This window comes from Chrysemys picta, chromosome 7, assembly GCF_011386835.1.
Source record: "Chrysemys picta bellii isolate R12L10 chromosome 7, ASM1138683v2, whole genome shotgun sequence".
Classification (NCBI taxonomy): Eukaryota; Metazoa; Chordata; order Testudines; family Emydidae; genus Chrysemys; species Chrysemys picta.
Window position 1 is genome coordinate 23021743 of NC_088797.1, and position 72089 is coordinate 23093831.

General features: G+C 45.3%; 2 long non-coding RNA genes across 2 annotated transcripts in view; both read left to right on the plus strand.

The window, feature by feature from the left end:
- The first annotated feature begins 513 nt into the window (after positions 1–513).
- Positions 514–30537, plus strand: LOC112059486 (uncharacterized). The gene is made up of 3 exons (XR_010589050.1): positions 514–2217; positions 28597–28708; positions 29205–30537. It is a non-coding gene; the product is annotated as an uncharacterized LOC112059486 (long non-coding RNA).
- A 39200-nt stretch (positions 30538–69737) lies between these two features.
- LOC135972919 (uncharacterized) overlaps positions 69738–72089 on the plus strand; it is an 18852-nt gene continuing 16500 nt past the window's right edge. Inside the window, exon 1 of the long non-coding RNA XR_010589539.1 lies at positions 69738–69856. This is a non-coding gene — a long non-coding RNA (uncharacterized LOC135972919). The remainder of the gene's footprint in view (positions 69857–72089) is intronic.

The following is a 72089-nucleotide window of genomic DNA, read 5'->3' on the forward strand; positions in this document are numbered from 1 at the left end:
CCCAGCTTCAGTGTTCATGGCAACACGATGTCCTGGTGTTATGTTGTGTCCCAGATCTCTGGATAATCCGCAAAGAGAGACTTTCAAATTGAGCAGTAGTCTGCATCTCTTCAGCAGGAGGATCTGTGGCTTTATGAATGAGTTGTGTGGCAAAATATAACCCAAAGCAGAAGACTTGGCAAGTCCTGTCCTCACCTGCAGTGGGCGCTGTGCAGGCTGGGAGAGGACTTGGCACCTAAAAAGGATTCTTTGGGGACTTGTGTTTCCTTTGGTGGTTCTAGAGCAGGGGTGGGCAAACTTTTTGGCCCAAGGGCCACATCTGGATATGGAAATTGTATGGCGGACCATGAATGCTCACGAAATTGGTGGTTGGGCTGTAGGAGGGGATGAGGGCTCTGGCTGGGGGTGAGGGCTCTGGGGTGGGGCCAAAAATGAGTTCAGGGTGCAGGAGGGGGCTCCGGGATGGGGCTAAGGATGAGGGGTTGGGGTGCAGGAGAGTGCTCTGGGCTGGGACCAAGGGGTTCAGAGGGTGGAAAAGTGCTCCGGGCTGGGGCAGGAGGTTGCGGCACGGGAGGGGATCAGGGGTGCAGGCTAGGAGCGGCACTTACCTCAAGCAGCTCCCAGAAGCAGCAGCATGTCCCTCCTCTGCCTCCTACGTGGAGGTGCGGCCAGGTGGCTCAGCATGCTGCCCTGTCCGCAGGCGCCGCATCTGCAGCTCCCATTGGTCGTGGTTCTCAGCCAATGGAAGCTTCAGGATGGCGCTTAGGGTGGGGGCAGCATGTGGAGCCCCCTGGCTGCCCCACATGCCGCTGCTTCTGGGAGCCACAGCGCACGCAGAGTGGGGCAAGCTCCCGACCCCGTTCCCCAGCGGGAGCTTGAGGGCAGGATTAAAACGTCTGAAAGGCTGGATGCAGCCCTTGGGCCATAGTTTGTCCACCCCTGTTCTAGAGTCCTGGCCAAGAATCTAAAGGAGGGGCAGGAAGAGGAGACATTACAGGTGCTTTTTGCTTGATTGACCTTAGAATGTTTGTTACTGCTTGCATCCACCTTTCTGCTTGTAACCCCCTCTCCCTGCTTTATGTGCTTGGCCCATGGCTACCACCTGCCACTATGGCTTCAGAGTTTTCCAAGATGTCTGAGTGGCGAAGAAGTCCAGCGATGTGAACATTAGGAAGGATTTGGCAGCCCGGCAATCCCCTTAAGATTCTCTGGCACGCATGCTGCATGATGCCTGACAGGTAAGTGGATCGTCTCCTCCCTTTTGGCCTGAGCAGCTTCAGTTACTTTGTGTGCTTGTCATTTTCAGACTACAAGAAATTGCTTTAATTCTTCCACAGTCTCAACAGTGCCCATGTCCAAGCATCTTGGGGTTGCTTCTGAATCACTCAGTTCTGCACCTTCTGTTGTTTGTTTGAATCTGTCTGTCTCTCTCCCCTCATGATGAGGCCAGTGGATTTTGTTTCTTAAGGCATCAATAACAGAATGAGGAGGAAGCGATGTCGAACTCAGATACCTCCCCATCTCCCTTCAATCTATTTATCTTCCACTAGGGTCAGATAGTGAATGATATTAATATAAACAGTGATTAAAGACCTGATGTGCACAGTTCAAACATCCTGTCGTTATCTGGACATGTGCACTTGATTGAAAAATAAACACCCAACACACACAAACATCTATAGTGTTTTACTGGTTAATTTCACATCCCTACAGTATATTTTTTCAAGTGCTACAGTTTATTTCTACATTCTCCCCCCAGCCATAAAACTCGGCCTATTTTGAATTCTGCTTCCGGCTGGTGGCTGGGTCTTGTTGTTAACTGTAAACAAATTTACCTTAAACTGAGGTGGTCTGATGTTAACAAAGTGTGATCATCCAGGGTAACTATTTTTTCCTTCTCTAGCACCTCCTGCTTGAAGCATTTTGCAGACTTTACGCTTGGCAGCAGTGCCTGAGAGCGGTGAGTGTTCACCCCCATTTTACAGATGGTTTGAGCTATAAAGCCCTACATGCTTTGCATCTGCCTACGTCAAAGACACTCCCCCCTCACCCCACCCCTCTTTCTCCTTGCAGTGCTACCACAGCTGAGCTCAGAGATGCTTAAGCTGAAGCCCCCAGTGGCACACATGAGAAGGGGTTGCTTCCAGGGCATCCTCTGGAGGCCCCTCAACTTTGGAATTCGTTCCCCAAACCAGTCAGCGTCTGAGGTCCTTCAGGGTACGCTGCACAGTTCATCTCTTTTCACAGGCATTTGCAAATGTGGAATTGTGGGAGGGGGACAGGGTTTGAACTTTGGGTTGTCTTGTTTGCTGGTAGTGGGTTATGCTGATTTGTGTGGCTGCAGTTTAGTCCTGTTTCGGGGATTAATGTTGTTGGATTTTTTTTAAGGCATGTGTGGATAGATGCCCTTTTCATCATCTGTAAAAATTCAGTCGGACATAGGCTGTGGTTGCTCTGCCTTTCACTGACTCAGGAATGGGTTCCAACCAACGTGCTCTCAGACTGTGGAAGAGCGAGAAGGTGGAAGCGCTGGTTATGATCAGACTGCCCTAAGTATTTAAATATGCACAATGGGGAACAAGTTTCCACTGGCCAGAGGTGCGGAAAGACAAGATGGCCTAGTGTATTATGTCTGTTCTAGTTCTAGCATCTCTGGGACTTGTCCTCTTACGTTAAGATTATGGCTTGAAGACCAGAGCATCTCAGGAAAACAGGGAAGAACAAGCAATCAGAGATGCTGAGTGAGGTGTAGCAGTGTCTCCAAAAGATGTTGGAGGTTGGAAGGTTTCATTTTAGTTTGGGCTTGATCCAAAACTCCTGAACCATCCCTGACGTTTGCAGTGGTATGCTGGGCAGGAAAGAGACAAGCATGAAGCCTATGTGACCTCTTTCCTACCTCCTTGAAAATAAAGCAGATATATAATGTTGGTAAGTCTGGTTGGCCACATGATGGCCGCCGTTGTGAAGATTGCCTTGTTTCATCTCCGTGTAGTGTTTGCTGCATCATAATGCCACAATGCCCAGTCTTGTTACAGCAGAGGTGGGCAAACTTTTTGGCCCGAGGGCCACATTGGGGCTGCAAAACTGTATGGAGGGCTGGGCAGGGAAGGCTGTGCCTCCCCAAACAGCCTGGCCCCCGCCCCCATCCGACCCCTCCCACTTCCTGCCCCGACTGCCCCCCTCAGAACCCCAGACCCATCCAACCCCCCCCACACACACTTCTTGTCCCCTAACTGCACCCTTCCAGGACTCCCCGCCCCAACTGCCCCCAGGACCCCACCCCCATCCAAACCCCCTGCTCCCAGTCCCCTGACTGCTCTGACCCCACGCCTATCCAAACCCCCCTGCTCCCCATCCCCTGACCTCTATCCACACACCCCGGGACTCCCACACTTATCCAACCCCCCCATCCCCTGACTGCCCCCCAGGACCTCCTGCCCCTTATCCAACCCCCCGGCCCCCTTACCATGCCTCTCAGAGCAGCATGTCTGGCAGCCGCGCCGTCCGGCCGGAGCCAGACACGCTGCCATGCTGCTCAGCAGGAGCGCACAACCCCGCCGTCCAGAGCGCTGCCCGCGCGGCAGCATGGCTGCGGGGGAGAGGAAACGGCAGGGGAGGGGCCAGGGGCTAGCCTCCCTGGCCAGGAGCTCACGTGCCGGGCAGGATGGTCCCGCGAGCCGTAGTTTGCCCACCTCTGTGTTACAGGATGACGTATGCTGGCCCAAATTAAACAGGCACTTCAAAGCTTCTGCAATCCTGGAGCTATCCAGATAGGTGGCAAACAACCTAACTCAGGAGACACTGAGATTAGAGCAAGTACTAAAGAGGTCAGTTTCTGGGCCTTGCGTTCCCTGATGGTGACCATTTCACAATACATTAGCAGAGGTATCCAGTAATGTGTCCAGCAGAAACTTCTATGTGCAGAGTCCAGCCCTGTCCCGGAGACACTGTTTGTTTGTTTTGTTTTGATATGGGCTGCATCATGCCTTTTGTTCATCCATAGCCTTGACTCCTTGCACTCTGGGTGCACTAGACTCTTTTCAGAAGCCCTAGATTTATCACTCTTGGATCAGCTGTTTGCTCTGGTTTTTATATAAAACCTTTTCAAAGGGCCTTTGGAACTGTCTGTGTTATTTTTGGCTTGGGTTCCCAGTGACACTCCTTGCAGAATTAAAACTTCTAATTAAACAGCAAAAGCCACATTGCTGCAAAGTTAAGGTGGATAATTTAATTGTGAACAAAGCAGAGAATTCAGATTTAAGGATTCCCATCACAATCTTAGCTCTGCCTCTTAAGACACCTGCATTACAGCAAGGACTTTCCTTACAATATCTAGAATATTTTAATTTTTAAAAACTCAACCAAACATCCCTGCCAAACACGTGGATGGTGAACAACTTTAGACAACCATTCTAATAAAAAAAATACTCTTACTGTTTAAACAGAAGACATGGAAGGGGTTTAGATACAGGGGAAAAGAAGAAATATGGGCAGTGAGGAAAAGGTAATAATAGAAAATAGATGCTATGAAAGCAGACTAGGGTTATATTCCTCACTCTCAGCCCCTGATCAACTGCATGAACTTTCTCTCCCTGTGGCTGTCTCCTCATCCTTCCCTTTTGAAATGTGCTTTGAGATCATCTGTTAAAAGGCCATACCCTATAGAAGTAGGGTGTGTGTATATGTGAATTCCTGTGAGGTCCCAGCTGCACTTTCTGTGCTTGTAGGAGAATGTGTCCAGTCTGCCTGTATCCCTCTGGGGTTCCAGCCAGGTGCTCTCTGCCTCTTTGGGGCCTGCCTGGCACTGCCTGAATCCCTGTAAGCTCTCTTAGCTTCTCGGTGCCTTTGGGGGAATTATGGGGATGTGTGCCAGGCCCTGCCAGAATCCCCATGAGGTCGCCACCATGTATTTTGTGCCTTTAGGGTTTCTTTGCGTGTGTGTGTCTGGCGCTGCCTGAATTCCTGTGAGGTCCCAGCCAAGCTGTCTGCAAAGCAGCTTCTGAGAAGAAGGGGGGGGGGGGGGGGAGAGAAAAGCAGATGATTGGCAGTAGCCCTTTAGATTTCTGTTGTTAATGCACCAGTAATAAGATAAGGCTTATCTTTAAATGTTCGTGGAATCGAGACTTTGATGGAAACAGGCTTTTGGGTTAATATATTTTTGATAGATAAAGCAGAATAAAATGAGAGGCCGGGGGAGCCTACAGTATCTGGGGAGAGAGACATTTTTCTTTTTAAATCTCTCTCCTCGCATGTGGCACGCAGGTGGTTTATATATGTACTGTATATACATTGTGTGTTTGTAAACAGGCACACAATGTGCGTAGCCTGTGTAAGAGGCAACCGGTTGAAATGAAATCTGCTGTTGTCTGCCAGTTGGGATGAAAAATCTAACCTTTTCTCCCTCCAGTTCTGCTCAAATCCAGTCATTGTCGAGGCGGGTAAATGTGAACAAAGGTTGCAGTGCAGCATGGATTCCCACCCCCCCCCCCCCCCCTGCCCTGACTGGAGATGAGTTGTGTGCCAGCTGCTGGAGGAGTTTGGCAGTAAAGTCCTGTTCGTTTAGTCTAGAGGGGAGTTTTGGACGTCACTTTACCGACTGCGTTTCTGCTTGAGCCCATCGCGTGATCTGTTCTGCATATTTGCACATTTGGACGAAATTATCTCACTACTGTGCGTAGTACAGTATCCATGCAGACCAAGCCAAGCGCTGAGCTCCAGCACCATTTTCCTGGGTCACTGATGGATTTCTGGTTGTTTTTAAGTAGTACCTCTAAATTACAATTGTCACATCTTACTCCCCCTTGATTCTCCTCTCATCCCCCTCAAGCCCCAGGCATATTTCCCCCGCGTTATTCTCCCTGCCTGTGAGCTTCTGCCATCTAAGCTACACAGCATGTCATGACAGGGAGGTGGGGAAGCCTTGTAATTCTGCATTGCTGATCGAGGGCATAGCACAGAAGGGGACATTTGTCTAATATTGCAACACAGACCCAAGATTGGGTATGGAGCCTTCCAGGCTGTAAGGTGGGGAGGCAAATATAACACTGTAGGTCAGGTCTGTGCTGTGGAGAAAAGCATAGGGAGGGAAGGGGAAAGCTGTGAGGCTTCTGTAATGTTGCAAGGCAGGCATGGGTGAAGGAGGAAAAAATACCTTAGCACAGCAGGGGAGCTAATGCAGTGCTGCAGTAGAGCCTGACCTAGGGAGTACAGAGCAGGGAAGCTCTTATAGGGGCAGCAAATCTCGCCAACGGCCGGAGATGAGTCACTACATGGGGAGGGCTCTGAGTTACTACAGTGAGTTCTTTCCCAGGTCCCTGGGTCGTGCTAACATGCTCAGGGTCTAACTAATCACCATATTTGGGGCTGGGAAGGAATTTTCCCCCAGGTCAGATTGGCAGAGTCCTGGGGGGGAGGAGGAGGTTGTCTTCTTCCGCCGCATGGGGAAGGGTCACTTGTTGGTCTGAACTAGAGTAAATGGTGCAGTCTGTAACTTGAAGTCTTTAAATCAAGATTTGAGGACTTCAGTAACTCAGCCAGAGGCTCTGGGTCTATTCCAGGAGTGGGTGGGTTCTGTGGCCTGCGACATGCAAGAGGTCAGACTAGATGATGGTGATGGTCCCTTCTGGCCTGAACATCTCTGAGCAGGACAGGGCTGAGGTGATAAGGAGTAAGTGCTGCAGAAGAGGTCTCATCCAACCCTATAACTCTCGTCTTCTTTCATTTTGCCTTCCAACACCCACCACCACCAAATATTACTTCCTTTAACCTTCTGTTTCAACCTTGGCATGATGTTTTCCTTTTTCTGGTGAAACTGCATGACTGTTTTGTTTCAGGAGGGAAGGACTGAGACCCAGGTTTCCCAAAAAACTCATAAACTCATTTAGGACAGCCATGTCTGTCACAAAGAAGGATGAAGCCTAGAAAAGCAGGTTGTCACCCATCTAAGCATTAATCAGGACCCAAACTGAATAGTTTTGCAAACTAGACCAGATCAGGACTATTGCGACCAGAAATGCCATCTCTTGCAGACATCCAGCTACTTCCCCTTCAGTTGCAACCCTGTGACTCCTATAGTCAGATACATCTGCAGTATCCTTATCTGACATTATATAAAACACCTGTATAAATTGGTGCTAGGATGCCAGTTTGTTAATGTCATGTTGGTTACAGTTGCCTGGAAAGGGCTATGAGTGGTGTCAACCTTGAAGTCAAGTTCCTGGTTCTTTGAGGATATACGTGTTTTGTGACAGGATACGCAAAAGGATTCTGTAACCCAGAGAGTCTTTTCTTTTCTTTACCACTTTGACAGTTATTCCCCATTTTGTAATTACCCATTGGATTTGTCCTTCCTAAGTGAAGTACTTTGCACTTGTCTTTATTGAATTTCATCTGGTTGAATTCAGACCAATTCTCCAATTTGTCAAGGACATTTTGAATTTTAAACCTGTCCTCCAAAGTGCTCGCAACCCCTCCCAACTTGTATGTATCTGTTGTTTGTATTTATTTGATGAATCTTTTGTTGAAGCTCAGGCTCCGTGTGTTGACTTCTTGAGTTTTGAATATTCTTAGTTGCGATTAGTCAGAAAAATCACAGTGGGTCCTTTCTGTTCCTACACTAGATGAGTGTGGAAGCACTTGAGTGTGCAAATTACAAATCCAGTTCTTGCAATTACTTGCTACTCTGAAACGTGCTTTCCTTGAACACTTTCACCAGTGAGTCTTGGTCACTGGAATGTTTGCAGAAAGTGAACTCAAAGAAGCTGAAACAAAATACATTTAAAAATCTGAATGTGTTTGGTGAGAAGTTGTGTAATTCAGATTTCTGTATTTAATTAATATAAAATAGCTTTTGAGATTTCTTCAGACAGTTATCTAGCTGCAATTATTTACTAATTAATTACCAATGAATGATTAAGGACTCATTTACTAAAGTTTAGCAGCTATCATGGACACACTTCTAACACTCAGGGGATTTATTGTGCAGTAACTGGATTGTTCAATTACTTTCTTATGTGAGACCTTTAATCTGTGACCTAAGAATGCTGCTGTGCAACCAGAATACCCCTGTAAGAGGATTCCCATGGTTGCCTGAAACACTTCACCTTGGTAACAGATGTTTAGCCTGGTGGGAAAGGGTTAAGTGGGTTCTGCTGACTCTCTGGAGTCGGAGGTTTATTATCTCACCCAAGTACAAGGGCTCTCTACGGAAAGAGGATCTAAGTTGTGGGCTGAGCAGTCCTGAAGGATGAACCCTAGTTAACTTATTGTTGTTTTCTTTCTTAAATTAAACCAAACCCCAGGAAGAGGGCAAGATTGGACTTTGCATGCTGTTACGGGTTTTGTGTGTAGAGCAGCTTGGTTTGTACCCCACTCCCCAAACCAGTTCTGCCCAATCTGTAATAACGTTAGCTTTTACATAGCTAGGGCAGTTCTTCCCAGTCTGTCTCTTTCTCCTGACTAATGCTGTTCAAATTACTTGCTACAAATAATATCTGTCATGAACTGAGCCTTTTTCTATCGGTGATTATTTTGCAAATTGACCTTGACTTCTGCATGTGGATTTGTTCTTCATTAGTATTTGCTTGGTGGTTTTGTTGAATCACTTTGAGTCTATGGGGCTGTCTGTGGATTGTTCAATCCTTTGGTTCATTGTCTCCTTGATCACCAAAGTCATTTGGTACATTTTTACTCACCACTTGGTGAATGAGGACAGGATTTTCAGGAGTCATTAGTGATTTTGGGTGCCCAACATAAAGGGATCTAAGAAAGGGCTGACTGCCCTCTTTCTGAAAATCAGGCCTTTTTAAGGTGTTTTCAGATGAGCATCCAAACTCACTCGTTGTTTTTGACACTCTTGGCCTGAGCCTTTTAAACAGGGAAATGATAAACACTCATGTCCATGCACAGAAGATCTTGTATGCATGTAAATCTGGATTTTCCTGGAAAGAGCAGCCATTCCCTAAACATTTGCTTCAACAAAAGCCCATTCATGCCAACGATAGTGAATAACAAGGGGCATAAACCTGGTTGACTAGAGCAGCAGTTTGGAGTTCGAAGGGATGTTCTCTCAAGCACTGTCTAGCGGCATTTGCTTAGGTCTGCTCCTGACAAAGGGTTCGGGCCTCCGCTTTCCAGGGGTGAACACTTCCCCTGCTCTCTCCCCCTACAGGTGATGCTGCGCAATGTTTTCCCTGCGGGTGGACAGCATATGGGGGTAGGGTCGAGGAGTCAGTTGAAGTCCTCACCCCTTGCACTGCCATTAGTGCTGAGACACATAGTGGGGAGAGATCTGATGGTGTTCAATGGAGCACGCTCTCGCCCTCTCTCTCTCTCTCTGTAGTTTCCTTATTTATAGGCCTGGAGCTTCAATTCCTTTTCCACCAGCCCCTCACGCTAAGCAGAGCTGGATTAAAAAAAAAAAAGAGAGAGAGAGAGAGAGAAAGTGAGCAACTGCAGCAGAAAAGTGATTAAAAAGAATAATTAGCATTTGCCCCCGATAAATGAGCAAAGCCATTAATTAGACTGATTTACTCCTGGCTTTTTTCTCTCTCCCTTTCCTCTCTGTTCCTCCCCACCCCTTTATCAAATGGCAGCGCCGTGACTGCCCCTTTGGTACATTTTCATCAGCTTTTCACCGGCTGTCAGAGCTAACCCTCTCCCTTCCCGAAACCCAAGCAGCCTCCTGTAGCTAATGGATATGGAATGCAGCCAGAGCTGATAGCTGCTAGATCTCCGCTTGCTTACAGGTGTTTCCATCCTTAGTTGCACATTATCTGCCAGTGGGTCCCCTTCCTTGTCCCCCTCCTCTTCATCTCTTTTCTCTCTGTTTTTTCCCTTCTTTGCAGCATTTCAGAAATAATTACATTTTTTTAATTGCTGGCAGTTTTTTTTTTTTTAAATTTATTTTCTATGCAACACGATGTCCTGGCGATCAAATCAAAAAAAAAAATTTTTTTTTGGCACAGTGACAAGCGGCGATGCTGCTGTCGCCTGTTTGAATGTAATTACTGTGATGAAAGGGAGAATTTTAATTAAGACAATTTCCCCCCCACACCTTCTTCCCTCCCCCTTTTTCAAATCAAGAGCCGTGGGCTGTTTTTTATTGAGAAATGGTAGCAGCATCAGGCGGTTGTATCTAAGGTATCTCATATCACAAGCATGTCCTGACCCTCTCCCCAACCCAGAGTTGGCTGGAGGCAAAGATCTATGCAGAGAGAGAAAATATGATTTAGATAGTCCCAAATGAGGGCTGGGCAGTATACAGGTGAATATGAGGATGACTTCCATGCTCCAATTTAAGCGGTGCAAATGTGAGCGCTGGCGTATATCGAGACCCTTTCATTATTAATTATCATATATATTACTGTAATGCTCAGAGGCCACATTCTTCTAGCAATTAGGGCATTTAAAGCAGAGACACGCCCAAACCACAGTCCAGAATCCACTGAAACATTGGGAACTCTAGATATGAACTTCACAGTTCAGGCCCGTCTCTAGTTTTAAGCGGGGTGGGGGTGTGAATTAAGTGTGTATATGCGAGGTGAGGAGAGTCTGGCCCAAGGGGAAAGGGAGGGAGGCCCAAACTAAGGGAAGCATGAAGCTGAGAGCAGGGGAAGGGGTAGGGAGCAGCTCAGGAAGGAGTAAGAGATAGAAACTGAAGCCAGGAAGCTCAGAGGTAGCTGTGACGATGGAGGAATTTTGTTGTATTTAAACTGAGTAATTTTTGACCCTCAAACAAATAAAAAAGTAATGGGCCAAGGTTCAGGTGAAGCTCTGGGGTGGGAGGCGGGTTGGTCAGAGTTTTGGGGTGAAGACTGGGGGCTTGGTTTGGGGGTGAAGATCTGAGGGATTAAGTTCAGGGTTCTGAGGGGCAGTTAACTGAACTGTTTTGATCATCAGATCCAGGTCAGTTGTGATTTTTATCCCAAGGGGTTTGTAGGCCAAGGAATATTTTAACTAGCACTCATAGTGTTTAGGCTTGTAAGCCTATAATTTTGTGGTCCTCCTTAGCTGCCGTCTCATTGAGCAGATACCAAAGTCCTAATACCTTCAGCAATAACCATTGCTCTGGGGTGTAACTCGCTGCTCTGTAGACCCGTTGATGCAAAAATAGTGAGTAGGGAAAAGGCAGTGAATAAACATTCTCCCATACCTGGGGTGGAGGGGACCTCCACAGTCCAGCTGAGTATTGCCCATTCCCTTCTCCCACTTACCTTGCATTTTGCAGCTGAGGGTGGGGGTCCCCTCTGGACTCTGCCTGTGCAGGTCTGCTAACAGCGTAAAGGGGACCAGTGCAGGGCTATCTGAGCTGCCCCTTATTTCCAGAGGTTGGACATGCTGCCAGCCTCCCCAATACCCTTTTCTCCTGCTAACTCAGAAGCAAGTGACAGTTACTTCTGAGGATCAGAATTGGGTCTCCACCAAGGCAGTTCTGGTGGTGGCCACCTAGTGAGAAAATTGATTCTCGGCTGTTGTTGGCACGTGGCTCTTGGTTCATGGGACTGGTTAGATTAGACCCATCCAGCTGCCGTGCTTCTCCCAACGAACACATTGTCATGCAAATAACCAATTAGCTAAAGAGAAACCTTGTGTAAGCGGGGGAATGGTCCCGCTATTGTGAGAAACTTTCCTGGCTTCTGCACTACCCCAGTGAAATGAGCTAGTGAAAGGATCTGAGTCCTCGCTCCCACTTCCTTTACCCAGAGACCTCCCTACCCTCGAGGACTCCCCTTGCTCTCTCCTGTCTGGCAGAGTCCTCGTAACCCCGACAAGGCTGGGCCCAGGATTCCTGGGGGGCTCGACCCCCAACCCTGCTGTGGTCCTCTCGGACAGGGGTTAGGATGTCCCCACTCCAGGGTGCTCTCTCTGCACTGGGCACCTCCCTGACCCACTGATCATTTCATACAATTTAAAGCAAATACAAGTTGTTTAATTAACAATTAATTTAAAAAAAGAATAAGGAAAAATGGGAAAGGTTAAAGGAAAACACATCACCCCGCTCTGTGACAGGGAACATCACAAACAGTGTTTCTGGACATCAGGGCACTTCACAGTCTGTTCCTTGTAGGTCCCAGGTCTCCTCCTCAGGCCCTGGCTATGCTGTGTGTTGAACACTTGCAATGGTGATGGCCACATACCTCTGGGCTTTGCCCCATCAGGTTAAGGTCCCCCTCCCAGTCTGGCCTGCAAGAACCCTTGGCTGGGGGTATCTTTCTGCACTGGGCCCTTTGCCCAAGGTCCCCCCTTGGCTGGCCCCAGTTGCTCACCACACCTGGCTCTGCGGCTGCAGCTCTGCTCCCAGCACAGGATCTGCTCTCCCTGGGCTGTGTCGCTGGCTCTGTGGCTGCTTTTCTGGCCCCTCTGGATCTCGCACGGTTCCGCTCCCCAGCTCAACTTGGGCACCTGCTCTCTCCTTAGCTCGGCCCCACTCTGTCTGACCCAGGCAATTCCAGGTCACATGGAGGCTGGGACCCCCCTGGCATCCTGACGCCCTGATTAGCCTGCCCGCCCTGTCAATCAGGCTCAGAGGCTGAGGCTGACCTGGAGCATTGGCCTCTCCCCAATCTTTTAGTGCTGGGAACTAGCCAACCAAAACACCCCCACTAGGGTGACCAGATGTCCCGATTTTATAGAGACAGTCCTGATTTTGGGGTCTTTTTCTTATATAGGATCCTATTACCCCTCCACCCCCTGTCCTGATTTTTCACATTTGCTGTCTGGTCACCCTAACCCCCACTGAATGCTAGTAAGGGGGCAACAGTCCCCTTACGTTTGGAAGGGCCTTTTAGCCCTTTTCAGCCTGGGTCCACAGTTTCCTGCCGTGGCTGATTTGCTGGCAGTGGCACCTGGCAAAGATAGCTCCCAGACTCTCTGCCCTTTCCCCTGCCTTGCCCTGGAACACATCAGATGGGACTTCAAGAATGTAGGGCAAATAGAACGGAAAAACTAGCAGAACAAGGTAGGCAACAATTGCCTGAAATGTTTTACTGTAGCCCCAGTAGAGGCAGAAGGAGGCAGGGCTGCGGGCAGCTTACCTGAATTTTGCAATGATGTTTTGCTGTGTTGTTCAGAGTTTGCCAGACGTGGGACCCCTTTTAAATCTCTTCAGTCCCTCTCTCTCTGGTGCACACTGAGCACCCTGGAGCAATAGGGAAGGTGCACTTGGGCCAGCGTCAGCTGAGGCTGCCAAATCAAGGGACACAAGGTTCAAAGGGAGCCCCATCAAGCTGTGACTCTAAAAAGTCCATGGATGGACTGGCTAGGGGGAGGGCTCCAGCTGAATGGATTTGGTAGGGAGGAACCCTTGGATTAGCTTGTAAAGTTTTCCTGGCACCAATTCAGGTCACAAACGGGCCAGAGCTGGGGAAGGGGATGATAAGATGGCCACCTGGTTATTCAGTAAGGTGTGCACACATCTTGGTGATTCTGTTAGCCTGAATAACCTATGCACCTTCCCTCCCCTTCTGGGTGGCCAAATGGCAGAAGTGAGTTTTTAGGAGGGCTTTGAATGTGAGAAGGGAGGGAACTTGGAGGACAGGTTCAGGGCAGCGTGCACAAATACAAGGGGCGCAGTGTGTGAACAAAAGCACAGAGACCCCCTCTTCTGTGAGGGGAAGATATGTAGGGGATCAAAGCGAGTATCACTTTCAGAGAAGGGAGGGTGGGCAGGGGATAATGCAAAGAGCCCGAACCTGAGGTGCCGGCAGGAGCTGCATGATGATGGGCCTGGGAAGCACAAAGAAGGTGTTTGATTTGAATTTGCTGTGCAGGACAATGTGAACCCAGTAATTGACTCCGGGGTTAGGAGCAAGGGCTAGGAGAGGGAGGTGACTTGGGTACATGCTGACATACAAGGAGAAAATTGCAGTGGTCTAGGTGAGAGATGAGGCCATGGACAATCTGTTTGGCTGCTGGGACAGAAAAGAAATGGGAGACCTACAGAAATGTTGTGGAGGCCACAGCACTGCACTTTAAAGTCCCTGGATTGTGCCAGGCTATCAACGGAAGCAAATTCCAGAACTGACTGGCCTTTTGTGAGATTTATAGCCGTTAAATCAATGGATTGTTCCCTGGAGTGTCCTGGCAGACATCATCCGCCATGATGGACCATGAGTGGAGAAAGGCAATCTCTTGGGACCCAAGCCATGTAGGGTTGGTTGAGTTGAGATGGAGCGGGCTGGCTGGCATATTTGCCCCAACCATAAAGAGAGAGGCAACCATGTGAATGACTCGTGTGCAACCCAAACCTCTTGGCTACTCAGTCCTGGATGAAAGTTCACCCAAGGTTACCACTCTGCAAAGAATTTATGGGAAATGTTTCAATTAAAAAAAACCTGATTTTTGTAATGCTTGCTGTCCATCTCTTCACATCCTGTTAAGCTAAATATTTGCACAGTAGTACTAGTGCAAAGGGAGCTGAGCTAGGAGCTAGTGTATTTCATTTGGGTGTCTGTATATTGTGATCAGCTGCTCCTTCCCCTTCTGTCTGTTTTTCTTAGCAGGGTCAGGACGAGTTTTGCAGTCTGAATGGTTCACTGCAATTCTCTACAGGATATCCTCGTTTTACTTTAATGGGGAGGAAATTAATGAAACATACAGGCCCTGGGGCTTCGAATACTATACATTAATATTATCCCAACTCATTGTGGTATGCGCGCTTTCTCAGACTAAACTTTACACTGGACGGAGGAAGCCATGATCAGATTCAGGTGCCTGTGAAATGTAAGTGGGGGGAGGGGGTAAAAAAATAAAGGAAAAGAACTGCTTGAAGCAGTTTCCTTCCTTTTCAGCCTCTCATCTGTGTGAGAACCAGTGATGGCCAAATGGGATCAGGTCAATACATACCAAACTGAAACAAGCCCTTTAAATATCTGCATGTACTCTGTGACTTTCCTCCTGGTGAAAAACACTGGATTGAGAGCCCTGGAAACGGAATGTTTCTAGATCACCACAGAACAGGTACAGCATGGGCAGTGGCAGCACAAACGGTGACCATTCCCCAACAACCAGGAAGGGGCCCTTCTTTGCGGGATAAGAGAGTATTTCACTCTCCGTGGCCCACTCAGTCCCTTGCCTGTGCTGAGTCTGCTAACAGGATACATTAGTGCCAAATATGGGGTATGCCTGTCTGCTAGGAACTGGCCTTGAGCCCCACCTCACTCCTTTCACAAGCCACCAAACAGCCATCGATGATAGCAACAACTCTCATTTGCTCTGAACCTGGGATCTATAGACAGAAGGCTCTGTAGCCAGGTACCAATCCCCTGACCCATCCAGCCCCACCTCTTTATAGAAACAAATAAGTAAAGAAAAAGAGCCCAGCTTCTAATCACAGTACCTTGTATCCATCATGCTTGCTCTTCAGCAGAGGATCTCAAAGTGCTTTAGGGTCAGTCCCCATGAGGTGGGGTAAGCATTATCCCTAGTTTATAAATGGGGCCAGTGTAGTACAAAGAGTTGACGTGGACTTCCCCAAAGTCACGCAGCAAGTTAATGACAGGACAGGGACCGAGACCTAGGTGTTCTGACTAGGAGTCCTTCTTTTCTAACTATTAAAGTGCACTCCCTCTCCGCTCCGCTGTCCCTTCTTAAACAGGGGCCCTCCGCATATGACTGTCTCCGGCCCGCCGCCCAGTCCTAGCAATGCTGCTTTCAATAATTCTATTTTCTTTCCTTTGTTTGTTTTCCCGCCGACCCCCGGACTTGTAGTGCAGATTGACTCAAGTTACAGCAATTGGCACTATCCTTGCATCACAAGGGAACTGAATCTTTCACATTTTTGGTGGGAATGGAGGGAAAGAGAACTTGCTTGGAGAAACAGACTGCATGGGGGGGGGGGGTGGAGAAAAAGGTCATAACAGTTTAATTCTCTCGGGGGTTAACGGGCATTTGTCTTTCTTCCTTAGAAATATGTTCAAATACCAGAAATTTTCTATGGGCTGAAGAAGGGGGGAAGTAAACCCCCAAACCCTAAATCACAAGGCTCCGTTCATTTGATTTTAAATGTTGCTGAACTGTTCGCCTGGCGGAGAAAACCACAACTTGAATATTACCACATTTCGCAAACTGAAGGCTCTGCCTTGGGATACAGGGACAATTTATTAGTGGAAATATCTTTAATTAATTTGTGCACAAGTTCGTGTTTTTCTTTAATTCTTCTCCCCAGGCTCTTGACCCACAGTAATGAAATCCGAGAGCCCTTTTCAGAAAATGACTTTCTCAGCATTTTTGTTCCTTTTAAAGTTAAGTGTATCGCATAATGACCATGAAATGTTATCCTTTATTAGGAACACACTTTTCACTGAGAGTCTTCAAATAGACTTTATTACCAAGAGCTCTGTGCTAAGCTGCCATCCACTGCCTTCCAGTCAGACAGGCCTGACTTTGAACTCCACACGCTGGTGCCTTGGAGGACATGAGTTCTTCTCTGGTGGCTCTGTGTGGACTGTCTCTCTGTGAAGGAGCTGGGTCACCATTTCACTGGTCTGGCTCTATCTCGAGAGACGACGCAGAAAACGAGGACTTGAGCAATAGTGACCAAAAGTAGCCTGACAAACATTCACAATCCACCCTCAGCTCCAGCCCACTCATGTCACAAGCCTTTTCCTTTGAGCACATACTGTAGAAGAGAGGTGAGGGTTTACTTGTGATTTAGGCAGCAACCTTCCTTGGTCTGGGGATTCTTACAGACAATGCACTCAAACTCTGTAGCCCCTGCGAGTGAGCTGAGCCCCCCTCCCCAGTAGTGAGGTTGAGGATTCCCAGTGTATGCTGTTTTTTGGCCATGGAAGTACAGGCCTCAGTTCTAGCCCCCATAATCGTCTATGCTAAATTTCAATGGGGGCTGTCACAGGCCAGAGAGCTGCCATGGGCCAAGGCCAGAGCAGTGAAGGAGAAGCTTGGGGTTTCGTCCTCCTGTTTTACAAACCGTTGCTGGAGAAGGTCACCCCGGTGAGATTTCCGTATTGTTCTAAAAACTTTGGATTTACATGGTGCCTTTCAGCACAAAGGATCCAAAAATGCTGTACAATGGCCTGGGATATATAGAGATCACTCATGCAGCCACCTCTGGGGTGGCATATGGGAGTGTTAGCAACAGCAGCCCTACACAACAAGGTTGTTTGAGGGGAAATGAGGTCCGTGAGGTAATTGTAGAGAGGTGGACTCTTCCTTACACAAGGCTGAATTTGACTACGTTCTTGGGATTAGCACCCCTGCTCTTGAAAGAGATGTAGTGAGATCTTTAATGACAACAAATGACTAAGACGTTGGATTTGCATCCGGTCTGAAATCTGGCTCCCCCGCAAAAAGCCCAGCATTCTCTAACACAATGTTTGGGGCACTGGTGCAGTGTTGACTCAGAGGAAAGAGTACTGCCTATGGGATAGCCAAGACTGGGTTTTCTTTGGGAGTCTCCCATCCAAATACTGATCAAGCTTGATCCTGATTAGTTTATGAAAGCTAAGGAGATTGCAGTCCACGATGGCACAACTACTGGGTATGGTATAATATGGCCACATAGAAACTATACATGTAGTGGGTATTAGTGAACGGCTCAACTGGAGCACCAAGCTGAATCCACTGCTCCCATGATCCCAGATCTGAGCTTCCCAGTTCAGGCCTGCCTCTCTGAGAGGCAGAGAGATCATCACTCACCTCCCGTTTCTTAGTTTGACGTCTTATCCAAATCGACTCAAACCCATAGTGGAGTCTCACTGCCTCCCTGCCTCAAATCTCCCCCTCACCTAATTTGATATTGTTTATCTCATAGAAATTATTTTTGTTTAAAAAAAAAATATGAAAGGACAGGTTCACAAAAGGGTTAGCCCATTGTTGTGAGGTGGAATATCACCTTGTCCTTGTCCAGTTTTTGCTCTAATTTGGTTAGGCCGCGGCCCAGGCATGTGAACAATTTGCTTTGTTTTTGTTGTTGACGATCGACCACAAGAACATTGGCTGCATGTGCTTTTCGTTTGGTTGCAGTTTAACAGCTGTTCCCATCAAAATAACCCTGTTTCTGCTAGCTTGATTTCTGTTTTAGTTACTGACCCAACTTTCCAGACCAGTAAGCTTCCCCCTCTCTCCCCGACCCCTCCCAATTTTTCTAGCCCCGTTGCTTGTCCACCCCACCATCACCTTCTGACCCTTTGGGTTATTTCAACCTCCTTGATTATACTGGCCCCCAATTGTTATCAAGAAGATTCAGGAAGGAGGATGAAAAAAGGAAACATAATCTTATCTCAGAATAGAAACTATGATAAGGGCCCCCTATCTAGGCACTGCAGTGTCCCTCGTGGTGGGGCCGCAGCAGTTCCTTTGAAAATAATCACCAACTCCATCTCTGCTAAATCACCTTTCACACAGCTCAGGCCTTTGATACAAAGGCCTCTGGCAAAATTAGAGCAGGATTGTGTAGACCCTAGAGAGAGAGCATTAAATGCTCAAGAGATCAGAATTAGGGGGCACCCAGCTGTAATTGCATAGGAGGAACCTCTCTGTTATTTTTGCAGAGGGGAGGACGTGCATGTGTGTGTAGTTGGCCTTGCTTGCTACCAGACAGGCAATGGGTTACAAAGAGGGACATGAGGGGCTAATTAACCAGCCTTTGTGATTTTTAACAATACACACCAGAGGGGTAAATGATGGACAAAATGTGCTGTTGTGCCTGGTGCACAAATACTATTATAGACTGACCTGGGTGAAGCACTGTGCAGGACAATCCTGTAATGGCCAGGGGTGAACAAGACCAAATAGGTGTCCTTTAGTTCTAGTTTCTTTTCTTCTGATGGCCTCTGTTTTCATGGTCAGGAGGCAAGGGGTCAAACCTTTATTTTGTTTAATCTCTGCTGAAGTGAGATTCACAGTCTCATATGCTAATAGTCCCTGCTGGGCACATCACAAAACCAGGGCGCCATTCAAGACAACTGGAAGCCTTTTTTTCATAACTCTACATGGCCTGGAATAGTGGTGGTACAGCGAGGGGGCTGGAAGAGTAGAATGTGCTGTGGAGTCAGGACTGAGGTGCACTGGCTGAGCTGTCTAGGGGTACCCTGGGCTGAAATAGCAGGGCTATGGAAATAGGAGCAAAAGGTTATGATCAAATGTGTTCTGTAAGAGCCCTCACTCTAGGCTGTGATTTTTGTGGGCCCTACTTGAGACACCATAAAGGGGCCTGATTTGCAAAAAAAAAAAAAAAAAAATTGCTATATTATACCTGCCCTCTGAAAATGAGGTCTGGGGACCCAAAAACTGAAGTAGAAAAACTTTGGCCTCAGTATTCAGCTTCCTACTTTCATACTGACCAGGGCTTTATCTCTTTTGGAATTTATCCAAATTGGAGAAATCTCACCAGAACAGTCCATTGTGCAAGTGGTTTAGCTATTTCCATTCAGTCAAATGATCCTTCTACATGATATTTCCTCTTCAACTCCCAGACAGAACCAAGAGACATGTTTTAAAAAAACAACAACCGGACAAACCCTGCTCTTTCTGAACATAAAGTTTGGGGAATTGCTTGGGGCAAGTATGGCGGTGAAGCTGTTACATTTTTGTGAGTTAACTTAAGTGGAGAAACCAGGTTAAGCTCCTTGCAGTCAGCTTTTCTGAATGAAACCTTGTGATCATTAATTAGATCACCCCTGACTAGCTTCTCTCATGTGCTCTCATCATGACATTGTGATACAGAGATGGGGACATGACAGTCTTATGACATCATGTTTCTGGTACCCAGTGATTGAGTGTGGCGTTGACATCAGACCTTTAAGGTAAAAAGTTTCCAAAGTGACAGCCATATGGCTTGGAAGGAACTTGCAGTAATGGGAGACTGGCATAAGAAGCAGCAGATAAACATAAAAACCTTTGTCTTCCTGCTGATCTGGTTTCCAGGACCCTGGCAATTGTGACGAAAGTCCATTGTGAGTGAGCACAGTGAAGTATTGGTCTGTAATATAGCCAGAGTCCATGTGGGATAAGGTGGCCAGTGACTATGGCAGAAATTTTAGAATCACCCCTTCTGCCCAAATTTTTCCAAATACTTAGAATCTGCTCTTTGGGTCTTTTCCGCCCATTCTTCCTCCATGACAGCGTGAATTATGGATGGCGATGCCGGCCTCAACTTTAAATTTCCTGTCTCTTGTTGATTTGTGGGATATTCATACCAGAGAAAAATGCATTGATTTGTGGGGCATTCATACCAGGCTAAACGGTGAAAGTTAAACATAAATCCATTTGACCTTTCATTAGTTTTGATATCATTTTCTTTATTTCTGTAGCTGGCTATAGGATGGATCCAAGCCAAAAACCCCAAATTAAACCCCTCTATATTTTGGGGAAGCTCAGATCTGGATCCCAAAGTCTATAATGGGCTGAACCAAAACTCTGGATGGATCAGAAGACAGTGCCTTTAGTTTTGCTTTGCATTTATAGTTAGACACATTTGCGCCGCCAAAGATCTTACACTCGGATTGATGCAGACAAAAGCAAAACAAGACCTAGAACAAACATTTGACGGGTACATGGGAGAGAGTGAGTGGTTGGTGAGCATCAGTAGGAGAGACACTTTTGTGGAAAGGTTATTTAAACATGTCTCCTTTATTTCAAAAATTCTCACTAAAAAGTGTGCTAGTGCATGGGAGTCCTAAAGTGAAACTGACTAGGAACAGATCAGTTTAGCTTTATTGTCTGGAGAAGAGCGAAGTTGAGGGGGGAGGGAGAGAGGGGAGCAAGCAGCAGAAATAGTGCAAAGTCAATGAGATCTCTAACAACCCCTTTCAGTTCTAATGATCTGCAATATTGTTAGTCACCAGGGGAAGGGAATTTTTCATGGGATATTTAACCCGATAGTGTCCCGTTCATGTTGCACATGCAGGACTGGAACATGTGCTCTGTTTTCAGATGCTTTCTCCAGTGCACCTTTTAAGGAAGGGTTCAAAGGGCGATTGCTCAATCTGTAACCTTCCCGCGCTTCCTGCAGAGCTCTCTCTTAAATTATTTTTTATCAAAAAGGCCCAGAAATGTTGATAGGGGAGATGAGGAGATGGGCACTACCAGGGAGGATAATAAAGAAGAACTGTCACTTCCCTGGCGGTCGCTTGGTTGGCCCTGCTGCTTTCCAAGATAAAGACGCGGCGGCTGGTTTGGGTTCTATATCAAAAGGCTGATTTGTCTGCTTGATTATATATGAAATATAGATTTAAAGCTTAACTTATGTTTCCGAAAGTGAGTCAATAGCAGGGTAGAGCCTGACACATTTGTTACGATCACTAAAGAGCTTTGCTGGGCTTGTTGAAGCTCACAGGGGTTGGAGGGGCTTTAAAAAAGCTGTTTGGATCCAGTATATTAAAATCTGACCTCAGAATGTATTATTGATGAATTATCATGTAATGATTGATAACTGGTTTGGGAGGAAATATTTTCTCTCTTGATTATCCTTCTACCCCTAGGTTTCTGGAGTCACCTCCTGGGAAGGAATTACACCCCCTTTATCCCAGGAGGAACAGGCAAGGGACAATTGCAAACTTCCAAACAGTTGTTGCCCACAAATACCACAATCCAGCAAAGTACATGAATAGTCCCACTGACATCAAGCACAGGGTTAAGTGCTTTGCTGGGTCAGATCTTAGTATTTGTTCCTAGGGGTTGGTGTGCGCAGAGTCACTGTTGACCACCTGGGAAATGGGCAATTAGGAAGCTCAGGGGCATCAGTCTTAAGCAAGTCTCTTTCAGGACCCAAACTCGTGGCACTTGAAGCAAGAAGGGCCACAATGCTTTTCTGTGTGTTGAGCCAGCAGACATGTCTCTGAAAACCATAGTCCTTTAATGATGAGAGGTCTGAAACCAAACCCCAAAACTCCCCAAACACAGGGGATGGTTGAAGGCTGCGCCACCATCTAGATCTGAATTTTGCAAGTGGGCCAAACCAAAAGCCCTCCTGTAAGATCCTCACACCTCCGTGCATTTGGAAATGATAGTGATAAGCTTTAATGTCAGCGTTGGTCCTCCATGCATGCATTGCAACATCAGTTCCAGTGTCTGGCCTAAGAGACGTGGCAGGGGTAAAGAGAAATGGGTTTAATCCTTCCTCCGGGGCCATTCCCAGAAGGTTGTGATAAGGAACTTTTCTTCTGCTCTCACCTTTGGCGTTCTAGAGGGTTCAGTTTTCTCTCCTGTTTTATTCAATATCTGCATGCAGCTAATGGGGAAAAAATGCACAACCCATGGGCTCAAAGGCCAAAAATATGCAGACAGTATTCAGTTTATTCTTCATATCTGACATAAACACCACTGTCACCCAGCTATGACAGGGTCTGGCTGAAACCAGCCCATGAATGAAAGAATTTTGGCTGAAGTAAGATCCAAGCAAGATGGAGATTTTGTGTGTGTAGGTAGAGGGGAAAGAGTTTGAAGAACTTGCCATGCTGTTGAAATCTCCATCAATCAAGGAAGTATGTGCTCATAGTTGTCAGGTTAGCCTGCAGTCAGTCTAGGAGTCCTTCTGGACTCTCTTTGACAAAGGAGTCAGATTTAAGGTTTCTATCCTTATTTTTACGGCCCCAGTGGTTTGGGTTCAGAATGTCTATAGGGCTGTCTTGCACTCCAGAACCTCAACTGCCTGTCACAGCTCTGCTCCCTGGGAACAATGGGACCGTCTGCTTCCAAGATGGAACTTTGTGAGCAGGATGTGAGGCTCTCTTGAGGCTTTGTCATTTACTTGCATAGGAGCTCAGAACAATCACAGAGCTCTCCACCCTCAGGTTCAAATGTCAATCCCATGTCATTGACCTTGCTTTCCTACACAGCAGTTAATAGTCTGTTGTCACCTCAGGAACAAATGCAATCCCACGTACCTCATGGGGTGGAGTGGAGAGGAAATTTGACTGATGTAAGTCACCTTGAATGGCATTTAACTCTTGGGAGTTGCTCAGATATTTCAGTGCTGGACACACGACAAAAACTTGAGCAGAGTAGGATGGAAATAGGAGCTAATGGTAGGTCTGGATTTGAGTTTTGTGAGTGGTCTCCATTTTTATGGTGCCAAAACCCCAGATCCAAACACTCACTGATGCTGGGGTCTTGGAAATCCAGGTCTGATCCAGAGTTTGCAGTCTGAGCCCCTCTGTAGTAAAGGCCACTCACTGGCTCCCTCTCCCCGTCTACCCTGTGCACAAGGTTTTCTGAGGGTGCCTTCATCTCCATCTGTGACACTTTGAATGTCAGACCATACAGAGCCAGGGGTACATCTCATTGCCTCTCTCTCATGGTGCCTGGCAGCACAGTATGGTGATAAAGTTCCAAGTAGAGGAATAGAGGAAGACAACACTTTGCTGGACGCACGGGGGGTCTCGCCATAGCCACCTGCCATAAAAAACTGACGAGAGCATAGCAGTGAGGTCGGTGCAGCAATTTGAACTTGCCAGGAAGTGGTGGCTAGAGCCATCCGTGTCTTGGCCGATAGGTCTCTGGGGCTTGTCTTTCCACAAATGATACACACGCACAAATAAAACCATGTAATCACTCTTTGCAAGAGCTTCACTGCTTCCAGGGGGAAGGAGTGCAAAGTAATTTGATGCCTTCATTATCTTTATAACATGAACCAATTTGTCAGCAAACTACTGTGTGGCCTGATTCGCGGTTGCACGGAGAGCCGGGCTAGGAGAAAGGAGTATTATTTTGCCACTAGTTTAAGCATCGTTCTTTTTAGAGGAATATAAACATCCTGTGTAGAGCTGGCTCATTAGACACTTGCCCAGTGGCGTTATTGTTTTAATTAAATAACTGCCCAGGAGGAGCTGAGTTTCCAGTAATAATAATACTTTGCCCTCCTTATACCACCTTCCCTCTGAGGATCTCCATGTGCTTTACAAACACGAGTGAACGAATCTCATCCCCCATGTGAAATAAATCAGTTATACATTCTCTACAGACAGGGAAACTGAGGCATAAAGAGCTTCAGTGACTAGCCCCAAGGTACCTTGGCTACTGGTTCCTAGTCAGGTTAGGAAGCTCCTGGTCGTCTGTCTTAACCATAAGGCCATAAAGTCAGTGTGAGTCAACTGATAGAGCTCTCACCTCTAAACCCAGCAGGTGCTTCATGGAGATCTACACAGGATGACGAGAGGTCACGTCCACCTGCCTTCATATTCTGTTACTAAGCTAAGCTTTCTAGTTGTCGTGAATCCTGACCCACTTTCCGGAAACCATGGTTGAGTTGTAGGCATAGGTGCTGAAACTAGGGGTGCTGGGGATACAGCAACACCCCCTGGCTTGAAGTGGTTTCCATCATATCCAGGGTTTACAGTTTGGTTCAATAGCTGTCAGCACCCCACTGTACAAATTGTTCCAGCACTCCTAGTTGTGGGTATTGGGGAGGGATTTACAGTTTGTCAGAATTCCCACCCCCTGATCCACCATGACCTAACCTGCATGACGGTAGACAGCTGTAGTTGTGGGGTCAAGTTCCACACCAGGACTCAAGATCTTACACGGTATTGTTCATGAGACGGCTGGAGTACTTAGGGTGACCAGATGTCCCAATTTTATAGGGACAGTCCTGATATTGGGGTCTTTTTCTTATATAGGCTCCTATTACCCCTGACCTCCTGTCCTGATTTTTCACACTTGCTGTCTGCTCACCCTAGAGTACTGCATGGAAGGCATCAAGTCAAGACCCCTTTGTGATTGCCACAAATGCACCAATAAGACAGATCTGTCATGATGTACCATTTTGGGGTATGTGCACACAGCACTGCCCTCTACTGAATGGAATCAAACCTGCTTAACTCTCTAGCATTCTTGCCCTTCAATAGTTGCAGTGTACAAAAAAGATCATACGATTTTTTTACTCGTGATAACTAAGCGAAGAGTCAGTGTTTTTAGAGCAGAAAGTTGTGAGTTCTGTTCCCCACACTATATGGGCTAAAGCAGATGTTTGTGTTCTAAGTATATGCATGGTTGTGTATCAGAGGGCTATGTGTTTGTGAGCAGAGCTTGCCATGTGCCTTGCTGGGTGCAGACACATTCTGACAGCTATGTGTATCCACATCTTCACTTGTTTCATCAGCTCACCTTTGCAAGCTATGAATAAGGACAGGAGATTACTATGGTATGTAAAGTAAGTCTCTTGGCTACACTTCTTCACCCATTTTTTAATGTTCTCTGTGTTATATATATATATTCCTACTGTATTCTCCACTGCATGCATCCGATGAAGTGGGTTTTAGCCCACGAACGCTTATGCCCAAATAAATGTGTTCATCTCTAAGGTGCCACAAGGACTCCTCGTTCTTTTCGCTGCTACAGACTAACACGACTACCACTCTGAAACTTCTTCAGCAGGGACTCTGGCTGCTGAGATGGGATTCACTGAGAACCCAGCTGCAGCCTGACAGCTATGGAGTGCATTGTATGGGATGGCTGTGCTTTTCCTCCTCCCTGTATTGATTAGTTTGACATTTTGGTTTTTATTCCATTCCATGTTTAATGTGCTGCCTAGCATTGCTCAGGCTCTGTTTATTGAAATACTCAGTTAAATCCAGGTACCCTCGTAGCCTGAAACGTGAAATACATAGAGTTTTTCCTCTAAAGTATAGTTTATGCAAATAATTCCCTCTCTGCATCCCTACGCTAGTCAGGCTCTGCATATCTGATTGGGCTTTTAATGACTTTTGGGAATCATTTAAATAGCTAGCTGACTGGCCCAGTTAATAATCAAAGCCGCAGCTCCTGGTAGTAGAAGTGATGGATGGTACAACCAAACTGCCTCTCTGCACCAGTCCCTGGTTATTCCCAAACCCATGTTTGTCCATGGACCAATTTTGCACTTTGCAGAAAATTGCCATGATATTGTCAGATGTCCCCCAGTAGTAACGAGACACACACATTAATACACTGTGCAGACTGCTAGCCTGTTTTCTCTGTGTCTTGTCCTATCTCAGGCTGTGAGGTTATTGGATCATGTAAGTTAAGCAGTGCTGGGACCAGGTGCTGCATCAGAGAGTGTTCAGTAGGTCGTACACTTTCCACTGTATGATAGCCCACTTATGGCGTTTTGGTGCTATGTTGGTGGAAATGCCATTTTTAGATGAGTCACAAGACAGAGGCCCTACCCACTCGTGGTTACTAGTTGATCTCATGGCATCCTTTCACAAGTGTATGTGAACTGGGCGTAATTGGTCCACTGTCTGCCTGAGTCTACAGAGAACCCGAAACAATTACTCTGAGATATGTGAACTCCTCCAGGGACCTCCATAGGGTGTTAACTCCTGGACCCATTGCTCTGTGGGGCACCAGGGACACCAAGACCACCCTTTGTGTGACCAGAGTCAAAGAGTGAAGTGAGCATCCCCCACCCATCAACACTGGCTGCTGGGCTAAGTAAAGAGAAGTCATGTGCTGCCATCCCTGCCTCTCTTGGGGTTACAGGGGACCTCTGCTGCTCCTGAGGGTAAGGAGGCCTTGTTGCCCCTCCTGTGGGTTGGAGAAGACCCTATGTCACTCCCCCTTCCTTTCTAAGAGGGGAGTGCTACAGTGATGTGTTTGTATGAAAACCTATATAGATAAGTCTGTAATACACCATATATGGAGTTCAATTACCCATTGCTGAAATGCAGCTACCTGTAGGCCAGAGTGGGGCAGCCATTTTGCACCAGCATTATTGCCCATTAGTTCAGCGCAGGGAATGAAGCAGGGGACAGCATCTCCAACTGAAACAACAAGGGGAACTTGGGGTGCTAGCTGATAACTACTCAAGTCAGAATTCGGCCACACAGAGAAACCAGGGCTGATGCTTTGGCTCATGCAGAAATTACCGTGCTTCTTTTCATCTGCTGCAGGTGGTTGGGGTTCTGTGTCTCATCTAAAAGCCAATGGAGCCTAAATCCACTGATGTTAGTATTCTCTCCCCTGTCACCCTTCCATCAAACCTATGAACCCTCTAGGTCCAGCCAAAGCCCCTTCCTTTCACCCGTGTGACTCTTCCTCGATGCCAAGATGTAGTTCAGTCCGGGCTGATGTCATTTCCTTTCACTTAGTTGGACGATTTGGGCAGAGTTGCCTAAAACCACAAAACACTGCTTTGAAGTTCTTTCTCTCTCCTATTTTTTCCCTGCATATGAAATGCAGACTCGTGTGCATGTTAATAGATGGCTGCTCCAAGCCAAAGGCTTTTCATGGGAGGTATGTGCGGAAGCAGCCCTGTCTGCCTCCCTCCAGAACTGCTCTTTACTCAACTTTAGCAGTAATATTGTGTGTAATGGTTTCACCAAGCTGTTGTTGTCTGTGTTTCTGAAACACCCTGCTTAATTCACACTCATTGCATTTGAATAGAAAACTTCCTTATCGTTCCAGGGCAAGTGAAGAGAAGCAATACCCAGGGTGTAATTACCATGTTTGTTAAACAGGATCCATTTAAAGCCGTCGAAAGAGCCAACCTCGTCGTCCTTCCAAATTAGTTCTCTCCTTTTAAAGTGAAGGTTAATGCTGCTGAGAGCTGACTGGGAGGCCCCTCGCTGACGGGGAGAGGGTGGTCGCTGGCAAATGTGGTGGTGCTTGTCAACAGCTCCTGTTTTTCTCAGCTCTGCTTTTAAGACCCAGGACAGGGCTTCTCTCCCCGCTTCTCACAGCATCTGAGGGGGTCAATGCTCCTCATTGTGGTCAAGACTTGGAGAGCTGCTCTAGTCACCGTGTGCTGCAAGCCAAAAGAAGTACCCTGAATTTCCCACTTCTGTCATCTTTTGATATGGCCTTCACATCCAGCTCCTCTGCGAGTTTGAGGGAGAAGGGTCACCCCACACATGGGAGTTCACCTCTGGTGGGAAAGCTGTTACCTGGAGCTTGATGAGGACAAGACTTGCTCCCAGTCTACTGCTAGTTCAGCTGTAGATCAAGTCAGGCTGGGAAATTCAGTCTTTGTAAAGATGGTCATTATACCAGGGGCCTCTTTCCCTGGTTGGGGAATGCTGAGAAATGGGAGGCGTCTGGGTTCCTTTATAAACAAGATCTCCCATGCCCATGAGAGCAGAGTGATATTAAGGGGGAGACAATGGAAAATTGCTTTCATCTGACATCCACAGAAACCTATAGTGGTAAAGCTGGGGGGAGGCTTTCGGAGTGGCCTCCATTTTGCTTGTCTGGATGGTTATTGCAGTGTTTGCTTCACTGGTTTTATTTTAATGATGTATTTTGCACCGTTTACTGTTTTATTCAGGTTTGGGTACTGCCCTCATTTGTAGTTACTCCAAGTCTGGATTCTTGTTTGACCTTACCAGCCCAATCATGGTCCCAGTGTTCTTTTAGCCACCACAAGCCCAGGGACTGAAGTCCCCTGTCCATCCCCAGAACAGGTACAGCATGGGCAGCAGCAGGGTGAGCTCTGTCACCTCCCATTGTGACTCTGTATTGACCTAGGTTGCTCACCTGATGGAAGGAGAGGTAAGTTTGTGCCCATTCATTCCTTGTCCTCTCTAGTGAGTCTCCTAACAAGGCTGCTGGTTAGCGCTTGTACCTTGGAAAGAGGGCACTGGTTCACTAGGAAATGGACCAACTCTCATTTCACGTAGTCAATCAAACAGCCTCCTAATGGCTTCTCGAATTGTCTTTCAGTACCACGGGACTGAACATCTCTACAAAGGAGAAGTTTCACATCTGAGATGAAAGTCCAGTGGAGAGGACAGGACCAAGTGATCTCTCTCCGCCCTGGTCACCATAGCAGAAGGTGACGTACTTGTGAAAGTGCATGTGCAAGTTCAAATAAATGTCACGTCTACTGGCAGGTCCAGTAGATCAATTTGGCAGGTCTGTCTCTTTGCAGAGTATAGTAGCATATGTGTATGTCTCTCTCTGATGCTATCATGTCCCAAGCTGTTTTGTAATTTGGTTGACAGATGCAGTCACTATTTATAATTACTTATTTAAGCAACAGTAAAATCAAGTGACTTACTAACTGTATCCAAACTGCTGACCTTAATGTATTTTAAAAGTTCATCGGATATTGAACCTCAAATGACCCATGGATGGATCTGGAATAACAATTTTCCTAATCCTCAAGTCATTATCTTAAAAGGAACGCATTGTTCTCCTAATTAAGTCCATCCACATGCTGTGCATCCTCCATGCAAATGCACTGTGCATAAACTAATTAAAGGAAATATACAGCCACAAGGACTCAAACTGTCTTTTATGCACTTTTTTTTTTTTTTTTTTAATTATAGGGAATCTCCTCCCTCCCCCACAGACATAGGCTGCAGTGAAGAATAATATCCCAACCCGCAACGAAAACCAGTGAGCAGTTGTGGATCAGCGTTTGCAATGGCCAGAACTTTATTATTAATTATTTGGGGTATGTTGTGCCTAGAAGCCCCAGCTGAGATCCGGATCCCTGTGTACATACATGTAGTCCCTGCCCTGAAGAGCTTACAAACTGAACAGATAAAACGGACAAAAGAAGTTATACTGTCCCTGTTCTATGGATGAGGAAGTGAGGCACGGAGGGGTTCGGTGACTTTCCCCAGGTCACACAGGGAAGAAGTATGTGGCAGAGCTGGGAATGGAACTTGGGTACCTTCCTCTCAATTTTAATAACAGGCCCACGAGGCCTTACAAGTCTAGACATAGCAGCAGCAGTGGAGAAATTCCACTACAATACTCACTGGAACCAAACATTGACTAGTTGGTGGGAGAGTGGATGGGCATGGTGGGTTCCTGGTGTCTACTATATCTCATGTTCTGTTTGTGTCGTGCATAGAGAGAAATGGGATTCCCATAAACTGACAATGCCACTGTGACACCCTGGCACCCCCTTATTTACCACTATCCTGTAATTAGGTTATGTTTTGTACAGAGTATGCCTTGTGAGGTCTCATTCTAAAAGTATTGATCTGCTAGACATTAATATCTCATTGGATTGTATGTGCTATCGTCGTATGTGAAGTTATGAAGTTTGGCTATGTATGTGTTACTGAAACATGTGAGGTTGAAAACACCCACAAGCAGCCTTTCAGGTACAACAGTAAAAAGGCCAAACAATGTTAGTGGCTTATTGAGGAAATGCACAGGAGCACAAGGATTACCCTAGGAACTGTGTGCAATAGAAACCTCTCAGAGATAGCTCTACACAATGGGAACCGTTTGACCCAGGTCACGGCAAAAGAGCTTTCCAGCAAGTGGGGAGAAGATATAAAAGAGGGCAATGATACCATGCTGGTACGTCACTCTCCCTACAACACACCTGGAAAACCCTGAGGAACAAAGACTGAACTGGGGGAAGTGATGGTCCCAGGCTAAAGGTATTTCTAGCCTGTGTTATGAAAACCTGGGAAATCCAAGCTGCAAAGCAAAGGCAGCTTGTGCCTTAAGAATCCGCCAGCCTGTTTATCACTCAGGGTGAGAATTTGCTAATTTATCTCCTACCTATCTAGTATGTTAATCTCAGTTTGTGGTTTTGTTTATTTACTAGGTAATCTGCTTTGATCTGTTTGCTATCACTTATAATCACTTAGAATCTATCTTTTTGTAGTTAATAAACTTATTTTGTTTTATTCCAAACCAGTGTGCATTTGACTAAGGTGTCTGGGGAAAATCTCAGCTTGGTTACTACAAGTGTGCATGGTCCTCTTCACATTGAGGGAGAGGCTGACTGGTTATTAAACCCATATACTGGCCAGATTTGACCAGGGCAGGATGGTTCTGCTCTGGGGTCCTAGGCTGGGAGGCTGGTGGTTCGAGCTGCATGTAACTGCAGCTGGGTGTGTCCCTACCTGTGTGAATGCTGGTGAAAGTGCAGGCTTGAAGGGCTTTTCAGCTTGTCACAACAGCACAGTGTGAGAGGGTGCCCAGGCTGGTGGGTCAGAGGGCTCAGAGGTACCCCAGTTCCAGGTGGCACCCTGGGGGGAACCTGTCACAACCATGTTTTAAGGATAATCAAGCCCCCCTCTTATTACCCATTAGGGTGAATTCTGAAATCACCCTCAGGGCAAATGTTCAGCCCTGGCCTCTGTTTTTTGTTTGTTTTTTGTTTTTGCCCCAGCATGGCATATAGGCATAGATTTTAAGGCCAGAAGTGACCATTAGATCATCTGTTCTGATCTCTTCTATATCACAGACCATTAAATTTCATTCATTTACCCCTTTATTGATCCCAGTAACTTGTGTTTGACCAAAGCAGTAAAGTCTTGTGACTGTGCATATGAAAGTAGGCACCCAAATTGAATGCACAGAGGGGTTTATGTGCGCAGAATGTCAGTTGCATGTGCAAAATCTGGTGAACAGAAATGAGTAGAATGTAGCCCAATCCAGTTCCCTTGGAGGCTGGTTCATCGTCCACATGATCCGCAGAGATGATACTGATACTGTGCACGAAACGTATTGAAGACTGACTAAGAAAAAACATCCTACAAAGGAAAGAGATGTTACACGTGCATGACCCTCATAAAACACTCGCCCATAACCTTTCTTCTACACCTGCCACACCAGCACTGGCACCGACATTTCCCCACCAGAGTCACCCACACCCAGAATCCCCTCACTCATGCTATCCACATGCATCATGCACACTGGGCCAAACGTTCAGTCAGCCTCAAGCTGGCCTCCATTTGTCTTTGGCTGTGGCTACTATGAATGACGCTACTATGAATGAGGCACATTGGCATGGGAAGTTGGTGGGCAACCTTTCCCTTTTAGCCTGTAACTTCATTTTGTGCTATTGTTGCTATTAAGCTTATGCTCTTTTCAGCAGCTGAGGCCGTGGATATGTTTCTCCCCCCTATTTTTGCTCCTCTTGGAGCACAGAATCATTCTCTGTCTGAAGAATGGCATTCAGTAATTATTCTCTATGCTATCACCTGAGTGCTGTGGCACCAGCTGCTTCTTGGCCTTCTGGATGGAACCAAGCATAATATCAGTTCAGTATCTGGCATGTCCTCTGTCATAGTGTGGAATGGCCTATACTCGGTGACAGAGAGAGAGGAGACTGTGACAGGTTGTCAGGTGCTAGGATTCTGCACAGAGAGGCAGAGAGATTCTACTGACTCACCATGGCAACCAGATCCAGTGGGTCCTATTAGTTTTAAATCAGGAGTATTAAGAGTTTGAGCCTTTTTTGAAGCTGAGCGCACTATGGGGAGAGGCAAGGGCAGAGAAGTCCTTCAGGGAGACACCCTGGCGACATCTGTTAGGAGCAGGGTGGGAACACTGCCTGCTTACACAAACCTGTTAGATTGAGTCTAGCTACCCTGGTCCAGTTGATATTTCAGCCAGATAATGGGAAGATTTCAACAGCCTCAAGACCGAGGCTTGTGCAGGTCTTCTCCCACTGTCGTCTAATTGTGTATGCCATAGTCATCTATGCTACATCCTGGCTAAATTTTGGGTCCATTAGTTGGACTCACCATCTCATAGACTGAGTCAGCAGCAGCAGTCTCTGAGCACTGGTGTTGGTTAGAACAATCTCTGTGGGGTTCAGTGTGGAGGAGAGATGGGTGTGACTAATGGTGTAACCCCATACAAATCCCAGCAGACGAGCATGATTAAGGCTCTGCAGAGAAGCTGGGAATAGCAAAACTGGGTGAATTGGACACTGCAAAGGACTCCAGATGGTTCATGAGTAGATAGGGACTGGTGAAGTACAAAGAACAGACCAACAGTAGCTAATGTTCACATTCAGGCGAAGAACATAACTCGGGCAACCAGATGTCCCGATTTTATAGGGACTGTCCCGATTTTTTGGGTCTTTTTCTTATATAGGCTCCTATTACCCCCCACCCCGTCCTGATTTTTCACACTTGCTGTCTGGTCACCCTAAACATACCACAGCTGCCTTCACCTTTGAGACACAACGAGAGAGAGAGATAACATGGCTACTCTCTCTGCTTTTGCAAGCCCATGTGAGAAGACTTCAAGGCTGCCAAGTAATTGGTTGAAATGTCTTGTAGTGACCTGTCACCCCAGATCAGCACTTCAGAGTTCAGCCAAATATCCTATTAGCTGGTTTCAACTGACTGATTTATTGACGCAAATAGATTAACACATTTCAGAAAAGGCCTAGTCACATTAGATGACTATCATCTGCCATGGTACTAGCTAGGATGGCAACCACAATAGGGCTCCCAGGGCTTAAGCGAACCACTAGCCGGGGCAGGAAAATATTCTCCCCCATCATATGCTATTGCTCTCTGGGGATTTGTACCTTCCTCTGAAGTGTCCCTCATTGGCCATTTGTCAGAGACAGGGTGCTGGACTAGATGGACTGTTGATCTGTTCTGTATAGCGGAATTCCCACGTCCTTATGAAAATCTGGAGGGTTTCCTTCCCCACTCCCTAGGGGGCACTGGAGGCACACTGTGAAGTATGAAACTCTTCACATTGGTCTGATTTTTTTTTTTTTTTTTTTTTTTGTCTCTTACGACTAGTCCCTAGTCCTTCTGAAGCAGCAGGCTTCCCTCACAACACTCACTTGCTCTGTGCGGCCAAAGCCAGCTAGGAAGGGAGGGTGAAGAAGACGAGCCCGGGAGGCCCCTGCAGCAGAGTATCAAAACCAGAGTGAGCAAGTATGCTGTTCTCTGGTCTCTTATCTGATGTAGTCTAGAGAGCAGACAGATAGGACGCTAGCAACCAGTATGATGGGAATGTGGGAGTGGACTGTACCAAGACAAAAAGAAACCTCCCCTCCACGATGAACCTTCATCTCTGAGATGCTGCCCCCACCCCCAACCTTCATTCCGGTCAGTGGGAGGATCCTCTTTCCCCCCACTCCTCAAATGAGATGAAAGGGTGCCCCACGTATGACACTTCAGGAGTTGGCTGAACCCTACAACATGATCTTCATAAAATTCTGATTCAAAGCATCAAAGCCTTTTCCTGACTGGTGAAAACCCTAAAAAATCCTGGAAGAACTGCCAAAGGCCAATGGAGCTGACTCCGTGAACTGCCTTTGGAACTGGGTTCAGTTATTTATGGAGGGCGGGGGAGGCGAGAACTTTCCAGATGGGCGGCTGAACCAAATATAGCAATGATAAAAATCAGTGCAGTCATGTGAAGGGAGAAAGAATGTCTGCACTGAAGGACTGCATCAGGCAACCAGTCCTTTGCCCCTGAAACGCCACTCAGTGGGGCTATTAATAATGAGATCATACAGCACCTTTCATCCCAATGTACTTTACAGCTTTGCTTAAAAGAAATTCCTTCATCTACTGCTGAAATGCAGCCACTACTGGGGAGGAACACAGCTGGTGTTCAACCATGCACAACAACACCATTCAACACTTTACGTCAGGAGGTGGGGAATAATACAATCTCCAGTTAAAACTGCAGGAGGAGATTAGTCACCAGGATATAACTAACCCCTCCCTCCCGCAAGTAAAACTAGAATAGCAGGGACTAACATCTCAACTGGTGAAAAGCACCATGGGATCTTTTATGGTCACACGTGATTTGGAACTTGTTGCCTTGTCTGAAAGGTAGCAGTATAGTGGCCTCCCAAACCATGCAGGGACTTGGAAGAGAGAGTCCACTTAATGAAATACTAATGTAATTTCCTGCAGGAGGTGGGTCTGCCTTCAAATAGTGAGTGATCCAGATGTATTGAGTATGTGAGCTCAGAGAAGGTCATTGCTCAAGGGGAGGCGAGGGTGTCTGCACCTGGTGAGGTCACATGGAATCTCTTGGATGAAATGCAAGGAGCCTGAAGAAATTCATTCCCATAAAGCAAAGGAACAGCATTCACAATGGATGGATCGCTATATGAGTGGAGGTAAAACATTTGGATGGTTAGCTCAACCTTGATCTGGTGGGATTAATAATTTATGTAGCACTGTTGATGAGCATGGTACTGCACAGTGATGGGTCAGTGTCAGAAGGATGAGGTCCCTTCTCCAAAGCAAAGATTGTCTAAAAACACAAGGGAAAAGAGAGAGTACAAAAAAGACAGAAAAGAGAGAGAGTGGGATGTGGCTATTAGAGCTTTGCATGCATTCCAGAATAGAGAAAGGTTCAAGGAAGGGAGATGTTTGAAGCTTGGCATTTATCTTTGGAGGAGATCTGCTGGGCATATGGGCTGGGCTGGAAGATGGCATGGTGCCAGGATTGGGTGGAAGAGACAAATGGAGTGGTGTGAAGAGACGCTTGGGTGGGGAGGGCAGGAAGAGATGGCTGCAGAATGGTTTTGGTTGAATGTGCGAGGTTTGATTCCCTGCCTAATTATCATCGTTTGTATGGCTCCACCTGTTAATGGCTGAACAATTACTCAGTCCAACTAAACTGATTCCAACCTCCACTGTTGGTTTTTGCCTTTACCTTAGGTATGAAACGTCAGTATTGCCATGGAAAGGACACATAAAGGCCAAATTCTAGCTCAGGCAATTACATTTTGTCAACAAAATTCATCCCAGCTGTATGGTATTCTTCACTTCCTGTCCTGAATTGTTGCTGTTGAAGAGATGCTGAGTTTGAGCCCACTACGGTGGCTGCATTTCATTGCTGGATGAAAGGCACTTGTTAATAAGTCTACACAAAGATTTGGGATATGAAAATTGGTGGAATGAATCAGCAGACAGACGAACAGACTGGAGTCCCATTCAGTAAGGTCTGTTCTTTTCAGATGCTTGTCCTGCACTCATCACTGTGGTATTACAGTGCTTTCCAGCAGTGTAAGTTCTCTTCTGGCTGTTCAGCACAGTCCCCAAGGCATTGGACGTGGAGCCTGACCTTCCTTAAGCTGTTCGCTTCTCTCCCCGCATCCTGCCTCACAAGCAGACACTGTTTGCAGCTCTTTCCACGAACACCTGTACAAGGGGCAGGGGGAATCTGAGCTGAGGTTAACCAGGTGTTTTAGCAGCATGAAGGATGCGCCTTTCTGCCCTGTTGCAGGATCCTTTGAGAGAGATGCACTATATCCATTTTAAGTTCTTATGGCAGCAGTGACATTGCTCATCCTGCCTTCCTCCCAAGTCTATTGCGGGAAGAGGAGCGTTTTCTCCAGCCCCCGGAAAGTACCCACCCCCGCCCCTGAGAATTTTTCAGACACAGCATTTCCCTTTGTGAATCAAGCCCTCAGTCTTCAGTAAATAACTTGTTCCAGAGGGACCGTGTTGTACGTGATCCTAATTACACTTGGTTTTTAATAATCACAAACACTCTTGTTTTCCAAAAACCAGCAAAACTGATTTCCAAATAATTTAATTTGAACGATGTGTGTTTTGTGTTTGTCTAGACCCCTCCCTCCCAAAAGAAAAACAAACTCTCTCTCTCAAAACAAGAGTGGGAAAATCTTGGAGAACTTTAAAAGTCTCTACACCTAAAAAGCGGGGAGAGGATGGGATCAGCTAATTTTTTGTCCCTCTTTTGTGTGGTTTATTAAGCCTTTTGTTCTGAAACGCTTGGGTTCAGTGAGAAAGCGTTTTTGATATATAATGTATTTACTTTTGCTAATTAATTAAAGGAGTATTCATATGAAAATGCCGACTGATAATGGCTTTCACAGCAACAACTGTGTTTTTTAAAGTAGCAACTTTTAATTACAAATTGACTGGCAGAAATATATAAACCCAAATATTGTTCCACTGATTTCCTTTTAACTGTGTTACTCTTGCTTGATTTATCGGATTAGGGCTTTTCACACATGGTGCGTACAAGATATTGTTTTTAATGAGAAATTAAAAGATTACCAACAATACCCATAAACCATTAAAAAACAAACCCTAGATGAATGGTAATTAGACAGAATGATTTGAGACTGATAAATTGAAAGCAATTAATGTATTTGTTTGGGATTCAGAAGACAGCTCTGTGTGCTCCAGAATGCATCTGAAAGGTTCAGACTTGGAGACAGGTGGCATGTTTAGATGCCCCCACTGCTTCAAGTGTCCTTAGATACCACCAAAATAGTCACAGGTAAGATGGATTCTAAAAATGGCTGAGACAATGGGGTATATGAAGAAGTTTGGGTGTTAGAACCTCAGTAGATTACCTGAATAGGAGACTCTGGGGTTGAATCTGCTTTTTGTTTCATGGTTACCTATAACATAGCATGAAGGCATAGGAACCCCTGACAAAAACGTAATGAAATAAAAGGCGAGTGCAGAGATAAAAGACATCTTAGCTGTGTTGTGGTTTATCTATAATGCATTTTCCTCCCCAACCCATTCTGAGTCAAGTAATCTGCATGAGGCATGCTTTGTAGGGAGAGCAGCAGGAGGCCTGAATATGCCTGTATTTGATGGAGTCAGCCTGGAAGTCCATTGTGAGTCTGTAGTTCTGGTCCATCTGTCATAATTGATGGTAAACACGTTCAAAACTCCTCTCTCCCCCTCCCTTGCCATCCCCTGTACTTGAAATGAGAGTTGGATGGGGAATGGTTTTCCTGTTCCATGAGAATTTTTGAGATTTTGAAAATTTTTCCTGTTCTGAACTGGGATGAAGAATCAAAATCTTGAAAATTTTCATGAACTGATAATGTAGAGAGGAAACATCTGGTCAGGTTAGTTGAAACATTTCATTTTTATTTCAACCTTTTTATTTTTTAATCTTTTTCTAGGATAAAATTAAGATTTCAAAATAAAAAGTCCATTTCAGACTGAAAAATTAAAGTTTTGTCAACTATTTTTTTTCACCCCCCCAAATCAGGACATTCATCGAAACTGATCCTTTCCTACAAACAGTTTTGGTTTTGACCAGTCAGCATTTTCTGGGCGAGGAATATTCCCAACCATATCCATTTCGAGCTCCTTTCTTTTCCACCTAACAACCATTCTCTCTCTCTAGTCCAATAGTGCAATCCCTTCTTCAGATGTACTTCTCCCATGAAGCATTTCAGTGCTGATCCATCATAGAAAGAAATTCATTATTTGACTGAAAGAGAGAGAGAATTCTGCATGCCCTTCACATTTAACCATCACCTGTTGGTATTTAGTGCGTGGACACCAGATTTTCCAAAGAGCTCAAGCACTCATGGTTGGGCCTAGATTTTCAAAAGAGCTCACCACATTGGGTGCTGAACTCTTGTTAAAAGCTGATCATAAGTGTCCCATGGGAACTGCTGCATGCTGAATGCTTTTGACAATCCAGCTCCAATGGTAGGTAGTGGGCACTTAAAAATCTGGCCCTACGTGTCTAAACTATATTGCCTGTCTTATTTAGGGCACAATTCCCTGAGTTACTGAGTACATCCTTCAAGGGGCTCAACAACCTAATCTCCCTTCTACAATCCTTGGAGATGGAGCCATATTTTTCTCTGCTTTTGTGCAATGCTGGGCACACTTAGACACTCAGTAACTAATGGAACAGTGACAAATTACAATGGGGGATGTTCAATCCACCATTTTATTCATTAGCAATTGTATCAGGCCCACTGCAGGGTGGATATTGTCTCAGCTCTGCTCCTTTCCATGTATCCATCTCCGCTCACAACGGCAAAAAATTCTCTTTGTTATGGCTTCTGCTATAGGGTCTGGTGAGAACCAAGGCCATTGTTAGTTGCAGAGGGAAGTAGTTCTGTTAGCTAAGAATATCTCTCCATCCTCTGCAGGATGAACTGATCAGGTACTGCTTCAGTCAGAGGTCTCACTCAGGAGTCTTTCTCTGGCTTGTTGTCACTGACCGTGAAGTAATGTCTTGGGCTTCTGATCAAAGATTTACTTCATTCCCGGTACACCATTTCAGCAATCAAATAAATCACATTCCTTGGTAGCCACCTGAAGCCTAATGAAAAGCTGGGACACCAGCAAAATCCAGTTAGAGGTTGCAAAAGGGAAAAGACTAATAAGGCAAAAATAACAAAACAGCTCCATTAAAAAGGGAAATGGATACAATGTTACCGGCCAAGTCGGAGAACCTGTTATATTCAATAGGGCAATAAAATCCCAAGTAATTGCAAATGAAACTTAATGCCTTGTAAAAGAGTTCAGCTCTTTTCCCTTCCAAGACTAGAGCATTTTGAAATAAAGGTCTCATCCAGAAGGAGGTGCTGCACAGATTGAATATTTAACACTTTCAAGTGTTCAGCTTCCGATCAGCTGTGGGGGACACTGAGGCTGGTTTTAACATTCACCCTATTTGCCCCTTCCCCCCACCCCCACCTCCACCCCAAACCTTCTGAAGTGGAATATCCTGCAGGGTAGAGCAGTGCTGATTTGACTGAGTCATGGCGTTGTGTGCTTGGCATCCTGCCCACTCCTGTCTTCCCTGTGATTTTTAAGCATCTACTTCAGCAGTGGTGAAGAGTTCACAGAGGTAATAAAATTTCTCCTCCTTCTCTGTAAGTTATCAAACAACGTGCCCACCTCCAGCACACTGACTATCAAAGTGTTTTGTTTAACAGCCATGGAAGGGGAATCGGAAATGGAAAAGTTCTTTTAACCTGCCCACACTGCACATGCTCCATGGACCAAATCCTGAGGGCCCTACACCAGTGTAACTCAGACCTTCCTCAGGAAAACTCCCATTCACTTTAGTGGGAGCTGGACCTGAGGGAAGGGCTGAATAAAAATGGAGTAAGAGCCTCAGGATTTGGCCCTATAAGCTTTGGCCTACAATTTGACAATGTAGTAACTGAAAATATTATTGATGTGTGGATAAATTATTACTGTGAGATAAATTGTTTCCTTTCTCTTGTTTAGTTACGTTCCTAATCCAGATGTTGCAGAAATGAAGATTTTTGCATTAAATATGATAATACTAGATTCTCATATAGCACTTTCCTCCAAAGCACATTACATGGTGCTTAAGTATGATTGGATTAATCTCAATCTACAGGTGGGGAAACTGAGGCACAGAATGGTTGAATGAATTGCTTAAGGCCACCTGGTGAGTCAGTGTCAGAGCTGGGAATAGAAACCACGTCTCCTGACTCCCAGTCCAGTACCTGTCTGGTGAAACATGCTGCTTCCATACAATGCCAACTGTAATTAGGCATGTTTGTAAAAGATCACTCCTTGTTGTGTCAAAAATCATAATGTGCTCATCTGACATCAGAATTATGGGCTGTACCTCTCTCTATTTTGAAGGACATTCGGACAGCTCTGGGAATTATAATGGCCTTTAGTTAAAAATAAATGACATTGCAGAGTAATTATGAGAGCAGTTACAATGCTGAGGGAGGGGTCTGTGGTAGGAGAGAGGATTGGGGAGGACGGAATGGAGGGTGGAGCTTTGAGGGGGTGGTGAGATTATGCCAGGTTTTGGGGGTGATGAAGTTGAATAAATGGAAGCTAATGAAAGCGTGTGGGTGGGTGGGATTTGACCTGGTCAGAGTAGTGAGATAGCATGTGCTTCTTGCAGAGTCAGCTCATAGGGAACCTGGCGTTCAAGTTTATCTGCAAACTATCCCAACACAGATAAAAAGGCACTTAAATGGCAAGGGTGTTTTTCTATGTGCTTCTTGTCCATTCAGGAGCATCTCCTAGTTTGGAGACCATCTGCTTGGAAGTATAAAATGAAATGAAGGCATAAGATTGGTTCTCTCTTTTAAAAATAGGCTGATTTGCACTGACTTCACAGCACACATGATGTTACATAGTCATCGCAAAATTAATAAGTTCTGGGCTGTTCTGTTCTTACTGTGGTGGTTGTGAGGATGCTGTATTTGAGAATCTTCCAGTCGAGCATTAAGTGATTGACTAACACTTGTTACATGTGACTCATTTTTTCCTCTCATCTTTTCCCCAGGGGAAAAATTAGTATAATGCTTTATTTTGTTGAGTTTGTTTTAAAATTATATGTACACTGTGCTGGTTGTGTACCTTCGTGAAGGCAAGGTTGAAGAAACGTGCCTTGTATTTGGAACAAAAGGTGGTGAGGTTTGCAGTGTCTTCTTAGTTCCTGTGGGAGTATGTCTCCCAGTCGTATATCTGATGTATCCCTGTGTCTCTGTAGATGGTCGAATGGGCTGGTGCTTAGAGGGTTCCATACCTGAAAAGTTTGACAGGTTCTAAAATCGGAAGGCAAAGGAAAGGAACCCAACATTTATTATTATTTAAAATCTCATGATTTTTAAGCCAATCTCTTGATTTTCGGGAAGCCCAAATCATGACATTTGAATGCTCGGGTTTGGGCGGGGGCTTCCAGAGGAGTCCCAGGCAGCTAGGAATCCAGCTCCCTCTCGTTTTCCAACCTAACTCCTGTTGGCTCATTCTCAAAGAGGCCTAGGCCCATTAACTACAGTTTACAAAGCCTACAAAAGGACCAACAAGAGTGACACTGTAGTCCCAAAGGAGAATCTTCTTTTTTATTTAAACTGCAGCCTTTACACCCAAGTCCTTCCTAGTCCAGGCCAGTAAAATTGCCCTCTTCTAGATGGATGTTTTGATCTTGCAAAAGGTGATATTTCTCCTCCACCCCCACTAATCAAGTTTGTATTTAATTTGTAATGCTTCATCTACCCACGTAAATTAACTCTAGAACATTAAATTGGCCATACTGGGTCAGACCAAAGGTCCATCTAGCCCAGTATCCTGTCTTCCGACAGTGGCCAGTGCCAGGTGCCCCAGAAGGAATGAACAGAACAGGTAATCACCAAGTGATCCATCCCCTGTCGCCCAATCCCACCATCTGGCAAACAGAGGCTAGGGACACTTCAGAGCACAGTTTTGCATCCCTGCCCACACTGGCTAATAGCCATTGATAGACCTATCCTCCATGAATTTATCTAGTTCTTTTTTTAACCCTGTTATAGTGTTGGCCTTCACAACATCCTCTGGCAAAGAGTTCCACAGGTTGACTGTGCGTTGTGTGAAGAACTCTAGATGATAGATACAATTGTGAATCGCCCTTTTGAAGTCCACTTGACAGTCCTAGCCACAATTTCTTCAATTAAAAATTAACAGGGCCCTTGTGTCATGGCATGTCCTAGGAAAAGTCATGGGGTGCTCATGGAAATATAGTAAATATTTATTTAAAAGCCAAGTGTCATGGGTATTGTTTCATCCCCAAATAACATTTATTTGCTTGTTTTATTGTAAGTGGTGTGCTAAATAGGTAGACTGGAACATAAGTAGTTGATATTCAAGGGTCAAAGTTTGGAAATTCAACCTACCATTCCAAAGAAACTTCCTCTTCCCTAGAAGGAATTAAAGCCCCCACTACAAATTCCTTAGCCTTGTCCTTCCCTGCAATGTTATGGCTGAGCTCCTGCTCTCTATTAGCCTCCCATGCAACCCTGGGTTTGACTTGGCTGATCTCGGGGTTCTCAGTGAAATTGGTCCATCGCTTTACCATCATATCCACCCACATGCAAAAATTCCTCAGTGTCATAAGTCAGGGATACTGTTTAAAAGCCATGTAAATCATGGTATCCATGACACCCCCCCCCCCCCCCCAGGAAAATATGCAGACTTGTAAATGGAGGCAGAAAGCAAATGTTTACAAAGCTTCAGTTCTGAAGCTTCCCAACAGGATGAAAGCTGTAAAGAAATAGACGGTGCAAGGCTACTTGGTCCTTTCATAATTAAAAACAAGATCTTCCGCTAGGGCCTGATCCAAGGCTCATCAAAGTCAGTGGAGAGACTCACATCGACTTTAAAGGGCTTTGGGTCAGTCCCCCAAGGGAAGGGCAGAGTATGTGGTCCTACCTAGGTGACGTAATTGAATTGCTGCTAATGATTCTTATACTGGCGGCTAGATGCCATGGTGGTAGACGTGTATGGTGGGCCAGACTTTCAAAAGAGCTCAGCTTATTTAGGTACCTAAATAAGGACTCCGGTTTTCACAAGTGGTGAAACAATTCCGTTCGAGAACAGGACCCCGGCTTTCCACGAAGCCCGAGCCTGCAAGCTTGAAAAATACGCCCCCCTGGCTGACACCCTGCGGACTAAGGGCTACGAGGTGCACGTCGACGCTCTGCTCGTTGGGGCCCTGGGTGCCTGGGACCCATGTAACGAACGCGTGCTGAGGACCTGTGGGGTGGGCCGTCATTACGCACGGCTCATGAGACGCCTAATGGTCTCGGACACTATCCGTTGGTCCCGGGACATCTACATCGAGCACATCACTGGCCACCGCCAATACCGAGAGTGAGCTGGGGAAACCTCGTGCACCCACACACCCCCCTGCTGGACTTTGGGTGCTGAGCAATTTTTAAAATCTAGCCAGGAGAGTCAAGGTGGGGGCTGCAGGGGCCTGAGTACGTCAGAAAATCTGCCCCATATTCAAGTGCCTAAATGGGAGCTCAGCTCCTTTGAAAATCTTTCCCCAATTCTGGGTGCTGAGCGCTCAATTCGGCAAGGTGTTGAGTGCCCTCAGCTCCTTTTGATGGCAGCAGGAATAAGATTGTTCCGCACCTGTCAGGATTGAATCTTAGAAACTGACAGGTCAAAGTGCTAGAGGGTTAATGCAAAGACAGCTCTTCCCCTGATGGAGCAGCTCCTGCATTTCACTTCAGTGGCGAACAGAGGTGCTCACTGAAGAACGTTGTTTGAATTTACAGTGGTCATTGACCACCCCCGAAAGCCATCCACTGAAGCTCTTATGAATGAAATGCACCAAAACTGGCCATCGCCCCATCTAGGGTGACCAGATGTCCCGATTTTATAGGGGCAGTCCCGATTTTTGGGTCTTTTACCTATATGGGCTCCTATTACCCCCCCCCCCCCCGCGTCCCGATTTTTCACACTTGCTGTCTGGTCACCTAGCCCCATTTGAAAAATGTGCATCCTGCTTCAGAGCGTGAAGGCCCATTCCTCCACCCCTAAAGAGAACAGCTGTGATGTTTAGACGCAGGGTATGAACATTCGGCCCATTCTGGTGATTACAGGCCAGGCAGGAAATTTAGATCTAGATTTGGATCCTGAAGCCCACCAGAGTTTGGGGATGCTTTGTCTCAGGATTTGGTTTGTCTAAACATTGAAAAATGGTTCAAAGTGAAATAAGCAGCCAAATGAATGTAAAGGCATTGAACACATATATTGGTCAGGATGCAAATGATCCTGTCATTCAGGAACCTTGGTATTCCCCAATATGCAGCAATTATCTTTCTGAAATATTACCTGTCCCACAGCCGATGGGATTTGGTTTCCCTGCCTATGGATTAGACGCAAGGAATCTAAAACAAAAATACATAGACAAAACCCCCTGCATTTCCTTTGCAAAATCGGCTGCGCACGTAGCTAATTCTTTTCATGTTAATCTACACTTACAACCCGATAACAAGTCTGAGCTTTCTTCTAACCAGGGTTGATTAAATTTGGAAGATTTCTTCCCAACAGGAGAACCTATTCAGCTCTCATGCAGTAAACATGATTTTGTGCTTTTCTTAAATTATTTTTTATTTCAGGAATTCTTTATTTTTTATTATGAATAAGCGAGTTTTAAATCCATTTCAACAGCTGGAATTAATTTTCCTGTTACTGACTCTTCACTTGGGCCTGTCACAGAGCGGGAGGCTTTCTATTAGCATAAACATAACTGAAAGCTCTGGAATTTGCATTAATGTACTTTTAACAAGTTGACAGTCTTTTGGCACGCGTTCCTGAGATCTGAGAAGCCCAGAGAAAAAAAAGACTGTATTATACCTTACACTGGCTGGATTGTAAAAAGCCGTCAGGTAAAACCTCTGGTTTCTTTTCCTACTACAGAAACATGGGACAAAATATCCACTCGTCAGCAGGTGCATATATCTAACCGTTTTGTAAAGTCTTTGCTGCTGGCCTTCTGGCCCAAACAGAACATGCTTACAACTCACCAGTAAGTTGTTTATTATTTATTTATTTATCAGACACGGATCAATAAACCGTGCTGGAGGCAGTAAACGTGTGAAATAGTCTCAAAGTTTTTGATGAGCTTTTGTAAAATTATATTTCGGTCTCTGTGGCATACGGCCTTTTAACGGTGACCCCAAACCTTGTGAAATACATTGGAAGATATATGCTTAATAAGGGCCTGGAAGCACAGAGGCTGGGGTTTTAAAAAGAGCTGAGTGTTGCAGCGTTGGCAACCCCAAGCGTTGAAAGTCATGGGTTAGGCCACGACACCGATCATGAGACTGGCTTGAAAATTCTCTTTTATTTTATTTTTTTTTTTGACTGTCAGGTTCTTCTGGTTTGCCTTTCAGTTTCTCAGCCCGTAGAAGGCACTTGGGTCACATTTTCAAGCTTTTCTCCACAGCCATAAGGGCTAGAGATTTCCTTTTCTATGAGACAGAAGCAGTGATTCTCACCAAATCACATGGCTATCGTAACAATGCCTCGAAGGAACAAAGATCGGGAACTTGACATCGGTGGTGTTGGCCTAACTCTGCTCCCTCTGAAATCAATGTGGAAACAGGCCAGTGCTGAGTTTTTTTTTTTTGGCAAATCCCACCATTACTGTACCCATGTGAGTAATTTCACGCACACGCGTAGTCCCGTTGTAATCAATGGAATCCTTCATGTAAGTAAGGTTACTCACTTGCACAAAAGTTTGCTTGACTGGACTCTAAGGCTCCTGAGTCAACAAGTAAATTCTGTACAGACAAAGTCCTGTGACTTTCAGGAGCTCTGCGTATCCACACACGGCCAGTAGCTGGATCAGGACCGAAGATCCCAAATCTCGGAGACAATAGTGAACCTATGGGGCTCGGTCCAGAGAGTGGATCCGTATTCTCAGACCCTTTATCCCCCACGGAGTCCTGCCTGCAGATCAGTATGCAGGATTGGGTCCTATGTGTAGACCTAAGTTAATAAATACACTTTGCAACAATTTATTTGGTTTATTAACAGTTTAAAAAATGTGCTTATACAAGATTTGCAGTTTCACTTTCAATTTGATATATATACATTGAAAAATGGTTCAAAGTGAAATAAGCAGCCAAAATGAATGTAAAGGCATTGAACACGTATATTGGTCAGGATGCAAATAATCCTGCCATTCAGGAATCCTGGTATTCCCCAATAGGCAACAATTATGCAGTAATATATATAATTTTTTTGTTAAAAATAGATATGTAGTGGAATATAGCTAGCCTCTAAATCTGGCCCATTTTACAATTGTCAACTGTTCGGGGGGAAATTCTATGAATCCTCAATATCTAAGGCCTGGTCTACCCTTAAAATGTAGGTTGACATAGCTATGTTGCTTGGAAAAATCCACATCCCTGCACGACGTAGCTGTGCTGACCTAACCCCCTAGTGTAGATGCAGTTAGGTTGACGGAAGAATTCTTCTGTTGACCTAACTACTGTCACTTTGGGGGGGTGACATTCCTGCACTGATAGAAAAACTCCTTCCATTGGTGTAGATTGTATATACCCTGCAGGGTTATGTCAGCATAGCTACGGCTCCATATAGTGGCTGGTATTGTACCCATAGTGTAGACAATGCCTAAGTTATTCCAGTAAGCCCTTATTTTAATAGATACTGTTTATCTAGGCCCTACATAAAGTCAATAATTTGTGCTCTTGTGCTCATTCTGCTGGCTGCACAGCAACAAATACAAATTGTTTCATAGAATACAAAAGTAGTAAACAGAAAGAACTGGAAGAAAAGAGCTTCTCCGCTTAATGGAGTTAAGATTGCCATGCAGAGAGAGAGTGCTTAGAGAAGCTTCACATAGTTCCTGTAGCCAGGCAAGAAAGACCAGGCTTAGGAGTACCTGGTAAAGTGGCTGCCAGTGGACTAGAAAGGCCACAGCATTTCAGTGCTTCAGGCATGGCTGCTGAGGTAGTTTTCTTAGAGAGTGGGGAATCCAAATTGGTGCCCAGATGTCAGGCTGGTCCTGTAGGACCATTCGGTGGTTTCCCTCTGTTGGGACTGGAGCGACAGACTTCACATGATTGTGCTGTCTGATAGACTCATAGACTTTAAGGTCCGAAGGGAGCATGGTGATCATCTAGTCCAGGGGTTCTCATAACAAATTTTTTGGTGGCCTCAGAGTGCGGCCACAAACTCTTGCTGGTGGCTGCTCTGACAATTTTTCCAAGCCCGAGTTCCACAGCCCTGGGGCTGAAGCCTGAAACTCACTATCAGAACCCTGAGGCTGAAGCTGGGGAGCGGGGGTGGGGGACTGAAGCCCTGAGCCCAGCGGCTGAAGCCAGGGGGAGAGGAGCTGAAGCCCAGATCCTGCCCCTAGAGCCCCTCCACCCCAGGAAGGTGAGTCAGGAACTCGCTGGCCACCGGAGGAGTCAAAGGTTCTTCCCCCATCTAGCACACACGCCAGCCCCACGTGTCTGCAGAGTTGCTGCCTGGAGCCCCCGGGAGGCTGTGTGGTGCAGGGCACAAATCACCGGCTGGCAGTGCCAGCAAACACCAAGGGAGTGCGTCCAGGAGCCAAAACTGGGCGCTGCAGGCAGGGGTCGCTGCTCGCCAACAAGGGCCGGCTCCAGGGTTTTTGCCGCCCCAAGCGGCGCAAAAAAAAAAAAAAAAAAGCCGCGATCACGATCGTGATCTGTGGCGGCAATTCGGCGGGAGGTCCTTTGCTCCGAGCGGGAGTGAGGGACTGTCTGCCAAATTGCCGCCGAATAGCTGGACGTGCCGCCCCTCCCCGAAGTGGTCGCCCCAAGCACCTGCTTGGCAAGATGGTGCCTGGAGCCGGCCCTGTCGCCAACCCTCCATCTCTGCCCAGGAGGCTGTTGTGGCAGCAGAAAAATCCCCTGGTGGCTGCATGTGAGAAACACTGATCTAGTCTGACCACCTGCACATTGTAGGCCACCAAGCCTCACCCACCAACTCCTATAATAGACCCCTAGCCTCTGGCTGAGTTACTGAAGTCCTCAAATCATGGTATAAAGACTGCAAGTTACAGAGACTCCACCATTTACATTAGTTTAAACCTGCAAGTGACTCATTCCCCACTCTGCAGAGGAAGGTGAAACCCCCCCAGGGTCTCTGTCAATTTGACCTGGGAGAAAAAGGAAATTCCTTCCCAACCCCAAATACAGTGAGCAGTTAGATCCTCAGCATGTGGGCAAGACCCATCAGCCAGGCACTAGGAAAGAATTCTCTGTAGAACTCGGAGCCCTCCCCCTCTAGCCCAAAGCCTGAGTTGTCTGTGTCCCTTTCCTAGCCTACAGAATGCTGGTGAAGGCAAAAGACAGACTGCCTGGGACTGGTTGGATCGGATCTCTCCTGTACTTTGTTGCTTCAGTAATGGATAGCACTTGGGTTGCCACTGGGATCCTGGAGGAGAAGGAAACTCCGTACGGTAACAGGAAATTCCCTGGTTCGGGAGATGGGTGGTTAGGAGGGTAATGATAACTCTGTGTAGCATACGCACATTAAGCCATTGCATTGTAATGATAATGGACACCTCTTTTACAGTGGGAAATGAATTCTGCAACACTTTTGGGGAAAACTTTCTCATTTACTCCCAGTATGGAAAGGGTTAAGATGCTGGAGCCCTTCAGGAGCCCCACATTTAGCCCATCCTCCTCCCTCTCCTCTTTCCTTTGCTTGACGCTGCTGATGTGTTCTCTCACCCACCTTCATTCTGTCTTCCTTCTTTTCTGGAGCACCGCAGGGCTGGTTGAAATGCCATGAGCCCGGCATGAGGGGAATTAGAAAAGATGATTGTCTTCCAGAAGTCTCCTTGGCTTCATTCCCTACAGCCTTGTTTTCTCATTTCTTAAAGTTGGAGTGAATTTAAACATCTAGAAACCTGACTATCAAGGGAAAATATTGCAGGGCATAGCATCCCTCTGTGTGCTATTCCAGCACTCATATGCTACCTGTAGCACTGCTAATGTATCTCAGTTGTGACCTGCAGTACCCCACTGCTCTAATCCGGAGTCATGCAGCAAGTTTTAAAATAATGTTGGCGTTTGTGTGAGAGAATGGGGACCATCATTTACCAAAGGTAGGGGGATGTGACATCAAAGTTGACTGCAGGAGGAATCACTGGGGTTCCCCAGGTTCTTGATAGGAGGATAGCATGTTTCACTTCAGACAGCAACCCCTCTCTGGACTGGCCACTTGTTTCTTGTCAAGGATTGGAGGGATGATGTGGAAAACTCTGCTAGTCCTGTTTCTCGGGACTTTACTCATTACGGAATTGACTGAGCACCAACACACTTAACATTGTGCAAACAGACATGAAGGACTGCCTGAAGGACCTTGTAATCTAGAAAAAATGCAAACTAAACTGTTCAGACAACATACACGGGTGCTGCTCAGAGTCTGAAGTACAATTTTAAAGACTTTGTGGAAGTATGTTTTTAAGGAGGAGTTTCTAACAGGAGAGGGTGACACGAGCATGAGGTGTGACATGGAGATGGTGCTATGGACCTACATACTGGTGCCCAAGCTTGGTGGAGAGTGGAAGGAGATGAAGGCAGCAGGTAAGGGGGATGCTTGAGATAGTTAGGAAGAAATGAGAGCAGAAATGAAGATGAGGCCTGAATCCTAGGGATGAACTTGAAGCTGAAAAAGAGCCTGTGTGTGTGGGTGAGGGTGAAGGCGATGGAGTTGGAGTTATGGATGTGAGAGGCCAAATCTAGATCAGCTTGTGGCCAGGGCCGGCTCTAGGTTTTTTGCAGCCCCAAGCAAAAAAATTTTGGCTGCCCCTCACCCCAGTCCTGGGTTCTCACCCTCCCCCACCCGCTGCTGCCCCAGCCCTGGGCTCTCTCTTCCCCTCACCCGCACCCCCTGCCGCCCCAGCACTGGGCTCTCCACCCCACCCGCACCCCCTGCCGCCCCAGCCCTTGGCTCCCCCCCGCCCCACCAGTGCTGACTCCACCTGCTCCCCCCTCGCCTCCAGCCGGTCCGGCACTGGCAGGGTTGGGGTAAGCAGCGGGGCTCCCGGGCCGCGCCTCAGCCCAGGGTCCCTCCAGCGAGGGCTCCCGTCTCCAGGACCGGCCAGGACCCGGGAGGGCAGAGCTGGGGAACCGCCCCGTCAGGGGGCCGAGGAGCCAGGGCAGGGTAGCCCCAGAGGGAGCAGAACCCTGGGGAGCGGGACGCGGGCCCCACACAGCAATGCCCAGGCCTCTATGGCCCCGCTGCTGCTGCTTCTGGCCGCAGTCCCTGGGCGGCTCAGGCCGCTTCGCCCAGCCTGGCTGCAACGCTAGGGGGGTGGCCACCCTGCGGCACCTGAAGGCGGATCCCTGTGCCCAGAAGGTCGGCCCCCAGCCCGAGTGTCCCCTGCTCAGAGCCTGCCCGGCCCAGCCACAAGGTGCGGCGCTGCTCCCCCGCAGCACGAACTGCAGTGGCCCCAGGGCGCCCCCCGCACACAACGCGCTGCTGCTGCCAGAGCCGCCCCAAGCATATGCTTGTGCCTAGAGCCGGCCTTGCTTGTGGCCTCCATTATCTCCTGTGGTTCCCAGCCTGCTGCACTCCAGTGGTTTCAAAGCACAGTGCTTCTGAGAGAGCCAGCTATTGATTAACAGTGTTTGAATGGGGATGCAGCCGGTGCAGTTCTGATCCCAGAGTGGACTGAGCTGGGAAGGGAAAGTACTGATAAACAGGCAGCCCAATCGCTCTGTGCATGGGCAGCTTAGGTGCAGCAGGGGAGTCAGACTGACAGAGTGCCTGCAAAGAAGGTTCTAGAATGAGTCAGGCAGTTGGAAAACGAGTGAGCCAGTCAGGGAGTCGGCTCGCCAGGCTGGGCTGTGAAGGGGCAAAGGCTCAAATCCCTGGTAGGTCAGAGATTTTTAATGTTTTCTTTCCTGTCCTCTAGGCCACTCCCTTTGCATCATGCTAGCCCAGCGATTCCCCTGACCACGGGAACGAGACTGGTGAGAGGATAGCTGCACAGCCGACAGCAGAGCCAGAGCAACAGCAGCTGCACAGGGAAACTTGTGGCCAGCGAGATGAAGCAGTGGCTTTCTCACCGTATTTCCAGAGGGCCTCACCCTGCAGACCCAAGCATTTCCATCACCGGCGTCACAGGGAACCTTGGCGTGCATGAGCATTTGCAGTGTCGGGCCCTAACTCCAGTTGAGGGGAGAGAGGGGGCCTTTGCAGCGACGGAAAGGGGAGCGTAGGAGGGGGAAAGGGACGGGTGTTTTGGTTTAGAGATACCGTCCGCAGCGCTGATTCACTGGGCTAATCGGATCTCAGTGTTGTTTTTCCCCTGGTATCTGCTCTGGGCGTCTGTCGCTGTTTTTGAGAATTTATCTTTCTCATCAGAGCTTGGGTTTTTTCTTTCTTCATTCAGTGCCTGAAGGAGGAAAACATTAAAAAACTGTGTCCTTTTCTCAAAGCTGTGTTTGCTAGGCCTGAGCCAGGATAAACTGCCACCTTATTCACGTGGTGTGTGAGGCCCTGAGTCATATGGGGACTTTGTGAGGCCTGGCTGATCAGAGTTATCTAGATAGTGTCTTTGATTAATGGGTTTTTGTCAGAGTTTTCAGTTACAGGTCCCCTATCCCAAAAGCAGTACGTTGGGTCCTGGCAATTGCTCCCTAGCCTCTTTCCTGCGTCACATTTCCTGTCGTAAATGATACTATTATGCAGTAAGGTGTCAGCTACTCTGAAATGGTTGTCTTGGGTCACTAGGACTGGGAACTAGGATATGGAGCCTTTCTTTTTCTAGGTCAACCTATTCCAATCAGGGCTAGGGTACAGTATGTTTGACTGAAACTGGTGGTTCCTCTGAGAAATGATTTTGGGAGGCTCTGTGTCCAGTTCCCAGTGGGTAGGTGTCCACACCCCCAAGTAACCCTGTCCCAAGTGGTGCTAATTATGGCTCCCTTGCTGACATCCTTATCAGAGTGGAGGCTAGGACTAAATGGGCTATGGAGCCCAAACTCCCCTTTTACCCTTGTAATTCCACCATCTTGGATTGAGGCACATTCACTAGGTGTGAACTGGAGGTAGTTTATGACTCAGCGATCTCTTTGGTGTGCCAAACCTCCATGCTCTGCAGCAGTGGAAAAGGGGCTTAGGTTTTAGTGTTTATTGGATGCCAATCCGTGTGCTGTGAGTAATTTTCAGCAAGATACGCAAAGGAGGCTGTTTGATAGGTGTAAAACTTCTCATAAAGGGTGCAGAGCTGTGCAAAGCTCCATTGGGTAAATCTCTCTGTAAACATCATCTGTTGTTAATTCCATCCTGGATTTTTACAAACAGAATTTCCTGTCTTTATATTTTGATTTTATGCAGGGGAGATTTTTAACTACATGAATGAACAAGAAATATTTGCACAATAAGTTAAATAACAATAATAAACCTCTGTTAATATTTGTATTACAGTAGTGCCTAAAGGCTCCCAATTATATTGGGGCTCCATTGTGCTAGGCACTATGGAGACATCTAGTGAGAGACAGTCCCAGCTCCGAATAGCTTCGTAGACAAGACAGACAAATTTCAGGAGGGGAGAAAGAGGCACAGAGAGATGACGTGACTTCCCCAAAGGTCACATAGCAAGCTACTGGTAGAGCCAGAAATAGAATCCAGGTTATCTGGCTCCCAGTCAAGCCATTAGACCATACTAACTCCCAAAGATGAAGAGGTTTAATGATAAATAAAAGAACCTGCATAACCCTCAAGAGTCATGTAATAATATTGCTGTGGTCCTGTCTTTGCTCCCTCTCCCTTGCAATATTTTAACCTTCCTTCTTTATGACATGTCTGAACTTAGACTGCAAGCTCTTCATGGGGAGGATGTCATTTTTCTTGTCAGTAAAGCACTATTGCACATTTGTGGCACTATTTAATAAGTAGCAGAAGCTGATACCTATTTCCAGAGGCCTTTGGGTTCCGGGCACCCTATAAATAAAAACGTTTATTATTTTAAGTCATCATAGAATTCAAAGAATGTTCTTAAGGATAAGTTCGTTGGTTTATAGCTATGTATCATTCAGTATATTTGGGTGAGTGAGTTAATCATACCGGTATGTTGTCAATGAAAAGAGCATTGTTTAAGTGTTCCCACGTACTTAAGTACTTCAAAGTACTTTACTGATGCTTTAAATACCTTTGATATTTAACTTTTTTTTATCTGCAGGCACATTTTCAAAATAATTTTTTGAAACTATCACATCCCTCCAATGATCCTGGATTCCGGTTGGCCCCCAGAGCCCACTCCCTCCACTTGGGAACTTCCGGCCCTCAGTTCCAGTGGCCAGGGATTTCTTTTTGTTGGCTCTGTTGTTGCACCAGCCACAGAGGGTGATGGTCGTGCCCCCCTCTTCCCCTGCTTCACTTCTGATTGGTCCCTGAAACCAGTTGCAGGAAGACTGTCAGTCTGGCCCAGCAGAGGGGTGTGTGTGTGTTGAGAGGGTTGGGGGGAGGGAAGAAGTGGGAGGAGGAAGGGCAGAACGGAGAAAGGCAGGCAGAGACACACCTTTCAGTGTCCTGCATTGAAAGAACAAGACCAGTAGCTGTGTCCCCTGCAGGGTGGAATAGGCAAATGGCTACCAGCCACTGGTCTTGCTCCAGTGCTGAACAGACGTCTGGGAAATTGGGACCTAAGCAATTGCTTAATCTGCTTCTGCCTAGCACCACTGCTGGTGGTTGTCATTGATGGTACTTCCCATTTCATTTCCTGTTGAGTTGTAAATCGTTTCTGGGTGTTCTTTAATCCTGGAATATTTCTTCAGTCAGTAATGGAGTCTGAAAATAAAGACAATCTCCATTTGCAGATTGTAGTGAGAGCTCCAAAGCACAGTTCTTGCTTGGCAGATAATTCTTCTTGAAGTCTTTAAACCATGATTTGAAGACTTTGGTAACTCAGCCAGAGGTTAGGGGCCTATTCAAGGAGTGGGTGGGTAGGTTCTGTGGCCTGCAATGTGCAGGAGGTGAGACCAGGGCCGGTTCCAGGCACCAGCCCAGCAAGTAGGTGCTTGGGGCAGCCCAGGGGAAGGGGCGGCACGTCGGGCTGTTCGGCGGCAATTCGGAGGCGGGTCCCTCTTGGAGGGAAGCACCTGCCACTGAATTACCGCTGAAGAAGAATGCGGCGCGGTGGAGCTGCTGCCGGAGTGCCGCCGATCACAATTGGGGCGGCAAAAACCCTGAGTGAGACTAGATGACCATGATGGTCCCTTCTGGCCTTAAAGTCTATGAGATATCAGTGAAGATTATGGGGAAACAATTTGTGGACAATATAAGGCACCATCAAATTTCACCAAACATTGCAGGTAAATAATTATATATTATTAATTAAATATGGTTCATTTAATTTTTTGTTAGTTATATTTTCCCCTTGTTGAACATATTTATTATTTCTTCAAGTGCTGTTTTGATGTGTTTTCTGGCCAAAAAAGGCCACAAATACCATATTTATTCTAATTCAGTTAGTAAAACATATGCACAAGTAGTATTTGTAGTATGTTTTATATGTGACTTTAGCATTTGTTTTCCTTTTGTATGGGATCAGAATAATAAATAAAAATTAATATATGCACAGTAGTGCTCAATAAAATAGTTATTTGTTTTGTAGAGAAACGGTGGAGAAAAATATTTGAAGACGACGCATAAAAGGAAGGATTTTGGAGGCGAGTAAGCTGGTGATGACTTGTTTTACAGTGTCTGAGGATATCCCAAAGTACAAGGCCCTCTGTTCGGGTACTTTTCTGCACTAGTGTCCAAAGAAAAAATAGATAAGCTAATTCTCAGTTTTGTTGTTAGTGATGTACTGTCCCTGTTGATTGTTGAAGCTTTTACATTTTACTTAATGGAATTATTCCCAAGGCCACTGTTATGTGTACAGAAACATTAAGAAATAAATTAGTGGGACAGTACAGCATGGTTCTTGAAAGAGTTAAAAACAAACTGGCATCTCTGCCTTATGTTTGCACAGCTGCAGATGTGTGGACATATCAAGCGAGACGCTACCTGGGTGTTACCTGTCACTGGATTGACTCAGCTAATCTAACAAGAGAGTCAGTAGTCGTAGGTTTCTAACACTTTGTTGGAACACATCTGTGCAACAAGATCATTTCTCTAGCAACTGAGAAGCCACACATAGTTTGATCTGGCCTCAACAAAAATAACATGTGGTCACGGACAATAGTAGCAATTTTGTTAAAGCCCTCACGCTGTTTTTGGGACCCGGGGTGCTGGAGGATGATGCTAGCAAACAAGTGAACAGGCCCAGATTCTGATATATATAGCCACGTGAGTACTAAAGTTCTGTCAAGCGATACTGCTCACTGAATATTTTACTTACCGTCAATGTGACCTGCTTTTTGCACACACTGGACTGGTAGCAACTATCAATGCTTGTAGGGCTCTTGCCAAGAATTCTCAATGTAAGCATCTTTTGAGATGTGTGGTGGGTAAGTGCTTTGCCTTAAGCAATGCTGCACACCAAAGTTCAAAGAGTGCTGCAATTGTGAATGACACACTTGGAAAAACAATCCCCAAACCTGCCTTTACACAGTGGAATTCAGTGTTTGATTGCTTTCACCACATTTACGACATGCGTGATAGGATTAATATTGTGTTGGAGTGACTTCAGCTGCCAAAATTCACCAACATAGAGCTGGAATGCTGAGGTGAGTGGCTGAAGGTGATGTCCCAGTTTCAACTGCACTTTACAGACTTCCGGTAGAAGAGAACATAGTCTTCCTATGGTACAGTTCTGTCTACTGTGCCTGTGCCTGAAATCCAGGCTTGACTCGTTTTCCCAAAATACAGTTCTTTTGATTGGTAGATAATTTGAAGAAGTGACTTAGAAAATAATTTGGGCATATTTTGATTTTTGATGCAGCTGTGAGTAGCAGAAGTACGAAGTCATACATAGTTATTTCTGTGTCAGATCCATTTTTTAAGTTGCATTGGCTGCAGAAGCAGGATTATAGAGAAACTGCAGAGGAACGTTTTTTTATACAAGATCTGATTTGTTTTGACACCTGACCAAAGCCTATAGAACAAGTTACAACACCCAAAGCTGCCACTAATCTCTATGGCTTGGATGATCAGGGGACACCTACATCTGCCTCCATTTTAAGGATTGTTGGGATGCAATACCTTAGTGATCCATCACATGAATTGAATCAACTGAAAAGATATCCATCAATTGCTAAGCTTTTTATCAAATTTAATACCACACTGCCAAGCTATGCTCTTCTGGAAAGACTATTCAGTAGCGCTGGGCAAATCCTTTTGCCAAGAAGGAACCGTCTTCAGGATGATATGTTTAAGATTATGCTGCAATTAAAGAAAAATGTCCATTTCATGGGATGATGCTGTCTGTACAAAATATTGTAATAAATATATATATAAAATGGAAGGGAAATGTATTAATTTATTTACATGTAAAAGAGAGATTTTTGTTATTCCATGCTTATTTGTGCATATGAATAAAATTTCATTGTTGCTCTTTTTCTTTCTCTTCTACTATGTGCTTATATTATTTAGGTAGTTGTCCATATATTGACCAGACAGTTGATTTGGGATTTGAAAGTACTTGTACTAGTACTTATGCTTTTGCTTGAAAATACATGCATACTGTTTCCACAGCATACTTATTTGTGCTTATAAGTACTTCTGTAATGGTGTTCTTGGCATTTGCACTTAAGTCCTTTTTATCAGTACTTATGGCAACACAAGATAAAGATATGGACCAAGGAGGCAATGTACTGACCTGGATTAGGCTATGGTTCAGCGTTTAGCTTGGAGAGAGAATCTGGATCCATTTTCAGTGGTATTGAAATGTTGGGACTCAGATTTCTGCCATCTTGAATATTGGAAATCTCATGATATCATCTTGAGAATTCTGCTATATTGGGATGAAATCTCATGATTTCCATTTGGGATGTGGTCATGCTGGAAAATAATCCCTTACTGGTTTTGGATCCAAGAACCAAATTTGTAGAGGTCGGTTTAAATCTGGGATTCAAGTTCAAATCCCTTAATCTCTAAAATTCAAAGGGGTTGGATTCAATCCTAATATCATAGGGACAGATTCTTATACCTATACTTACTCATGTTGGAGTAGCACCTTCATCTAGGAGTGATCCAATTGCCCTCAATAGTACGATCCCTGGAGTAAGGCACTACTCAGCATGAGTAAGGGGGTTAGAATCTGACCTATGGTGTTTTTATTGTTATTAAATGGACTCCTTCCCGGGGTCTAGATCACTTGCGGCATTGGGCCAATCTGTTATATTCTAGGAGTAAAGATTTCCGGAATTGTAGTGTTAGTCTTTCTGGGTGAGATTTTCAGAAGCACTCAGCATTTGCCTAATTCTGCTGCTGCTGAAATCAATAGTTGTTTACTCATGAGTTCAATCCTCCCTTTTGTGAGCAGTCAAAGAGGTAATGAGCAGAATAAGGGTGACTGACAGATGTGAGTGAGGCTGCCTGAGGGATGTATAGTTGGTGATCAAGACAGCTTGGATATTCCTCAGCAGAAACTTTTGTTGATAGTACCACTGGGAAACTAAACAATATATCACTCTGGTACCATGAAGCCTAGCTGGATAAACTGAGGAGAAAATGGGATCTATGTTTGCAGCTATTTCTCCTAATGGCATAGCTCACAGAACATGTCTTCTTGAGAAGAGCCTCATATTGTTATGTGCTCACTAGGGCAGTTTACCACCAATCTGGATGCAAGAGGTTTTTTGATATATTGGGAATCCTGTTAAGAAACTTTTCCAGAGTGTGTGGGAGCATTTTGATGGGTTTAGAGGGTGTAGGAGATGTCAGCTGGAGGGTGGGGAAGTGGAGGTCAGGCCAGGGGTGTTTTTCTGGGAGATGCCGATCTAGCTCACAATGCACATATACCATTCCTCTGATGACCCATTTCTTTTTAGCCTCCAGACCTGCATGATTCTTGTCCTTGCCCCCTGCAACATCCCTCCTTCTCCTGAAAATAACCCCTGACCCATTTTCACAACTCTTAAAGGTGAACTGGGTGCCCAAGACCTGCAAACGTATTGTGAAGTACAGTATTGAGGGTACCAAATCCTGGTCTCATGGGTCTGGTATACTCCAAAGCGTGGAGCTTCCCACCATAGCAGTGTGCACTGCTCATCCATGGAACCCTATACAAAGGCAGCTGGATCCAGAGTTCATCTACAAGTTAATAAGGGAGGATCTGCCCAGAGTACTGAATGGGGAGCACTGGCCAATCTATTTATTATAGTGAAACTAGGTCATAGCCTTCATTTCAGTATAATCATCTAGGACTCCAGCATGTTCCCATGAAATTGGGGCACCTGTTTGTCCTGATTATCAAAAGGTTCCAATGCTGAGGATCCTCCATGTAAACCATCCCATTTTCCAGAGGTACAAATTGATACCATCTGCAAACAATGCTGCACTCAACAGCTCAGGAAGTGGCAAGCACGCACTGTGTTCAAAAACAAGACAGAAAACTCCAGTGAAACAGTGAGTAGAAGCTAATCAGTAAGACAAACCTGGGTGGCTGAACATCTTGTGGAAGATAAGTCTGTGCTGCTTGATTTTTTTTCAGTTTTTTTGGTGACTATGATAAGGAGGAGACAGTTGCTATGTCAGGGTTACTCGTGTTTTTAGAACAGTAAGTTCAGAAAAGACAAACATCTAAACTCCATTTCGGGAGAAACGTACCAGGCTTTGTGCTCAGATACCGGTTGGTTACTGGATACTGAGCATGTGTTGAAAGGCCTGAGAAGGATTCACTGTAATAGCTTTCAATTCTTTATCTCCTTTTGTCCCAGTCAGTCTCAAAGCTCAGATCCAGATTTTCAAAAGAGCTCTGCATATTGGATTCTTCTGAAAATCTGTCCACAAGTGTCAGACTGAATGATACTGAACACTTTTGAAAATCTAGCCTTGCTGGGAACCTGAGCTCTTTTGAAAATCTGACCCCAATTGTGGGCACAGAGTACTTGAAAATCTGGCTTCACACACTCTTTAGGCCTGATCAAGACAGGTGCAGAACACCTGCAACTCTATATTGAAATCTATGGGAGTTGGGCGTGCTCTGCACTGTCAGAATAAGGCCTTTTATATGGAGGAAATGCTTCCTCCACTATTGAAAATAGCTCCACATTTTTGGCGGGGAGGGTTTAAAAAGGTTGACTGACTAAGAGTGTATGTGACACAACTATTTAAGACAGACAGTGAAGTAAAATTCCATATCCAACTTGAAAATACATAGAGACTTTAGCCTGGCAGAATGTAATAATTATCCAAGTTGGAAATCATCCAAAGCAATACTCCTGCTCTTGCAAAAAGTGCTATGAGAACTTTAGTGGCTACAGACATTTAGGGCCTCTTTTTTTAAACCTCATCCTAAACACAGCCTCTCTTAACGTTATGCTGGTGGTTTGATTCAGCACTGACTCAGAAGGAAGACCATTCCATACGGAATCACCAAACCCACTTTCTGCAGTTCCTGGGTTTTCCATGGAAGTCTCCCAATCTAATGACTAACCATGCTGAGGTGAGGTAAGCCTGTGGCAGTAAACAGGCACTGAATGGTTAGAACAGTCCCCAGTTGCCAGATGCTACATTTGTGAAAAGTGGATGTGAGACGAGTAATACAGTTGGAATGTCGGGGACTTGGGGAAGCTTATCTGCAGGAATTACTTAATTTTCTTTGAGTTTTTTGACAAACCTAGAAAGGCTGAGGTATGGTTTGAATAAGCACCCAAAGACTGCAGGCCCATTGTGACATATATGAATTTCTTCAGCTGGAAGAGACTTCCCCGTGTGATTTCTGGCTTCTCCTATATGTAGTGAGGATGGAAATATCACAGGAACTGTCTTTTGCCTGCACCCTGGAGACAGGGAAAAAATATGTAACAAAATTTCAAACCTCAGAAAAAGTTTGGTTCCTGCATAAGGAGACGGTCATCTATGTAGAACTTGATATCTGCATGTTAACAAGGTGGTATGGCCTGCTCTCTTAGCGTGCTGATGTGGTGCACTGTCTGATTTTGTTCTGTGCTACCCAATATCATGCTAACTGCTATCTCCATTTTTCCTTCATTGTTTTATTTCACGTAGCTCCAATTTAAGAGCCACAATATTGGTCTGTAGTCATCTACTAAGCCACCTTTGAGGTCTAATCAAGTTGACCATTTGGAAGATGATAGAAAAATGACATTCCTGTTAATTTTGGGAAGATGAATCCCAATAAGAGAAAGTGTGTGCGTGTCTGTGTGTGCACATGTATGTCCAGTCTCGATTTTCCAATCCAGAAAGCAGTGAGAATGGAGAGGGGAAACAACTTTAAACCTAATTTCTGGTGAGAGCCGCACAATATTGTGATCTTCCATTCCCCAGGCTCAGGACTGGCTCCTAACAGACTTCCCACAACTGTAGGTAGAGCATGAGAAGAGTCAAATGCCTGCCTGCTGAGCAAAGGGGATTAATTCCCTAGAGCCACACTTCCTCCCAGAGAAGACTCTGCTTCATGAAATTGCAGTCTCATTCAGAGTCAGCTTATGCACCATGACTCCAGTAACTGAGCAGGAACAGACATAGCCAGCAGTGGCTTGCACTGAACTGTGTGTTTAATTCTGCTAGTATACTGCGCTGAAATCAAGTGTAGTCCTGACATCCAAGAGGGATAGCTACTCTAGAACATATTGAAAACCAGCTTACTGGGTAGCTACAATAATCTATCTGCTTTGAGATCCTTGGGTGAGAGGTGCTATATAAAGTCACAGTGCAATTGCCATTATTTATCTGCTCGGGATGATCACTTTTAAATGTCCCCTTTTTCGTCATCTAGCAGAGCTTTACACTAAAAACATAGTGGAGACCAGAAGGAGCTGAGGTCCCTCTGCTGTTCTAAAGAGTTGACTCATGGAATAAGCCCTCTTCTGACAAAACACTCTCCTCACCCAATGTGTCTGCTAGTGGGATAATTCCTGAGGGATAATTCCTCCCTGACCCTAAATAGACATCAGTTTAACCCTCAAGCAGTTAAGCATCTAATCCCATTTATACCCTGAGATACCAATTATTGTAAATAAAACACAAAAACTAGAGATGGAAAGGCCTAGTATTAGGTCCTCTAGTGCACGCTGCTGCAAGCATGGGGGTTATTCGATTAGTTGGGAATCCAAGTCACTAGCATGGTTATTGTTTGTTTGTTAATTTCTTAGTCTTGGATCAATGATATACGCCATTTTAGTATTTTGATGAGCGATCCTCTGATAGCTTTTAAAGGGTCAGGTATTGGGCCCAAGGCATTTAACAGTGTCATCCTGAAGCATCAGGAAGAGTGACTAACATAGGAAAAACCGTTCCTGAAAGCAATGGATACACATGAATTAGTACTCCCTTCTCCTGCTGCATTAAACCCTACTTTGGGTGCTACTGGGTTTGGAAGTTTGGGGGGGAGGGACATTTCCCAGATTTTACTGTGCCAGTTTAGCTACCTTTTAAGAGTTGTTTTTGGAAAACGATGTAGCCTTCGTAGCAAAGCCTTTGTGTGGGATCCATCATCTCACCAGAATTTTTATGGTGTTCAACTGATGTGCTATGGAAATATAAATAATAGGCTTTGCCTGCAAACTTAACTTCTTGGATGTTGCTTACTATAACCAGCATACCCCAGGTGGGAATGCATCTACTACAAGGGGAGTCAATTATTTTTTGTCAAGGTCCAAATTTCTTGGTCAAGATATAGTCAAGGTCCAGACTCCAGAGAAACATATTTCACACTGTAATAACAATAATAAGTAAATAAAAAGATTTTGTGGCCCATTCAAAAGCATCTGGTGCTCCAGATTTGGCCCACGGTCTGCCTATTGACTACCCTGATCTACTGTGTAGTTTGAATATACCTAGCATGTCCCAGATGAACTGCACCTGCTGTGCAGCTGAATGCACTCTTCCACCCTCTGTTCTGGTTCATGCTGCCTCCCCAAACGCTCATCTCATCGCAACAACCCCTCCCCTTCCCCCACTCCACCCCCGTTCCAGCACTTACTGCCTATCCCTTTCTAAAAACTGTATCTTCCTGGCTTGTAAGAGGCAGCTCACACAAGCAGGGGAAGTCCTGAAGCTCACCCGAGCGCTGAACAGTGAAACTTCTTGTTGTCTCAAAGTCACGTTGACCTAACTGCTGCAGCGCAAGCACACACACAGCATCTGCTGCTGTCGTCTCACATGAGGGAGCTGCAGTCAAATATTAAAAAGGCAACAAGAGCATTAAATTATTCAGCAACGGAACATTGTCATCCCCCCATAAAATTATTTTGACCTATAGTTTTCTGCAGAGTCCATTGCTCTTAAATGTGCAATGAGAAAGGAAATTAAAAATTAATCTTTATTTCCATCTCAGAAGAAAACCTTAATTCTCTGCATTGAAACTATACTCATAATCCAGGGTAATAAATTATAGTTTTTAATTGCAGCTAGTCACAGCCAATCAAATGTGGATGTCTCTCTCTCACTCTCACTCCCTTTAACTTTGCGGTGCAGAAGAACTCATGGAGTGCTGGAAGAAATTCATATACAAAGATCAGAGCTCCTAGCACCATCCAAGACAAGCCCAGGCCACCTCACAACAATAATACTTTACTGTTCTCTGGAACCTTTTACCTGAGACACTTTGCAAACATTAATTTTCAAATGCATACGTAGTATGTGTTAGACACTTATTATTTTCCTCATTTTAAAGAGGAGGAAACTGAGGCATAACACTGAGTATCTAGCTCAAGGTCACACAGTGAGTCAAGTGGCAGAATGTGGAATAAAAACCCAGGAGTCCTGATTCCAATTCAGTTGCTCTTAACTACCTGACAACACTCCTTCCCAGAGCTGGGAATCATGACTCCCAGTTCCTTGCTCTGACCCCTAGATGGACTCTCTGGCCAACCAAGGCAATCTTACAAATAGCTATCTGTGATGTCATTTCAGGAAGAGCTGCTTTTTGAAGAACAGGAGGGCTATGTAAAGTTAAAATGACTGTTGTCATGTGTGTTCTACCCTGGAGAGATGGGATCTTTAGGGTTTGTACACATGTGTGGAGAGAGGAGTCCAGTCACCCTACAGGGTTGACTGCAAGCTGGGGCTTGCGGGACAGGAGATGGAGAGCTCCTCCATTCTGCCTCTAGGTATTCAAAGGAATTAATTTGCACCACATATGTCCTTGATCATTTTTCTTACTCTTCTTTTAACACCCTTTTGTGCTTGTCAATATCTTTCCAGTAATGTGGTGGCCAAAACAATCGCTAGGCCAATCTTATGGAACTTGAAACCAAAAGATACACTGATGTGGGATTTTAACTGCCTGGAAATCTGTTGGATAACAAATACAGCCTCTCAAGCATCATCAAAGAGGTTTTGAAGCTGTGTGGAAGACAATTTATGATCCAGAAAGTAGAGATTTCAATTAGAGAAGAAGACGTCCTGGATCTAATTCTTTCCAACAGAAAGCAACTGATGGAATTACAAGAATACTAGGGGAAACATACATCCACACCAATCAACCTGTCGTAATCTCTAGGGGATTAAGGGAAATAGCTAACAAATTTGCTGAACTACTGACAATTCCTTTTGATGTCATGGGCATCAGGAAGAGATGCCAGAAGGTTGGAGAAAGGCAACTGTTGTACTGATTTTCAAAAAAGAAAGAAGAGTGATCCTGGAAATTACTATACTACAAGTCTAACTCTATACTTATATATTTTACCTAGCAAACAATAAAACAAGGATTAAGAGCAAAACCACAATTGTTAAACATCTAAATGATCCAGCCATAAGTAATAAGCAACAGTGGGTTATGAAGAATATATTTTGCAGGAAAAGCTTTATTTTTTAAATTTTTATATAATTAAAAAATTAGTGAATAAAAGTAAAGAGGTAGGTATATTTGAATTTTAGTAAAGCATGTGAATGAATGTCATGAAGTCTTACCTGAAAAGATTAATTCAGTTTGTCTTGGGTGAGAACACACAGAAAAGAAGGGCAAATTAGAGACAGGGAAAAGGAGAACATGAGAACTGAGGAGAATAGGTTGATGCAGAAAGAGAGGAGAGCTATGTACTTATGTTTGGTTGACATTTGATTAAGAGAGAAGATAGTCCAGAGATTAGCAGGGTGGATTGATTAAATCAAAGCAATTTAAGTTACCAATTTTAATCAGGATTTAAATTAACAAGCAGAAAAACTTGATTTAAATTATTGATTTTAATTGTGTTTTACATGTGTACTTTTTAGTTATTTTCCTAAAGAAAGGTTGATTCTCATTGGTTGGTAACCATTAAAACTTGTTTATTTGCAACTAAATATATTTAAGCAACATAACGTTACTTTTTATCTGATTGAATTTTTACTTGCCGTTTGTGTCAAGTTGTATTTGGATAGAAATTCAAACTCAATTAACATGCACAAAAACAACATTTAATTTTTTTTATTAAATAAAACTACCTTAAATGTGCTTGATACATAAGGGGGGGGTGTGGTATCTGAACATGTTTTGCATTGAAAACTAACTAACTTACTAAGTAATACTTCCTTTATTTGTAATTATTGAATTCAACTGACTGATCACGATGTTTTTCAAGACTTTAGAACTAGTAGATCTCATCCTCGTTGTTATTCCTAGGTTGGAAGAGAAAAACAAGCTTTCTTGCCTTTTCAGTCCCCAATTGGTTCCTTAAATTTGAATGAATTAGTCATTGAATTGAACTAGTTGAATAAACTGAAATGAAGAAGATATTCTTTCTGCACCTGCAGAAGAGGCTACTGCTGACAAAAGCTGTTTTATCACTTCAACGAACTCTGGTTCCAGGTGCTTAGCCAGTGATTTCCATCAGTTCAGTGGTCTGAGTTTCTTTAAAACTTGACAGCAAACATTTACTGCTTATTATTTTTTGTATTTAATTTAAATTATTTTAATAGATTATAATAATTTTAGGCCTTAATATAGGTTGTCATAATTTCAAATTTAATTTTAAATAGGTTTATTTAAAACCCCCTATATTTAATTTAAATAATTGATTTTTATCCACCCTAGTGATTAGGTTGGTAGCCTGGGATTTCAAAGACCTGGGTTCAATTCCCTTCTCTGCGATGGTCAAGTGGAAATGGTAACACTGTCCTATCTTCTAGGGTTATTGTAAGGATGAATGCATGAAAGATTGTGAGGTGCTCAGATACTATGGTAGTGGGGACCATATAAGTACTTAAATTAGATTTTTCCCAGGCACTCTTGATGAGTTACTCATAATTTCTCTGTAGGTCCGACATGCATCTCACACACACAGGATCTGATTCTCTGCTTCAGATCAGAATAGCAGCATTTTAAGCTCACTTTGTGCTGGCATAATTGATGACACAAGATGCAGGGCCAAAAAGTATCAGGCGTGGAGGTCCATAAGGCAATTGGCTAACGAACTTGTACGTTACATTTAACTATTCTGCGTCTGTTGTAGGCCGTGACACCTGTTCCTTGAACTTGGCCCAGAATGATGATGTGAGACATGAAGGGGGAAAGGTTGGATTTTAAAAAACTCCACACTGCCATGCAAGAGAGGGTAAATAATGCATTTGCTTCTCTTTTGGCCTGGTTTTGTGGTAGCTAAATAGAGCTCCAGATATGTAAGTGAAAGGGAATCATTTCTGTACATCTGAAACTTCACTGGGAACAGTCAGGCTGCTTTTCTTCTCAATAGTGCAAAGTAATGGGCAAAAGTGTCCTCTCTGTGCCACCTTTGACACGGGGAGACAGTGCGTGCTTCACATGCGTGCGCGCACACACACACGCGCGTATATACACTTGTATAGATAGGGTATATACAGCTATTCTCTCTTGCACACACACACATTGTACAGCTCTCTCTTATGCACATTTTCTCCTGTATCAAACTATTCCCACCTTGAAAGCTTCCTTGGTTAACTGCTCATTTCAAAATCATTATTAGCGTGTTTGCTTGGGGATTTTGGAATTTAATTAGCCTCTTTTGAACTGCTCCTAGCATGTTTGACTAGAGAAACAGAAAATCCCTCCCTGACTTGTTTGCGTTCCTCCTTCATTGGTTTTTAACTGGAAGAGAAAGATATTGATGGGTTTTGCAGCCCTCCTGATGCAATTGGTGCTGCTTCGCAGGATAAACTCCCTGAAGAAAGCTGCTTATCCTTTGCGGCATCAAGGTCTCTATTGTAAGTGTTCAGGATGTGTTGATATCAATGTAGAAAGGCCCAGAACCCTCATTTAGCACAGCAGAACTAGACTAGCTGCTGATAGGCATCATGTAGTTAGGATCTGTGCAGTGTCCACACACAGAGCTATACCATCCACCTCAAGCCTGACCTGAGATGCCACCTCGTATTCCAGTCTCAGGATCCTGACAGCTCTGCCAATATTTCTCAATTCTCAGCTCCAGCAACACCTGGATGTCCAGGCAGCTCTGCTGGTGCACCTCTGTCCTGATCTGCTCTCTGATTTTTTCAGCTATTCCCAAGCCTCTCCTGAAAAAAAGATTAGGAATTGTGTGGTGACTTTGCAAAGTTGATAAATGTTCACAAGGAACCACGCTGAGGCCTCCAAAATCCTTTCACTTGCTGAGCTAAGATACATCTGAACATACACTTTGCCTCCAGAGGTAAAAAGGCTAGCGCATGCAGAACATTTTTCATCCCTGATTTTGGTACCTATTTATTCATATCAAAAATGCCCTGGATCTGAATCCCAAACACCTCCTCTCATAGTGACATGCTGCAGTGCAGACCCACAGACATAGATTTTTTTATTTAAGGTACCTCTTCTGAATTCTAATTTTGTCTGATACTGGTTTGAAAAACTAGACTCAGAAAAGTACAATCATGTGTCTGACAGTTGCTGCTTACACACACACACACACACGCACACGCGCGCGCAAACAAACCACAGTGGTTGTGACCACTGCCTCTGGAACTGGTTGTATTGGTCCTGAATTGCGGAAGGATGACTAACTTAATTACTTGATAGTTTTGATTTCTAAAATTAAAGCAGCCCCTGTGGCCTGCCATATGTGCAACTCTGTTACTATATTTACACCAGCAGTTAGCAAACCGCATCGGCTGAGTGAGAGACTACAGCTGCAGCTAGTGTCTGTGCTGGAACTGTGTGTTCACAGATGGTGGTTTCCCCATTTTTTTGACTGTCCCTGATTGCAGCACCATAGGCAGCTGCCATGCATTTTTCTTATAACAAATATCCAAGAGTTTGTTCAGCTTTTCCAGTTAATTCTCAGTGATTGGTCTATAAATGTGTCCTGAGACTCCCTCACTTGTATCAGCTTGAGAGAGAGTGGAGGTTAAAATGACAGGATCTAGACCCCGTTATAGAACAACACAGCAGAGTTCAGAGGTTCCTACCCAGAATGCAAAAGGAGATGCTTTCTGATATACAGTTAAACTTCAGAATAGCCTCCCAAGGGAAATAGTGGAATCTCTCAATGCAGAATCATTTAAAGGGGGCTGGACAAAGCATTGGGGAATGTATTGTAGTTTATGGCCCTGCACTGGTTGAGGGTGGTGTGAGGAAATGAAAGAGATGACAGTTTCCCTTTCTACTTTATATGATCGCAATTAGTGGGACTACAAGCACTATACAGATTTATTTAAAATCAGATGAAATAGCAGACATAACTAATGGAGAAAAACCAAAATGCAGTGTATTGCAATGGGGGGGATCATTGTCTAGTTCTCTAAGAGAGGGGCTGGGAGTCAGGACTGCTGAGTTCTTCTCCTGGTCAGGCAGTGTATCAATATGGCCTTAGGTAAGTCACTTAACCTCTCTTGTTCCCCAGTTTCCTCATCAGTAAAACAGACCTATCCCACCGAGGGATTAGGAGACATAATTATTATTTAAGTATTTTAAGATATTTGGACTTAGGTGCAATTGAATTGCAAAGTATTGTTCGGTGTTAAATGGGATTTTGTTGATTGGTTGCAAGTTTTGCTGAGCGCTGGGATGCACATGACCTAGCTTGCCATTGTAGAGTTGCTTCGCACTGTAGATCAGCACACATCATTTTGTTGTTGTATGGTTGCATGTACTTTGAGTAGCTGATAGTGGGGAAAGGGGGTTAACTTTCAAAATACATATATTATTTTATCTTTAAGTGGCAAAACATAGCTATTTGGATCTTGCAAATTGATTTAAGGGAGAAGAAAGAGACGGTAGATCAAGTTTGGAGTCTCCCAACCTTGACAGTCTCCCTTTGAGACTGGTAAATTAACAAACAAAAAAGCCCACAACAAAAGCTAACCTATATACAAGTGTCATGTCTTCCCTGACTTGCACCCACACCTGCAGTTGAGAATGTTTCCCTCTGAGTTAGAAGCACAAAAGGAATTGAGCCAACAGAGCCCTTGTGATTCCTTGAAATTGTTTCTGGAATAGAGTGTTTCATAGCCTTTTATCTGGATCCACAAGTTCCAGTGTTTATCTTCAGCATCTTGATCACCACCTCATTGCTCCCAGTGAGTAACAGTTGTCTGAGTTCCATGGAAATATTGGTGGCTCCTGAGAAAGAAGGAAGAAAGGAAGGATGGTTTTGTGGCTAAAGCATTGGACGGAGAGTCAAGAGACCTCGGTTCTCTTCTTGGCTCTATCGCTGACTTGCTTTGACATCTTGAGGAACACACTCAACCTCTCTGTGCCCAGTTTCTCCGTCTGTCTTCTGGAAAATCTATTTACTAGCCTGCCACCAGGTGACACTGCCTTTAAGAGGGAAGAGGCCAGTGCACCTGCCACTTGTCAGCTCACTCCAATTGATCTTATAAGAGGGCTCTTGGGCACTAGAGAGGGGAGAGAGCTCGTGAGTCAGAGGTGCCTGAGAGCACTGACTGAGAGAGACAGAGAAGGGCAGGTGACAGCTGCCTGAGAAGCAAAGGAGAGACCCAGGGAAGAGGAGGAGAAGCAGTAGCAGCACAGGAGAACTGGTACAGAGAACAATTGAGAAGGGTAAAAGTTCAATGGTAAGGACTGGCCAGAGCTGGGGAACCCTTGCTGAGCTAAAGGAGAGCTTGTGCAGAGGCCCCTATGAAGAAAGAGACAAACCACCCTGGTTAGGCAAAGCTGAGTCCAACACAAGAGGGTTGATGCTGGAGAGTGGATCTCAGGAGCAGGGGTAGGACTTACAGGTAGGGAATTCTGTTGCAGGAGAAGACTCACAGGAGAGCTACAAAGTCTTGACACTCTCTGTTACAAGGCCTGGAGAGTGGGGCCTTGGAACAGAGGCAAAAGGAACTGTGACTGAGTGTCAGAGGGTAGCCATGTTAGTCTGTATCCACAAAAACAATAAGGAGTCCGGTGGCACCTTAAAGATTCACAGATTCATTTGGGCATAAGCTTTCATGGGTAAAAAACCGCACTTCTTCAGTTGCATCTGTTAGTCTTTAAGGTGCCACCGGACTCCTTGTTGTTTTTGTGACCGAGTGGTTAATGATTCTTGGGTGGGTTACATGGGAATGGTGACTTTGGAATGGGATTGAAGAGCTCCTGTATTATAGCCTGGTTTTACTTTGCAGATTTGAGAAGAATGATTTGTAACACATCATGCTGCGTGCTGCCCTTATTTTGTCCTGTGACTGTTAATTGCCCACTCCATTTTCAGTGATCTCCCCTCAACATGTGTTATACTTAACAATCTGTCCCACCTTGTAATTAGCTTGAACATTCTGGTTACCTTCCCCAGACCTGAGGAAAGTGCTCCATGAAGCTCAAAAGTTTGTCACTTCCACCAACAGAAGTTGGTCCAATACAAGATATTACCTCATCCACCTTGTCTCTCTCATATTTAACCTGAGCTTTTAGGTCTCACTCTATTCACAAAACAGAATTGCTGTGTGAAAGTGCTTAGCTGCCAGCATCTGGAAGGCAATACCTATATGAAATGACAAGGCGAATAAATTAAAGTAGCCACCACCATCTCTCATGCTGTCTAAATGGCTTGTACTGATTGTTGCTTTTAAATAATTAATATTGTAATCCATAGCATAAGAGACTAAATAACTCTACTGCCTTCTTACAGGTACCTTCTTCTCTGTGTCCTCCTGCTCTTCCTGGTGAAGACTGATTTAGCAGATGTCCCTGAAGAAGACAAGAAGAAAGGCAGTAAAATAACAAGGCAGGACAGCTTCTGATTGGGGTGAGGAAGATCAATTTTTCGAAAGATTCCAGGAGAGGGACTAGGATGTCTGGAAGGTCAGAGGGTTGCACAGAATAGGACAGGGGCTCTGGAAAGTCAGAATATTGTGTAGCCTGGAACTGGGGGTGTCTAGAAAGCCAGGGCATTGTACAACCTGGGGACGGGGGCTCTGGAAGCTGAGAGGATTGCTCTGTCTGGACATGTGGAACCCATGAGAGATGAATGGTGGCTGAGAGTTGTTGTTCAGTATCTGAATGATAAATTATAAAATGTTATACACCCGACGGGATTGTAAATAGGGTTAAAATGAAAACATTCATGTTGTAGGAGAGGGGAGGTGGGCAAAGACCTGAGATGGGGCTGGGCTGTGGTTTGGATAAGGATCTCTGTTCTGGGACTGGGTCCTTCGGATGGGAACACTGATGCACTCGCACTCCAAGATTTAGTTGGCTAATTCTGAGGGGTGTTATAACTTCAGAATGATAGGTTTCAGAGTAGCAGCCGTGTTAGTCTGTATCCGCAAAAAGAAGAACAGGAGGACTTGTGGCACCTTAGAGACTAACAAATTTATTAGAGCATAAGCTTTCGTGGAAGTGGGCTGTAGTCCACGAAAGCTTATGCTCTAATAAATTTGTTAGTCTCTAAGGTGCCACAAGTCCTCCTGTTCTTCTTTTTTCAGAATGATAGGTTCACTGTATAGGGGGCACTGTGTTGGGGAAGAGGGAGAGAGATTGGCTAGAGCTAGACTCTTGGAAGGAGTGAGTCCCAACTTGTCCCTCCCCCTGATGCATGGAACCTCCCTGCTGCTCCCCAAGATATCCTCCCTCAATCTAGGAAGCAGCAGAGGTGGGCATGGGTTGATGCTGCAGCCCAAGCAGAGGGTGGTGTGAATTTATGCATGCTCAGTTGGGCAATACTGAGAGAGTCTCTAGGGTCAAAGAAGGTGGGTGGGGGCAGAAGACTTGCAGCGGCCAAGAGAAGTGGGACTGGTCTTATTTTACAATTGGGTTGGAGCGGGAGGGGTTTAGCACCTCCCTTTCTGTTCCAAAGACGGAAGACGGATGAGGATTTGGGCTCTCTCTCACACCTACAGTTCTTAGGCTCAGGCTGAAGCAACAGCTCCTTAACAATAGCACTGCCTTGTTCTAGCACCTTAATCAAAGGCTCTCAAAGTGTTTTACAGACATTAATGCATTAAACCTAACCCTCAATCCCCCCTCCTCCCTGTGATACAGGCATGTCTCTCCCCCATTTTATGGAAACAAAGACTCAGAGATGCTTGAGCCCAGACTTTTAAAGATATTTAAGTGTTGTTCTGCTCAGCATTACAACACCTAAGTGACTTGGGAGCCTAACTTCAAAATGACTTAGGAGCCTAATTCTCATTGGCTTTCAATGAGACTTAGGCTTCTACGTGCCTAAGTTACTTTGGAAAGTGACTTAGGCTCCTAAATCACGTAGGGCTTGCATTGCTGAGTGGAGAAACTCCTAAATACCTGTAAAATTTGGACCTGAGTGAATGCCCCACGATCACACAGAGTCTGAGAGTATTGTCTCTCCTCCCCTCCCCCCCCCCCCCCCCGGAAGCCAACAGCTAAGCGCCCAGAAGTCCAGACTCTCAGGCTTATGCTTTAACATACCTGGGTGCAATTCCATATCTATTGTTACTCTTTGCCTGGTCATCTGGAAGTCTTTGGCGTGGGCAATTTTACACAGAATTCACAGTTGTGACACTAGGTCTAGGGGATGGATGGCTTGAGGTTTTCCTCCCAGTTGGACTGGTCTCTGGCAATGCCTAGACTTGCTTTGTTAACTGTCTGACCTGTAGATGAGCCTGGGCTGAAAAGAAAGAGTTCCTGCCAGTTGCAATTCCCAGGAACTCCAATCTCTTTTGAAATTCCTCTTTCTCGTAAGCATCTTCCTGTTGCAACATAGCAGCTAATATTTGTGTAACCTCATTGTTTTCACCCCACATTTTATTCTCAGTGATGAAGTAAGACACAAAAAAATCCTCTACTCAGCCCAGGAGTTAACTCAACGAACAGCTGCTTTAATGAGTTGAGACCGTTGCCCTTGAGTCACTCTGGCTCCACTGGCCCTCCAGATGTGTTTGTGGGAGCCAGACTACTGTACATCCATTGTGCCTGATGATTCTGCTTCCTACTGCGGCAAGGCAAGGAAGGTGTCATGTATCTGCTGCTGTGGCGAGTCTCCTAGAACTCCAGAAACAGGA